Source organism: Vipera ursinii, assembly GCF_947247035.1.
Source record: "Vipera ursinii genome assembly, chromosome: Z".
Classification (NCBI taxonomy): domain Eukaryota; kingdom Metazoa; phylum Chordata; class Lepidosauria; order Squamata; family Viperidae; genus Vipera; species Vipera ursinii.
Window position 1 is genome coordinate 16,593,792 of NC_139517.1, and position 70,999 is coordinate 16,664,790.

At 44.3% G+C, this 70,999-nt stretch overlaps 4 protein-coding genes across 4 annotated transcripts; 2 read left to right on the forward strand and 2 right to left on the reverse strand.

Moving 5' to 3' along the window:
* The first annotated feature begins 606 nt into the window (after positions 1-606).
* LOC310648622 (uncharacterized protein) lies at positions 607-8,038 on the forward strand. Its single transcript, XM_083376550.1, has 3 exons — positions 607-678; positions 3,457-6,235; positions 7,747-8,038. The coding sequence occupies exons 2-3, from the start codon at positions 3,462-3,464 to the stop codon at positions 7,904-7,906; spliced, it is 2,934 nt and encodes a 977-aa protein (XP_083232676.1). The 5' UTR covers positions 607-678; positions 3,457-3,461; the 3' UTR covers positions 7,907-8,038.
* Positions 8,039-10,015: 1,977 nt separating this feature from the next.
* Positions 10,016-16,942, forward strand: LOC310648633 (neuronal pentraxin-2-like). Its single transcript, XM_083376584.1, has 5 exons — positions 10,016-11,558; positions 13,049-13,229; positions 14,747-14,988; positions 15,127-15,306; positions 15,385-16,942. The coding sequence occupies exons 1-5, from the start codon at positions 10,848-10,850 to the stop codon at positions 15,592-15,594; spliced, it is 1,524 nt and encodes a 507-aa protein (XP_083232710.1). The 5' UTR covers positions 10,016-10,847; the 3' UTR covers positions 15,595-16,942.
* Positions 16,943-18,251: 1,309 nt separating this feature from the next.
* On the reverse strand, positions 18,252-49,064 carry CYTH2 (cytohesin 2). The gene is made up of 12 exons (XM_083376600.1): positions 48,932-49,064; positions 44,700-44,847; positions 37,144-37,210; positions 36,499-36,617; positions 36,083-36,163; positions 33,501-33,613; positions 32,671-32,819; positions 31,575-31,686; positions 26,920-26,996; positions 25,347-25,418; positions 24,588-24,742; positions 18,252-22,897 (listed from the first exon to the last, which is right to left on the reverse strand). Exons 1-12 carry the CDS (start codon positions 48,948-48,950, stop codon positions 22,810-22,812), a joined length of 1,200 nt encoding a protein of 399 aa, XP_083232726.1. The 5' UTR covers positions 48,951-49,064; the 3' UTR covers positions 18,252-22,809.
* An 11,440-nt stretch (positions 49,065-60,504) lies between these two features.
* On the reverse strand, positions 60,505-62,513 carry KCNJ14 (potassium inwardly rectifying channel subfamily J member 14; the record flags this gene model as incomplete). The annotated part of the gene is made up of 2 exons (XM_083378825.1): positions 60,505-61,059; positions 61,815-62,513. 2 exons carry the CDS (start codon positions 62,511-62,513, stop codon positions 60,505-60,507), a joined length of 1,254 nt encoding a protein of 417 aa, XP_083234951.1.
* Between the last annotated feature and the right edge of the window lie 8,486 nt (positions 62,514-70,999).

Genomic DNA, 70,999 nt, shown 5'->3' on the forward strand with positions numbered 1-70,999 from the left:
AGAGAAGGAGAAAAAAGAAAGAAAAGAAAGCAACTCAGGGAGTATTCCCGACAATAAGAAAAAATGTATGTGTCATTTCCTTCTACCCCGGTCAACAACAGAACGGTACTTTTTTGTGCGTGATTGTGCTTTCACTTTCCAAGGGCACTCAACCGAAACTATTTCTGAGGCTGAAAGACCTTCACCCTGAATGACAGGAGACATACAGAAGAGGAGAGGAGAAAATGTTTTACTACCACTGCAAAAAAAGATCAAAGAAGATCTGGGTCTAAGGATCGACAGATCCGGTTTGCCAATCATTCTGCAGAGCCTGACTAACACCCAAGGTTTGGTGTTACACAGGCTCAGTTGGCTAGGAGGAAGTGGGGAGACAAAATCAAATATTTTTTTGGGGTTGCTTTTTGTTTTCACCCTGCCTGCAAGTTTGTACAGCCACTACTGGAAAAGCCCAACAAAGACAGGGCTGCTATCAGAGAATCCTTACCAGGCTGTTATTTCGGGAATCTATGGGATAAATCAACAATCTGCAGACCGTTCGTTCTGAGTTGGCTGAAGGCACCAACTGCAGGCCTTATGTCGGTCGCTGGTGTGTGCCTCTTCTGAATTCACCCAACCACAGTGCCTGGAAGTCCTCTTCTAGTCCTGCTTATCAATCAATGGGGCGATTGCCCTGCTAAGGTGAGGTTCTACAGTTCTCCAAAGCAATGCCTTGTAGAGCAGAGAAGCGAATGCCCTTAAAAGGGATGGTTATTTAGTTATGCATTGCTTCTACCTTTCTTTTAAGTTGAAAGAAAGGGGAGGGGAGGGACTGTACCAGGGCTGCTGTCTCCAGAGAGACTTACATGCCATCTACATTACTCTATAGTGAGTCCTTTCAGCACAAGCAGTAACCCTGATTATGCATCCAGCTGTTTTGAAAACAATTTTAGTGTTTTTAGAACTTCACTTTTATTCTGGGTTTTTTAAATCGAACGGAATTTTTCTGATTCTGGTTTTTGCTTTTGGCTGATGTTGTGGGGTCTTTCCCCCCTCCCCCAACCTTGGTTTCTATTATTAAGGTTGGTTGCTTAGTCGCTTAGAGATTTAGACTGGATTTGGCATTTTTATCCACCTAGTAGTGAGTCTTTCCCAAGGACCTGGGATAAGCAGATGTTGTTTGATGGGGTTAAAGGTCACAGGATGTAAGCTGTTCCAAGGAAAGCTGCCTTTTTGCAATTGACTGTTAATGATTTTGTCAATGCCAGTGATGTTCAAGTGATGTTTCAGATGTTTTGGGATTGCACCCAAGGTGCCTATTATTATTGATGGTACCTTTGCTTTCTTTTGCCACAGTCATTCTAACCTCCAATTGTAGGTATTATTATTTTAAATTTAAAACATAAATTTTCAGTGATTTGTATACAGGTAATCCTTGACTAACCATTCGTTTAGTGAGTGTTCGAAGTGACAACTTATGACCATTTTTTACCCTTATGACCATTACATCTCCATGGCCCTATGGTCAAAATTCAGACACTTGGCAAACTGGTGTGTATTTACGACACTTGCAGTGTCGCGGGGATCATATGATCACCATTTGTAACCTTTCCAGCCAGCTTCCGACAATTAAAATCAGTGGGGGGTGGGGGTGGATTTTCTTAACGACCACATGGTTCACTTAACAACTGCAGTAATCTGTTTAACAATTGTGGTGAAAAAGATCGTAAAATGAAACTAATTCACTTAACAACTGCCTTGTTTAGCAACAAACATTTGGGGCTCAATTGTGTTCGTAAGTCAAGGACTATCTGTACTGCCATAATAGCTGTGATGATCAGATGGCTGTACAATTAGACATACTAGAAAAATACATCACTTAAGCAGAGGCCAAGAATGAAACTGAAATTTAAGCTCATTTTAGTAAGGATTTCTTTACTTCCTTAAGTCTTTACTTCCATATTGGTCTCTTTCCAAACAGAGAAGAAATAAAGCCACAAAATTATTTTCTTTCAAATTAAGCAACTTACATCAATCTGTCTGCCCCAGAAACAATACTGCCTGGGAGAAGCATTCTACATAGTCCCCACTCCTTCCTAAACTATATATATATATTTGTGGGTGCAATTATTATTACTGATTAATTCTAATCCTAAAATTGTGATTCCATTTAATTGTTAACAAAGTCAAAATCTGTTCTTCTGCAGGGAAGTTTCTGAAGAAGGCTAAACTTCTTGTGCCTAGCTGGTAAGAAGTATCTGGAGTGACATTTCCCAGGCTTAGCCCTTAATGTAAAAGATTATCAGATTATCATTTTTCCCCCCAATTTGAACGTCCTTTAGAAATGTACTACTACTGTCCTTGACTTACAGCCACAACTGAACCCCAAATTTCTGTTGCTAAGTGAGACTGTTAGGTGAGTTTGCCCCATTTTACGACTTACCTTGCCACAGTTGCTAAGCGAATTGACGCATTTGTTAAGTTAGTAAAATGGTGGTTAAGTGAATCTGGATTCCCCATTGACTTTGCTTATCAGAAAGTCGCAGAAGCTGATCAGTTGAACCCGGGACACTGCAACTGTCATAAATATGAGCCAGTTGCCAAGCGTCTGAATTCTGATCACGTGACCATGGAGATGCTGCAATGGATGTAAGTATGAAAAACAGTCATAGGTCAGCATTTTCAGTGCTGTTGTAACTTTGAATGGTCACTCAACGAACTGTTATTAAGTCAAGGGCAACTTAGAAAGAGCTAGGATTCTAAGAAGTTATCTGTTCTACAATCTCCTATCAGACACTTAGGCTAGAATGACTATAATATTTCCTGTCTATCTAACTCTTTTCCACTTCCAATATGCAATCGGGTATTTTCCACAATGCAAGTTTCCATCAGGTCACCTTCTTTAGTTGGTTAAGTCTCTAATCCCTGCAGTCCCTAATCACAAGACATCAATCAGCCAAACATCAGGAACTATTAACTTAAGCAAATAATATTTGGCCAGAAAGTGACTTATTTTGGAAATGCAGCAAAAAAAAAAGATTTCCCAGTGACTGCGACGTCGGTATGAATGGCACATGACTTTTTATGACACTGTTGCACTCAGATTCAGTCATACTTAGGCAGCCATTGAAATCAATGAGAGTTAAATCAACCTTGACTTAGTTTTAAGTCCCATTGACTTCAGTGGGGCAATAGGGATCTAGCTGGTTTTAAAGAAGAGATTAGACAGCCATTGGTCTCAAATGGCGTAGGATTCCCTGCTTGAGCAGGGGGCTGGACTAGAAGGCCTCCAAGGTCCCTTCCAACTCTGTTATTCTGTTACTCTGCTGGAACAATCATCTGGAAGAAAGTGGGAGTTAAACTGTATCTAATAAAAGTTATACCTAAAGTGGTTGAATTCGGATCACCCATTAAGCACCAGCATGTCCATGCTCCACTTTCTTTTTAGCTAACCAGAAGTATTTTATGTTCTAATTTTAGGACCTATGAAGTTGTTTTGTGATCAAGAGATGAAGCCCACAGTAAACCTAGAGGCACCACATAAGCCAAATGCTTTTACCATTATGCCTGCTTTGAACCAGATTCCCTTGAAACTTTGCACGCTGCTATTCCTCTTCCCATGGACACACTGGGGCGCGGATTGCTTTGGTTTCAGGAGTTGTGTCCTTTCCCCTAACAGACCTGGCCTCGCTGTTTGTACGGGCCATGCCATCGTTAATCTGAACTCTGCCATAGCTCCTCTGCCAAATGTGACGTACTGGCTCAATGCCTCCCACAACTTAGTGGAAATGCTGAATTCTAACACCTTTTCCCACCTCCCTGGTTTATTGGGACTTTACCTGGACCATAACAACATATCACACGTTGAACCCAACACCTTTCAAAGTCTGGAAGACCTTGAAGTTCTAGATTTGAGTTGGAACCAACTGACTGCTCTAGGTCCCGCTTGGCTAGCCAACTTGACACGTCTCCGTGTGTTGCACTTGGAGAATAACAAAATTGCCACCGTGCACCCGAGTTCCTTCATGTTCCAGTTGGCTCTTCAGGAACTTATTCTTTCCTCGAATAAACTCTCTAGTTTTCAAGAGATGGCTATAGCTGTAAAACACTTGTCCCAACTTACCATTCTGGATCTGAGCAACAACAGCATCTCTGCCCCATGCGTTTGTCCTTCCTTGCACAGTTTCCCTTCCCTGAGGAATCTCAGTTTGAATAGAAATGTCATTCACAGACTGGACCTGTCCAATTGTTCCTTCCCTAACTTGCGACAACTGGACTTAAGTATTAACAACATGTCAGAACTGGAAGCTGGAGTCTTTCAAGCCACTCCTGCTTTGATGGAGCTCTCGTTAGACTCAAATCTTCTAAAGGTCTCTGAGCTTATCAACATATCCCTTCCGAACCTGACTATGTTGCATTTATCCAGTATGCATCCATCATTAAGCACAAATTTATCAGTAGCTTGCTCTGTCTTCCAAAATCTGCCATCCTTAATTTCTTTGGACGTCAAACGTTCCAAGTTTACTAATGCTCAGTTGAGACAGTTGGGTTCTTGCACTAACCTCACCTGGTTGACTCTGGATACCTCACGGTTTAGGTATCTGGAAAATAAGACATTCGAAACATTTCAGAACTTGAAGTATCTCTCTATGGATAAATGCAAGATATTGAAACTCCGTTCTAATATTTGGGGGAAAGGGTTACCATTGCAAACCCTGATCCTGAGTAGAAATGACATCGATGTATTATATGATGCTGTTTTCTCTGCTTTGAAGAATCTAAGCTATTTGGACTTATCAAGGAACCGCCTGACCAATCTACAAAAAAAATCTTTTTTTGGCATGGCAGCGTTAAAGACACTTATTCTTCAGAACTGCCAGATCACAGCTGTCACCCGTGACACTTTCACCTTTGCTCGTAAAATGGACTTTTTGGATTTGAGTTTTAACAGCATTACACGAATCAAGGATTATGCCTTTACACGCCTGCGTCTGAAGACTCTCCTGCTTTCAGGAAACAGAATTTTGACGGTTCAGAGATCTGCTTTTCGGAACCTCAATTCTTTAAAATACCTTGCCTTGGATCAAAATTTCATATATAAGTTTACTGAGTCAGTCTTTAAACCCCTGAAGCAGCTGCAAACATTAGATCTCAGTTACAACCGTCTCTTTACTTACAACAAATATGATACTCCAAGCCCTTTTCAGGGTCTCCACTCCCTTGTGAAACTGGATATTAGCTTTCAGACACCTAAATTACCAATCCAACCTCCAGACAAGCTTTTCCAAGGGCTGGAGAATCTAAAGTTCCTGTCTTTGAAAGGAAACCCAAGCAGTCTGTTTTCCCGCCTTTCCTTTATCAATCTCACCGCTCTTGAATCCTTAGACCTCTCTGAAATTGAGCCAGGGAAACGTGGCTCTTGGGAACTCCATCCGGGTTTTTTTCAAGGACTAAGTAACCTACATAATCTCTCTTTAGAAGGTAGTGCCATTCCAGATCTACCCAAAGAAATCTTTTCTGGTTTCACCTCTTTGGAACAGCTGGACCTAAGCAACAATGATTTGAAGAACATCAGTAAAGAACTGCTTAGTGGACTTTCCTCCTTGAACTATTTGGATGTCTCTGAAAATCCACTGATATGCTCTTGTGAGAATGCATGGTTCCAAAACTGGTCCATATCTGTGCCAAACGTTCAAGTGGCCTTGCTGAATAGCTATTATTGCTTTAGTCCTGGATTGGCGAATCGTCTTTTTGCTGACGAAGACTTATCCTTCTGCTTTGAGAACTGGGAGATGTATTTATTTATTGCCACCACAGTTACCACCCTCTTGATCCTGCTTCCATCTTTGGTTTATGCCAAGTTAGGCTGGACTTTCCAATATGCTTTTTATCTCCTCAGAGGTTGGGGCTACAACCAGCTGCGCCCCAAAGGACGGGACTACCAATATGATGCTTACATCTCCTGCTGTAGTCATGACTACAAATGGGTGATTGATAATATTCTGGAAAAGCTGGAAAAACAACATGAACCGTGCTTCCGGTTTTGTTTTGGGCCTAGAGATTTTGCCCCTGGACAATACTATATAGATAACGTGCAGAATGGAATAAGCCAAAGCCGTAAGACCTTGTGTGTGGTGAGCAGAAATTACTTGGAGAGTGAATGGTGTGCTTTAGAAATTCAACTTGCCTGTTCCAATATCTACTATCATGGACGTGACCCTTTGGTGGTGGTCTTTAAGGAAGAAATCCCGAACTACAGGTGAGTAGGGACAGTTGATCCACATGAAGGCAGTCTTAAAAAGATTGTCATATAAAGCATGAGTTTCATTTGCTTATATTTTAGTGGGAAGAAAAGATTTGTGATAGGAGGAGTGCAGTTAGGATGCAGAAGGTTGGAATAAGGAAGAATGAACAGGAAATATCTTAACTCTTTCCATAATGATAAAAAAGAGAGCCACATGGCTCCTGCCTCGGGCAGGAAGTTGGACTAGAAAACCTCCACCGTTCTAGCCTTATGCCTCTATGATAAAGCTTTCCCCAACCACCTGTCCTGCTGGGCCATCTGGAGGGCATCTGGTGTAGCCCTCATTGTTTTGCCTAAAGATGGAAAGAGGATATAGCAGAGAAACTAGATAGAGATTTCCTCTTACCCCATGCTAGGTCAGATTTTTCACCTGGTACTCTCCAGGTACATAGTGTCTAAGGAGTTTGTCAGTCGTCCAGGTTATGGCTGTCCCAAAGGTCTTTTTTCAAAAGGTAACTAGACTTCGTTTTTCCTTGAAGATGTTTCACTTCTCATCCAAGAAGCTTCTTCAGTTCTGACTGAATGGTGGAGGATGAAAGGATTTATATTCCTTGCAGTCATCTGGTCATTAGCACTCTTTCTCTCTGAGGCTACTTGGAGGTTTACCTGTGCCCTCAGGGTCCCCTGAATAGTACAAAGGGGTGTGGAGCTTTCTTGCAAGCACTGAAAGGACAATCCATTCAGTGCTAACGATCAGATGAAACGTCTTCAAGGAAAAATAAAGTCAGTTGCTTTTTGAAAAAGCATCTTTGGGACAAGAATTCTGGGAATTACAGCCCAAGTTCCTCGGGAAAGTGTTTACTTGAGAGACTAGGCTACAACTTGAGGTCACCCAGTGACTGGACATGAATGATGACAACAATAAAAATCTTTACCCAAGTGATCATTAATTTATGGAATTTTTTCCCCTGCCACCTGATGTGGGGATTATAATAACCAGCTTAGATATGGTTTTAGAAGAGAGAGAAATGTGCCTATTTGTGGTGGAGGAAAAATCTATGTGATGTTTTTCAAACTCTACAACTTTAAGAAAAGTGGACTTCAATTCCCAGAATACTCTAGCCTAGGGGTAGGCAACCTCGGCTCTTTTATGACTCGTGGACTTCAACTGCCATGGCTGGCTCTGGAATTCTGGGAGTTGAAGTCCATGAGTCACAAAAGAGCCAAGGTTGCCTACTCCTGCCCTAGCCAGCATGCTGGCTGGGGTATTCTGGGAGTTGAAGTCCACATTTCTTAAAGTTGCAGTTTGAGAAATACTGGTTTACAATATCTATTCAAGATGGCATCCCACTCATTACCAGAACAGCAGAAGAGAGCAGTTGCTTTCCTGTTAAGTTTAGAAGTCTCCCCCACAGTTGGCTTGGGTGTGGACCAGGATGTCTTTTCCTTACACACTTCTTTGTGTCTGTTCTTGTGACTGAGATGGGGAAAATAAAAGAAATCCCAATCCTTTGGTTATTTTCTAGGTTGTCTCCATATCATCGCCTAAGGAAACTAATTAAACAAGAGAGCTACCTTACTTGGCCCGAAGATCCTGAGGCTGAAGATATGTTTTGGACCAAACTATGTGGAGCCTTAGGATCTGAGAGACAAGAAAATGTCAAACCATTCGCTGTAATTGAGTAGGCAAAACCAAGAAGAACATGACTATAATTATTTTTAGCATTATTTTTTTTACCTAGAATAATTTGAAGACAATAAGTTGATAGGTAACTGCTGAGGTTGGATGCTGTATTTTCCAAGCCTGGATGTCTAGATTAAATATATATATATCACCATATACATATATGGTGATTTGTGAGATGCATATTAATTGTCTCAACTGGAGGCAAAAATACATTGAGGGAACAAAATATAAAAGATTACACCAGGGGTGTCAAACTCAATTTCATTGAGGGCCGCATCAGCATTGTGGTTGCCCTCAGGGGGCCAGGTGGGTATGGCCTACTGGGTGGCCGTGGCTAGAGTGCGTATGGCCTACTAGGTGGGCATGGCCAACTCTACATCGTTCGCACCAAGGGTGCCTGGGCAGGAGTGGGAGAGATCTGAGGGTCTCTGGCAGAAGGAGGGTCTCTGGGCCAGGGCCAAGGTAGTGGGGGCCGTTCCCTCACTGTTTCCAGGATGGCTTCGCGGGCCACATGAAACCACTTTGCTGGCCGGATCTGGCCCCCGGGCCTTGTGTTTCACATGTCTGGATTACACTTTTCATGAAAAAGCATTAGGTTTCTTTTTAAAAGTTCCTCAAAAGTAAATTTGTATTCATAGTAATACAATAAGGTGATGGCTTGTCACAAGTTCAAAATTCTGAATAGTTGTTGGATTTCACTAAAAGATTCCACTTTAAATGGCCTGGTAGCATGCATTTTAAAAGAGAAATATCTCTGCACTTCATGATTCCTGTTTCTGGACTATATTTAATCTTAGATGTTAAATTGATCCTAAGAGGGTACTTGTATGTTAAAAGTGGATTATGATTAAACCCGGATTAAGTTAGTGACAATTGAATCACATTACATTCAATGAAAACAAATTACTATGATTTAATTTACGCTGCTCTGCTGGGCGCAGGTCCCAGAAAGAGACAATTAAGATTCCTAGATATTCCTTCATACCATTATACTCTTCAGTCATGCAGTCAAAACAAAGATTAAACTAAAGAAACACACATTAAGTGTTCTCCCATTCCAATCTGTATTTTTCATTTTCTTTATTATAAATTCCCAATGGCCTAATCTAGATTGGGAGTCTTTTCATTTTAAATTGGGAGGCTGGTTGAAGGACTATATTTTCCCCATTGCTCATGGATGGGGATTCCACATTGGATTACTTTGCTCTACAATCAGATAAGTAACATTGCAAACAAGCCAGCATATGGCCTAGCTTACATCTAGATTTAGAATGGATGAAACTCGGGGTTTAATAGTCTTTCAACCTTAAATTAATTCTAGCGTTCAATGGTTTAATCTACCAGTTAGGAAATGTAGAGGGGAAAATGCAGTGCTTTTTTTGTAAAAGAAAAAGGTGCCAGAACTCACACATGTCATACAACCCGCCTTGCCTACACTACAAGGTTCCATCCAAAAAAGGTGCCGGAACTCCGTTCTGAGCGTTCTATGAGAAAAAAAGCCATGGGAAAATGCAAACTATCAATATGGGTGAATAAATTGTCTCTTATAGGAGAAATCAAAACTTGGTAGAAGAGCTTCTAAGACATGGGGGTCAATACGTGTTGTGACATAGTGTGACTTTTTTTGCATTGTCGTAACTGGGGCAGGTGCAGTCTGTGTATGATGCAACCGGCCCACGGGCCGGCACTTTGACACCCCTGTTCTAAGACCTACAGTTTCTAAGCCTACATTGAAATGGTCATCAGGACTATTGTCAAGCACAGACTCACCTGTGGGCCAGGTTCCCTATTCTCAGACTGCTGAAATATAGATTTCCCCCCCCTCCTTTTTAACAAAAACACTATAAAAACTCTTGCTTTCAAAGGAAATACCATGTTGGAGGTGTCCTGAACTTCCCAAGGCTTGGGACACTGGAATACATTGTGATAAATGTACCACTAATTTAATATTGGGAATGTAATGTTTATATTTTGGCTCAGATTGCTTTGCGTTTTTCATATAGTTAAAATTATCTGATGGAAAGGCATGGTCTATCTGTAGATCATCTAGCTATGCATTACAAGTGTGTGTGTGTGTGTGTGTGTGTGTTTTACCTACTTGGCACAATTGTCCTTCCTATTATTGTTGAAGTTCCACGTACTCTAAATCCAGCTGGAAATGATACCCTCTGGATAAATAATTGCCATAAGAAGAGAAAAATAGGAATAACTTCATAGCTTGGATTTAGCTTATTTCTTCTTGGCTGATACCTTAATTCTTTTGAGTGAAGCTTTAGCTTCTCAGGAGGGGTTATATATAGGCTGCCAGGCTAGAAGCCTTAGCAACAGAGAGGAGACGGAGGCAGTGGTGAAGGCAAAAGCTTTGCTGTAACACTTTAAGCCCATTAATTTCTCAGTCGCCAAGGGAAACGACGCTTTGCTCCTCATCACCAGTGGATTTGGCATATTAGACAGGAAGGAAAGGCAGGAAAAGTACAAAACCCACCTGATCATAGTGCCTGGATGTCTGCTGGCAGTTTGGCTCTACTGAGAAGGAAGAAATTGATATTTGGGAAGGAGGAAAAGCTTCAGTTTCTGAGACAATGGAACCAGCCATTCTGGGGTATTGAAGGCTTGGTGACCTGGTGAACCAAACATGACTTGAAGAGCGTCATCTAGAGTATCATCTCTCCTGTCAAAGACCTTTGTATCTCCTTTGTGATAGAGGGTTGGATTTCTTCTGGTGGAATTTTATTGGCTAACTAAGAGAAGATCTGGATGATGGATGCAGGATTGAAATCTGTTGTACAATAGGATTCTTCAAGCTCTCAAGACTTTGCCTTTCTGGAAGTTATCATCTGCTTCTGTGGCTATCTAATCGATCCTGAATTGCCCAGCCCATTTCCATCTCCACTCCTACCCTTTTCCCATCCACTAAACATCCCACCTTTGGTGATCGCAATGCACTGGACCTGGCTGTGTCTCGTCTTTCCCCCACTACTGATAGCCTCTGAACATGGCTTACCTAAATTTATCTGCAGTCCTATGCCATTGGATATGGATAGTGGTTGCCAGTCAAATGGCCATCAACGACATGGAGGCGCAGCTAATGGTGCAGGCAACGGCCATTGGGTGGGGACTCTAGAAGAAGCTAAGGAAACCATCCTGCATCTGAGGGAGACAGTGGTGCATCAAAAGGAAATGATCCTTGACCAGAGAGAGACCATGAGAGAACTGACAGCCAAGCTGAGCCGCTGTGAAACTCATTCCCGGAGGCATAGTGAACATCATGGAAATCATCAGGAAGAGAATCATAACCATAAGCACAGCCATCATGAAGGTGGACATCGGGGCCATCATGATAATGGCCAAAGGGGACATCATGAGGATGCCCACCAGTCTCACCATGAAGATGGCCATAGGGGACACCGTGACGCTGGCCATCGAGCTCTCCATGAAGGCCACCATGCCCAAGAGAATGAGCATCATCAGACTGCAGAACCAGGGAACCATGAGCCACAGATCGAGCACAACACTCATGATTCTTCTCACAAGGGATCTACATCTATTCAGGTTAATGCTATGGAAGATCCACCCAATGAGGCATCTGCTGCCATACATCAGATGGAGAGAATGTTGAAATCCCTGAGGGAGAGACTGGAGCACTTACAGGTATTAGCTTTTAACTTATCCTTCTCAATGCGTCTATCTTCTCAAATCTATCTATTCTTTAATTACTTGTTCATTATCCGTCAATCCTAATACTCATCTTCATGTTTACAACCCTTATCCCCTCTTTATTTCAAAATTTGTCCAAAGTGCTGATCAGCCAGCAATTATTGTAAGCATTTTTATTCTTGCTCCATCAATTTTCATCTATGATCCTTCATTTCATTGTCTCTTCTCCCTTGTTCTGCTTTATATGATCAAAGCAAATAACTCTTAAGGAATGCTGTTACCTTCCCTTTAAAAGCTAAATACCTCCCCCCACACTCAGATTTCTACCATAGTTAACTCCTCACAACCAATCATCCTGCTTCTTCTAATCTTTTCAATGTGTCTACCTACCACAGTGTTAGTCTGGAAAATGTATGGGGTGAAGGGGATATTTTAAACATAATTACTTAAGCTCTCTTGCACAACTGATAGCAACATTTGGACAAGAAAATCACCATCCAAAGAATGAAAGGCAGCGACGAAGAAAAGCGGGAGTTGCTTTGCAGAGGGAGATGGGCAGCAGAGGAATAAAATGAAATAAAATTAAAATTAATTAAACAAAAATAAAATACAGATGTGGGGTGGGGTGGAAGGAGGGATAGCTTTCAAGAAGAAAAGGTACCGAGAAGTATAGTGAATGGTGTTTGTATAAACTAGGCTTTACTATATTTCCTTTCTTTTCCTTAAGTCATCTAGTTTTTTTTAATTATTATTATTTTAATTCTTTGCTTTGCAATTGGCATAACTTTGCTTAGCCAAAAATGAAGGAACATGATTGATGGACACACACACACACACACAAGGACACACATGTTCTTTCTCTCTCACACATACCTACTGTATGCACACACACAGAGAAAGTATAAGGAGCCCGGGTTCAATTCTGATTCCGTTGAAGCTTCAGATGGAGCAAAGTTATTCAAGGCGATCTTTTTGCGCGTGGAGTGGTTATTGCAAAACTAGCAAAAGCCCTTCCTTTTAGCAGAGCTTGTTTCTGGAGCTCCAGGAGTTTCTTTGCTGTGTGACAGGGTTAGTGCAGGCAGGCGGCTCAATTTAGCATCCTCTGTATACATGCAATGGAAGGAAGACCCATTGGGCTGAAGAAGACTAAACAGACCCGCATAGGGTTGCATTGCAAGTGGATTAAATGGGGGGTAATAGCGAGGCACAGAACAGGAAGAGATGATGTATATGGTACCATTAGTGGGAATCTCATTTCAGGCAAGAAGAAAACATGCCATTATTTGCAAATGCAATCTAAAATTCGGCTTGGCCAACATATAGGCAGGAACTCGGGAATTGGACCAAATGCTTAATACCGATAATGGCTTTCAGGTGGACTTTTAAGGAAGGGAGAGAGGCAGCACAATAGAGGTGGTCTAGGAGAAAGGTCCAGAGAAATGGCAGAATATTGTTAACATGAGCACTTGCCCTGACTTCTCCAGCACAATTGGAATAGCTCAACCTTCCCCACCTCCATGTGGGATACTCTTCAGGAAAAGATCAGCATGTTGGAGCATCAGATCCATGAGAAATCCAACACTTCAGAACATCAGACGCACAGTGTACCAAAAGCAACGGGGATGAGACAAAGGCATGCTCCACATGGACGCACGGTGGAGAAAGGTGAGTGACTAAACGTGAGTTTTCAGGTGGGTAGTGTTGCAACTCTCTTGTGAGTCAAAACAGTCTTGGGTTAATTTCCAAAGCTCTGTAGCAATAAAATTAATTTTTAAGATATCAAAAAAAAAGAAATTGTGGTGTTGCCAAAAGGAGAAAGGAGAGTTTGGTCCACATTCATGGGGTAAAAATGGATGGATAAGCTGCTACGTAAAAAGAATTAATAATAAAAGGTGGGTTTAATGACAAGTAAATGGACAATTAAGAAGCCAAATGTTTAGGTGGCTGTTGCCACGTTTGTAGAGAAATGGAGAAATGAGAAATATTTTTTTTCCTAGTGATGCCCTCCTGATATCAGAGACTATAATTCCCAAATTCCCAAACATTAGATTTTGGATCACACTGCCTGATTAGTAGGATAGAGTGCTGGGTTGGAGAAGGCTGACAGGAGGGTATAATTAGATCTGAGACAAATGGAGAAGTTCAGTGATTTAACATTTGCATACTGCTTTTTCTATCTCATTTTCTCTCAAAAAGCTCTCCTTGTCTTCACAACTGGTTTTATGAGATAGCTAAAGCTGAGAGATAGTGACTGGCTCAAAGCATTTTCCTAGTCATGCTGAAATTTGAATATGAATAGTCCCACTCTAACCCATTTTAGATTTTAATTCTCCTCAGACCCAATTATCATTAACCAGTGACAAAGGATTACGATAAATGTTAAGCCCAGAACTTCAAGAGGTATGATGGTTATATTCATTTAACCCTGATTATTTTTTTTTTAAAAGCCCTATTAAATAAGAAGTTTAGGTAACTATGTTAATGAACATTTCAGGGGATGAGAAACATGGGTTTAAATACTTGGTGGATTATTTTATTTATTTTATTTACTTCTGCATCTCTGGAGAATCTGACTAGCATACATTCATATAATCAGCAGGAATAGAGATGGACCCCAAGATGTATAAAAGAGAATTGTAGTTTGAGAAATATTTCAAATATCTCATTATTCTACAGGAGAGAAAGAGACGAATAGACAGAATGAAAAAAAAGGGGGGGAATGAACATTGTCTGAAAATATAGCTCATAAAACCAGCTATGTGTGATTGATGTGGAGCAGAGATGATCTTGAATAGTGATAGAAATTGTATGACAGTGTTTTGTCAGCTCAAAATGAGATGAGTGAATGTTACCATTTTTTATGTAGTGTCAATAGTGTTTTATAGAGAATAAGAGAGGAGACCGCTCCTTTAAGTTCCTTACACCACCAAATCTAAGTCAAGAAAGGTGTCAGAGAAAATGAAAAGGAGGCAAGGTAACCAAAGTAAGAAAATTTGGTAAAGTTCATGAACTTTGGCCTGGTTGGCAGTGGTCACAGGATTCCATTAATGGAAAGAGCGTGGCAATCCTGGAGAATCAATTGTTAATAGGTCAGCAGTTGGCAGTATATGGCTAATCCTCTTCCCCTCCATTTCCCTGTGTTGCAGCACACTGCCATGTTTCTGCTTTCTTCTGTCCTCCAGGGAACGATAAGCATTCCGAACATTTTCATGTGGATTTCCCCCTTCGCACCAATTACATGTATATCAAGATCAAGCGCACTCTGCAACGTGAAATCTTTGCCTTTTCCATCTGTCTCTGGCTCAAGTCAACGTCATCGCCAGGGATAGGCACACCTTTCTCCTACTCAGTGCCCAACCAAGCCAATGAAGTGGTGCTTATTCAATGGGGAAATAACCCCATGGAGTTGCTCATCAATGATAAGGTAGGAGAAATATCTCTAGTTGTTCATTTATGCAGCGTATTTGAAGAAGGTGTTAGGTTTGGTACCTTGCCATGTTCATAACTCCCAGGTTTGCTCATTCCCATTTTTAATTGAATTTTTCTGTCCTTTGCTTTGCAGGTGGCCGCTTTGCCATTGGCCGTTAATGATGCCAAATGGCACCATATCTGTGTGACGTGGTCAACTCGGCATGGCATCTGGAAAACTTACCAGGATGGTGTCCAAAGAGGGAGCGGGGAGAACCTGGCTCCTTGGCATCCTGTGAAACCTGGAGGTGTTTTCATACTAGGCCAGGAGCAGGTAAATAGCCTTCGCACGTTCCGTCACTATCGTGGGTGGTTCTTCTGAACACATATTTATTGCACTCTTCTTCCACAGGACACTCTTGGTGGGCGCTTTGATGCCACTCAAGCTTTCATTGGGGAAATGTCAGATTTCAACATGTGGAGCTATGTTGTGACACCTGCTGAAATTTACAAGATGGCAACTTGCAGTAGCTCCATTGGTGGTGATCTTATCAACTGGACTGAAAACTCTATAGAACTTCATAGAGGAGTGATCAAACTACCGTATAATGCCTGCCACTAAAAATCAACCAAAGAAACACGGACATAATATTCTCTGGAAGAGAAAGATACCAAATGGTTAAAGGCAAAGCATGGGAGGACCTCAAGATTTATTCCATACAGTGGTGGAAAGGGTTGGGAAGTCAAAATTTCCGGGTTCCTCGACAAAAGAATGGGGGCCTTTATGTTCGGGATGCATGCAACAAAAAGAAAACGGATATGTATGCAGCATCTTACGGCAGGAAAACCTTAAGATCCAGAAATACAGTAAAGTATAATTTGGAATGTGTTTTATGAACTTGAGCAATTTTCAAAATAAGAAACGTTCCCACCCATGATAAACCTATACTGCGTATTGGGATCTTCTTAATGTAGGAGCAGGAACAAAACGACAATATGGCTAATAGGACACTTCATTCTCAAGGCCTTGATGTGTAACATTGGTCCATTAGGAAGATATTTATGATAGGTCAAAATCCTATTTTTGACTAGTAGTTTTCTACAGTAACATTTGAAAATATGCAAGGGAGGAATGGGAAGAAGAATTTGCTGGGGGTTTTTTTTCAGAATCTTTAGAGAAGCAGATGAACATCTTACCAGGTAAACTGGTTGGATGATGCCCGACTGTTATGTTTTATTTTTTATATTGTGCATTTTATTTCTTGTAGGCTAGAGTGATGTAGATGAGATGAGCGCTATTATCAATCAATCCATCAAATTCTCAAAGACTCATTCATTAATTAGAATTAAGGTCTACACACCAAAATGGCTCACGAAGACAATAAAAATGTCAAAGGATGTCGTATGGCTTTCTTACAGATTAGACATATGACTAAACACATCTCAACATTTCTGTTCAGACATTTTCTACCAGCTTAGTGGAGCTTTACCTTCTCAGGAAATCATTGCCAAAACCCGTCAGGTCTAGAGGAAGAGTTGTATAGTGTATGAAAGACATATTTCTATATTAATCTTAGTATTTAACTTTTTCTGAATTCACCATTTTTCTGCCTCTCTTTCCATTCCCCTCATCCTCCATTAATTTAAATAGTATTTATGTACTGTACATATCTCTTCTAAACTTGAATAAAGCTATGCTTGAAAAAAAAATGTTCCAACTGTGAATGAACTAATATAACCTGGATGTAGATCTGGACATGGACTGAACCAAAATTAGAGGCCGTGTTAACCAGCTCTAGAAGGCCTATGTCAGACTTTGCAAATATCATAAAGTGCTGTTATGCTTCACTGCAAAAACCATGACCGGCATTCTGCTATATCACAGCAAAAACAGTTGTATACCATTGTTAGATGTTTAACCCAATTTATCTTAAAGGTGACTGGAGGTCTATGAAAATGGAAAGGTTGGGTTGGGGTCAATATAGCATAATTCATATTGCATGAATGAATGTAACATCATTCGTGCAAACTGATGGCAAGGCTCAAGATTTTTGGAAAAGTCATCACCCAGTAGAAATCTGTCCTAAATACATAGAGCATGCTTGATATGCAAGGAGAAATTTCTGTGGTGTTCTGTTTTCAGCATTACAGAGAGGGGACAAAGACAAAGGTTCATTGAGGACTATCTAAACCCTCAAAAAGAAAAACAAATATTCCAGTGTTCAGTGTGGATAGTCATAAGTGATGTCTGAGTTCTCCTTGTATTGCAATTTTGATCAGTACTGCTATGCCTGAACCTGCTTAGAAAAATGCTCTAAAATTTTACTGTTATACGATTATCTGTTAGTTTTACAGCAGCAACAGTAAACATGCCGGAGCACAATTTTAGTTTAAAAAAAAAAGGAATAAAGCATCCAAATGTTACAGAACTAGCTTCTCTTGAGGCAGGTTATTTTAATAAAGATGACCATTTAAGGTAGGGGAAATGAAGAATGTAAACCATTAAATCCAAAGTCTAAATTAATTGCACTGCTGAGCAACTGATCATAGCAATCCTCCATATTACATCTGTTTTGGCTCAAAAGGGAGGAGACCTAAAAAAGCTTGGTTTTAGGGAGGAGCAGACAAAAACTAGACACTGCTTTCTGAATACAACACTAATTTTCTTCTATTGCGTATGCATACAGATGTGCAGAAGCAAACAATCTTTTTAAGTCTAGAACTCCATAGTGTAGATTTTGCTTACAAATAACAGGTGCCCTGCCTCACTTTGAGAGACTGTAGTTATTTTATTCAAGGACAGGGATGCATAATTTTAATTGTCTTGAATTTTCTTATAGCAACCAGATGCAATAAACTTGCCAAACAAACTACAATACTCCTCCATGTGTCTTTGTTCTATTTATAACTACCCTAGTATTCCTTCAAAAGCACATTCCACATGCCCGCAAAACAGAGCCTATTTTTAGGAGAATAAGCTCATGGTCTAGTTAAAGATGATGTGGATTTAGGATTGTGATCCTCAGAGCATTGCCTACTTGGAATTCTGGGAGTTGTAGTTCCATTCCCAGGTTTTCTGGAGGGCACCAAATTGGAGATTGGATAGTGAGAAACCTAAGACGCCACCTTTCCTTAATGATCGTGAATTTAGAACAAAAGCAGTAATAAAAAAATTAACCATTTTACCATACACATTTTTAATCTTGATCTGGAGACCATTCTTTTAGATTTCAGAAATGAAGTCTGATTTAATCAATGGCTGGATTGTGTAAACTTTTATATGTAACTTCATGCTATTGACTGCTAACAAATAAATCAATTAAATATGTTTAATTTACATTCAACTAAGTAGGAGATAGGTTTAAGTTTTTAAATCCTTTTAAAAAAAACCCTCCAAGTATCATTTTAAAAGGAACTTGTTCCAACATGCTTTGTCTCAGCTACGCAGATGTCTCTTACAGCACATGGGTGTCTCATCTAGAAATAGTTTTTACTTAAGAAAGTCTGTTTCTTCCCTATGCAAGATCAATAAAACCACAGCCGTAATCTCATCAGAGCTACTGATATTAAATAACATGCTTTATCTCCCATCAGGTGAGACCACTGAACGAAGGTGAATATACCCAATGAAATACTTGCTGACACAACGCATAAAACTTCAGATTTCCTGTAATCAAGTCTCCCGGGCATAGAGCAGAGTAAGATATAGGCTATTAATAGTATTAACTGCTATTAATAGGAAAATTGGAGGAGGGAAGAGTATATTCGCCACCTGGAGTTATTTATAAAAATAATAAAGGTGGGGTATAAATAAAAGTAAAATAAATTAGCAGCCCTCATAGCCGCATTTGCCGAATGCCAGGAAATGTTCAATGTCAGAAGAAGAAAAGTCAGCATTTATTTAGGGAGGAAAAGGGGGTTTGTTCCTCAGGTAGGTCACTCGCCTGTTTAAATCTTATTAGCAATGGTATTTACTGTATTACATCTGGTCCCTTGGCAGTGAGACGGATGTGCAAGATCAGCACTGCATTAATAGCCTCGAGAAGGATTCCTTGGTGACCCCGAATCCAATGCTGAGATCTAACCTGGCTTCTGGGAAGCCTCTGGTAGACGAAACACCTCACCCACACCCCCCTGCTTGCCTGAAAGTTTGTATTTTATCCATTCCTATCCATCTCTGGCATTTTTCAGATGCTGGGTCTTAAGCGGAGTTGCTCTTTCCCCTTTCCTAAGTAAAAAAGGATGTCTAAGAGAAGGCAAACGTTCGTGAGTTCTCAAAACTCCAGTTTCTCCACTTTGGCCATCTTAGGTCATCAATAAAATATAACAACAGAACAACAAATCAGCCGAGACATAGGTAAGTTTGTGGTGTTTACATATCATCCAGAGATGTATACATTAATTTTTTAAATAACAGCTAACATTTCCTTTAAAAACAAATAAGTCAAAAACATCACCATCAAAGGAAATATCATAATAGTTTCTTGAAACGAAAAATGCCCGTCTTTCTCTTTTTGTCTTCGGGAGCAAGGAGGGAGGGGGGATTGTTATATCTCCTTCCTACAAGACATTTAAATCCGCGGTGAAGAGTAATGGAGAAGAGGACTATTTGTATTGCTGAAGAACAAGTAATAATCAGTCCCAATGTACAAAGATGCTTTTCCAGAGATATAAAATCAGAAGGCAGGTCAAAAAACCAAGGGCAATATTGAGGGTGGAAAGTGTGTCCAGGAAGGGGGGTAGGGGGGAATTGATCATTATTAAGTAAGTAAACAGTGTCTTGGTAAAAACTGATCCTTCAAACAAATAAAGGGAGATTTCCCCTGCCTCCCATTTCTACACAAATCATAGCTCAGGAGAAATAGTTTTGGTCATGACACACAGCTGGAAAAAAGGCAATCTCTTCCCTCCTTGCCAGCTACAAGATTAACAATTTTAACCTTCCTCTTCTGAAACTCTCGCATGTATAAAAATATGTATGTTACACATTTGGATCTGAAATAGAATTTAACCTTAGTTAAAAAGGGGAAAGGATAGCCACTTTGGGAAGGCAAATTAAATTTAAGATTGAAAAGGAGGCAAGGGTTAGGGCTGGGCTGTCCAACCTTGGCAACTTTATAACATCTGTGGACTTCCAACTCCCAGAATCCCCAGCCAGCCTTTAGGATTAGGGATTTAAGGGGTTTCCCAGGATAGGTTTTAGCAGGCATAAAGCAGATGGGTCAGCTTTGAGAGAACTGCTTAAAGGGTTGTGATGGAAAATGCTGCGTTAGGAGTATCCTGGATTTTCTGGTATTTATTTTCACCTGTCCATATAGAGATTGAAAAATAATATCAATCCCTTACTTTTCACTGGCTGCCTTTAACTTTTTTTCCCCCTCATGCTTTTCTTCTAAACGGAATAAAGCACAACGCCTTATTCTGATCACAGTCTTTCTAACTTGAGGGAAGATGCTTTGTGTTTAAATCCAAGAGGATTTGAACCGGCTGCAGTTGGTCTGGCTCTTTTGAGAGGCAGGGGATGCCGATCAGGCTGAAATGCACGAGGACGAAGGTATTACAATATTGAGCCAGAGACTTTTGTGGCTCCTGAGGACTTTGCTCTACTCCTTCGCAAAGGCCTGAGAGGTGCCACAAAGTGCTTTGGCGACTTAGAAAGCTCAACTCGGGGTTTGAAAAAGCCTTCAGACCCCGAGGGGTGATACACTCAAGGGACGACCTGAGGAAAAGCAGTGGTGGAAGACTAGATTTGTAGCTCTGAGCTGCAAGGTGAGGAGGTACAATATCCCACTGCCTGGAGTAGGAGACGGCCTCGGGAGGCTTGGCCAGTGAGGTGAGGCCATCACTGGGAAGATCAAACTTCTTAAAAACTTAAAAGAGGGTGGGAAAAGGGAAAGGTGTTAACACAAGAACTACAGGTAGCCTTGACCATAACTGAGCCTGGAATTAAGGTCATACATTTTGCCACCTGAATTCATGACATTTTTGGTGGCCTCTGCAACGGGCATTTTTTTCTTTTGCCAGAAATCAGAAATGCCAGTTTCTTGGGGGGGGGGAGGGAGGGGAGAAACCACCTTGATAAATTTCAGTCACGTAACCACGAGAAGCTGAAAATGGCCATAAATGCAAGATGGCTGCCAAACACCCAAAATGTAATCACATGACTGCAGGGTGAGGTGGGGTTCCCCAGTTGTTGGAACTTCGAATCTGGGGGAGGGATCTGTCAGAATTTTGGTTGCTAAGACTGGTCATAAATTGAGGACTACCTTTTCTTTGCGCTTCTTAACACCCAACCCAAAAAGGGAGTTACAGAGGCTAATTCTTCTTCCAATTCATAAGGTCATTTTCTCTTCCTTCTTTACTGTTCTCTGATCTTATAACCTGAATGTGCAAGTATCAATGAGTTCTGGAAAAGAGAGAGTCTTTTAACCATCCTGATAGCATAATGACTTATTGGCATCTGAAGAAAACGGTTTCCAGAATTGTTTTTTTAAAAAAAAACTGATTCTGGACAAGACAATGCAGAAAGGAGAGGCAATTCTTGTTGCAGTTCTACTGGAAACAGAACTGTCATCGCCCAGTTAGGGAGTGTCCTAATGATCACGTTATAACATGACAGTGGCAGTGTTCTCATTTGAATTCCTTTGTAAGCCACTAAAAAATGTATTGAATTAACTACAGAAGGAAGCCTCACATATGTTGCTGCTACACTTGAGGCAGGAAAGGGCAGGGAGAATTAGTGGTACAGGCAATGATCTAATGACTTCATAAGTAGCTGAGGGGAAAGAATCAGTTGTTGCTTGGCAGTCAAGGAAGTTTGTAAACCACGATTTCTGGGCCTAACAATGAAGAATTATGAGCTGTCAGTTACAAACGTGTGTCAGTTATTCCTGCTGGAGGCAACAATTAGTGTTCAAAATTATGTCAGTGTGTATACTTTAGTTGTCTGGCTCTCGGGGCCCCAGCTGGCTGTTGGTGTGTTTACTTCGATTCGTGAAGCCCAGATAATGGAGAGTACATAATAAACATTTAAGTGTGCCAGACCCAGGATAATGCTTTCAGCGGCTGGTTTGGCAACAAACTCGAAGGGACATCCTATAGAGAAAAGCATGTCAGAAATGCTCCTGTGATTTATCGGCATCAGGAAGCAGTTTGGGGAGATTAAATGACTTGAGTGATCCTGAAACACAGAAAACTAGCAGTTCAAAAGACATGCTAGCTTATTCCCTGACGTGCTTGGCCTAGGTGCGGTTTTTCTGTAGCCGATGAGGGAAAACAAGGGCTTCCCCATGTTCTAAATTGCCAATAGTCTGAAGGGTTTTTTTCCCCCATTTCTTCTTCTTCTTCTCAGACATGCAGACCAGCTGTTATGTTGGGAAGCAGAACGAAGAAGTCCAGTCAAAGTAGGAAATGCTCCTTTATACCATGACCAAAGTTGGTTGCCCCCTAGTCAAGGTGGGGTGGGGTTAACCGAGAGGCTTCGAAGCCATCTGATTCTGTCTGACGAAGGCTGGAGGTTAATTCAGTCTGGAGGAGAAGCTGCCTCAAAACACAAAAGGATGCATCCATTCCCTGAAGTTGTCGCACCTTGGCAGTTCCCAAGCTCAAGTCCCACTGGCAAACCCCCACAGGGCTAGAGGAAGCTCTGGGGAGATGAGTGAGTGGAGGCAGTGGGATGCTGGCATGCCATTAAGAGTGGCCAAGTAGCGTGGTGGACCCACGATAGGAATGGTTGGTTTCATGGAGTTCAACCCAGGTGGGCTTGTCAGAAGATCCGAGAGATGATACAGGAGGACATACAGAGAGGGGAAAGGATGGGAACTAGTTAATCCCCACCTCATGCCTGCTCCTGTTTCTGCTTCACTGAGATCCGTTTCTTGCGGGCAGCCAACATCTCGTAAAAAGGATCCACGCTTACAGCAGCCCTGCGGGGAAAAAAAGTGTGATATGGAGCATTAAGGAGCCAGGTACAAAAGAGAGAAAGGGGCTGTGTTCCCCTCCATCCCCACTTAAACCTCGAGCAGCGTAGCTGGTGGGTAGATCTGGAAGTACAAACTCCAAATCCTGCTTAGCCATTAATATAATGGTCGCTTTTATATAACACACCACATTCCAAGATTAGTTTGATGTCAAGAGAACTTCTGTGTTCACAGGGCAAGCTATGATCTGAAATTATGCCATATTATGCCTTTGCTTTGCAGAACAGGTTAAGATAGTGGTTGGGCTCCCATAGCATTTTTTTTAGCTCAATTTAACTCTATGAGCTCCACCCATTGTGTTATACACCTACGCCGACTAACCCTTCAACTAAACTGGACCAAATAAGTGGCCTAAACATGCTCTTAACAAGGAAATGAAGAAGGGAGAGGAAGGAAAGGAAGTAAAGTATATATTTATACATATTTGTTGACATGTTAAGTCACAACAAACAGTGTGCTCTTTAGGGAAGCTTGCTATATGCACTGCAATGAGGAAATGCAGCCTCAGATCAACAGATTAAGGTGAGAGAGTTTTGACTAAGGATTACAATAGGTAACTTACTAAGTTATTTTTAAAGGAAGCAAACCGGACATATCTAAGCTTCATGGGCTATAATATTTTGATTGCAGATGTTGCATTACCCACCTATCCACCTCTCTATGCTACAGCAGAGAAGCCGTACTTCTACGACATTAAATTTTTGCCTTATTAGCTCTAGTTTTTCCAAGAATTCTACTATGAATTTATGTGCTATTCAGAATGTTGAATGAAACATTTTGCCTTTATTAAAATGCATAAAAGCCTCTTTGGACTGTTCCTATTCTTAATGCCTGTGGAAAGATTAGAACTTCCCCCACAATACTTTACATAATTGAACCACTTCTAGCATTACCAAATCAGGTTTTTCTTCCTCTTTTTCTAGCTCCAAAATCTCTAAGGACTATATTAAGAATATTCTATTAGTTTCTTCATTTCTGAATTATGTAACCAAAGGTTTCCCGGAAAGAAGAAATCTTGCTAATTTAATAGTATCTTTGCATGACGCAGTGGCTCAGTGGGTTAGGACGCTGAGCTTGTCAATCAGAAGGTCAACAGTTTGGTGGGTCGAATCCCGAGTGCCGTGTAACAGAGTGAGCACCTGTTACTCGTCCCAGCTTCTGCCAACCTAGCAGTTCGAAAGCACATAAAAAATGCAAGTAGAAAAATAGGGACCACTACGGTGGGAAGGTAAGAGCGTTCCGTGTGCCTTTGGCGTCTAGTCATGCCGGCCACATGACCACGAAGACGTCCTCGGACAAGCGCTGGCTCTTCGGCTTTGAAACGGAGATGAGCACCGGCCCCTAGAGTCGGAAACAATTAGCACGCATGTGCGGGGGAACCTTTACCTTTTTACCTGCATGACAGATATTAACTGAAGGGTAAAAAAAAAAACAGGAAAAAAGAGATCCCTAATTTAAGATTTATGGGGAGGTCATATCATCTTGTGAAGTTTCTGTGCTAAAGTTTGGGTTAAACTCCACAGAAATTCCATCAGTTCCTTTCTGCTCAATAAAGTCTTGAAATTCAAAGTGGAATATCAGGAGCTAGAGCTGGGAATCAAGAATCCTGAAAAAGAAATAATGTCTTAATTCTCACTTGATGGATTTAATCCACTCGTCTTTTTCTTCCTGTGTAGGCGCCGAGATGCGGTAGACCATATGATTCCCCTCAACCACACGTCCATCTGCCTCAGTCTTACAGGCTTTGATGAGCTGGCCCTTGTTATTGGGAATGTAGAGTTCAAAACAATTCTACAAAAATGGAACAAAAGAGTGATGAAAGGAAGAGAAGAAAGCCTTTAAAAGGCCAGTCATTTGCAAACGGTTTGTGAAAATGCCTTCTAGCTGATTTGGGGGTACAGAGAAAAGAAACAAAAGAGAATGCCTTGAGCAGGAAAACAAGTATTTCAGGGCTGAACTGCGGAGACCTCGATGCTCTCTGAGCTTGGTTGTGAACCCTCTGAACCACATGGAACAGAGGTAAATGAAGAAATCTCTCCTAGAACTTTTTTAAAAAGGTTTTGCTAACTCTCTGCCCATCCAGTGTCTTCAAGGTTTGCTTTATTTGCCTGCCTGCCCAAGCTTTACTTGTGGAGTGTTGGTCCAAGGCCGGCAAACAGCAGAAAAGTGAAATATACAAATTTTTCTGTAAAGTCTAGCCAGCCAAGAATCTCATTCAGCAAGCTGCCACTTTAGCAATGCTGTAAGCCAGAGGTCCTCAACCTTGACAACTTTTAAGGCTTGTGAACTTCAACTCCCAGAATTCCTCAGCCAGCCGGAGTTGAAGTCCACAAGTCTTAAAGTTGCCAAGGTTGGGGACCCCTGCTGTAAGCAATCATAACGCAGCACCACTTACTGGTTTCCGTGGGTCTTCAACTTCCCGAATGCTTAGGTTTTCCAATGGGATGATGCCTCTTGGCTCTTTATCCTAAAAATGGATTTTAAAAATATGAATGAAACAGAATAGGCCCAATAATCTGGGTAGGTAAGACTTAGGACTCTCAAAAGCACCTGTTCCAAGAAAATCTTTTCGAGGGCAAAGCTTAATTAGCCTCCCCAATTTGGGATTACAGCTCCAAGAATTTTTAACCATCAGCTAATATCTAACTGGAGATTCTCAGAGCTGTATTCCCAGTGTGTCTGGAACACACACATTTGAGGAAGGCCGTGCTCCCCCATGAAACTCACTAGATGATTCATTATTTCTCAGCTGGAACTCCCTCACAAGGCAGTTGCGAAAGTAAAAAACCAGGGGGGAAATAATCATTATCTCACAAATGAAGGCAAATATACGTGTCCCAAGATAAGGTTGCAAGATCGAATCCGAGTTGATCACCGGAGCCAGAGATTTACTTTTCTGAGCTTTCAGATTCACGCTGGAGCCCATCCTCTGGGAACTCCTGTCTACTGGAATATGTCTTTTGGCCTATTTTGCAAATCATATTTATGTGATGTGTTCCTATGACTGGCAGGTTAGCCAGGGAAGTGACTGAAGCCTGGGAAACGGGCCCCTTGTTAGTTAACAGGAGTGCTGATTTACCACCAGCTTATCAAGTACTTAGGAGCCGAGGGTTTTGCAGCACAAGGAAACGACAGCCAATTGCCAGCCATCAACACACCAATCAGCCAGTAGGAAGGCACCACATAAATACGACTCACAAAACTGCCCAAAGCACATATTTCAGAAGAGAGAAGCTTCCAGAAGATGGGCTCCAGTGCGAGTCCAAAAGCTCGGAAGAATAAATCGCTGGTCCTGGTGACCGACCCAGATTTGATCTCGCCAGAATTATCTAATGACTTCAGATGATACAGATTTCATAAAGCAGATTAGACCAGTGATGGCGAATCTTTCAGAGACTAAGTGCCCAAACTGCAATCCAAAACCCATTTATGTATTGTCGGGTGTCGGGTGGGCGTGACCCATTGGGTGGGCGTGGCTGTGGTGGTAACGGTAGACTGGGTGGGACTAAAAAGTTCAATCAATCAATTCCTCGGAAGGAGGCAGAGAGAAGCCACGCCTTGAACTGTTTAAAAGGGGAATGTGTGGGAGGGCTGGTTTGCTGAAGGCAACCGTTTGAATAGCTCCTGTTTTAGTGGTTCGTATTTTGTTTTGCTCAGTTTGCTCTGTTTTGGATCTGTTTTGTGTAAATAAATTTGGCGGGCTTACTTCCAGCATTTTGCCTTTTGTAAAGGGGTTGTCCCTGCCTTTTCTGCAGGGCCGGTAGTAGGCTGGAACAGAACACACTTCTTGAGCAGCTTCTCTGCTCCGAGTGGGACACTGTTTCTGGACTACCATCCTGTGGTCACAATCCTTCCTGCCCAACTGGGCCATTTGATTCCCTGAATTGCAAACCCTAGGACTCTTTTTAAGATTCCCACTTGCTAATAGGGGGAGTGCAGGATGGGTGGGAGAGGGAAACTGTACTAACTGTGGTGTATTCAAAGTAATAGAGGCAGTTGTCAGTCAAGATGAACCAGCGTCGCTTCCAGGTCTTCACCCGTCCTCCTGGAAAAAAAAAGAAGGGGAATCCGTTCACATTTTACATCTATGTTTGTTTCACTCGCAAAACTTTCTCTACCTTCATATTTTGGGGCAGGAAGCCATGCTTATGAACAAAGCCAATGCAACAAAGATTTCATAAAACAACATAAGACACATGAGGGGAAAATAAAAGGAGGAAGAACAAGACAAAAAGAACATAAAACTGAGTCAAAGTAATGAAACACAGCTGGATAGGATTCTGGGAGTTCTCAAAATAGTAGGTACCTTTTCCAACAATGGATTTATTATATGAGCATTGAGGGCTTCCAATTTAATGTCTCCTTTTTTGTTTTTAAATGTAAACGTGAGAATGGATAAAATTCAAGATCCTTCTTATGCCGAGATTTGTAAGGCTGTCCTGAAGCTTATAATAGTGGGAGTAGATTTAATTTATTGTCAGTTTTGACAAGTGTTTTAGCAACTAAATATCAGGGTTATAACAGAGCATAAATTGACACTTTAAAAAGCAAATATACTGCTGCTGACTTTGAGACAAGCTGGTCCAGCAAAGCGTAGCTGTGTCTTGCAAGCAAATCTGCTTTAAACGAAGCCCCTGTGGAGGAGTCTGGGAGAAACGTCTAGCCTCTCTGAACAAAGTTCTCAACTTCAGAGAGAAAACAGCTTTTGCATAAGCACTTGATTCTTCTGAACTCAACCTACATTTTCAGAAAAAGCAGGGTTTTGAGCATGCAAAGCAAGCAATTGCTCTAGGCTTGAAGCAAGATATAATAAGTTCAGATTGGTTGCAAAGCCAACAGCCATTCCCAGCTTGAGGCAAAGCTAATCTGTCCATATGCATGGGTGCAAATCTGGCTTATCACTGGATAAGGATTTTAACTTTTTTTCTTTTTTTTTTTTGCATTCCCCAATTAAGTTCAATTCAAAGAGCATATGGTTTCTTGTGCGGAAATGGACAAAGCTGAGATGTCAAAATGCTCTTTTGAGGAACTTCAGAACACCCCAAAAATCCATGTAACTGCTGCTTCCGACAATTGCCAGGCAGATACTTCTGGGAAAATAAGGACAACTTGAAGGCTGACATTCATAACGTGTTGCCTCTCAACAGAAGTTGCATCCTCGACGTCTGCACGAATATTATAAAATACAAGAATCTGTGCTTGGTGGCAGCCACCTTCTCTCTCTCTCTCTCCCCATCACATTAAGACAGATGGGACTATTTATGACATGTAGATTGTGGACAATTCACAGCCTACCTGCATGCCTCACGAAAACACCTACATCGCCTTGGGGAGATGACATTTTCTCACCCGCCCCACAAAACTTGCTCAGCCTCTCGATCCATTAATGTTATTTTTTTTTGTCCTTCCCTTCCAGTGGCACCACAGCCTCATTGTATGCAGCCCTGTCCTAAAGCTGTAAGCATCATCAATTCAGACCTGTGTCAACAGCTGTGTCTATTACCTGGTAGCTTGCTGCAATGGGGGTGGGGGGGTGGGATGGAGGGACAGAACAGATTGAGAGAGAAGGGAAAGTGTCAGAAAGGGAAGGGTGACGGGTATGTCAAAAGAGAGAGAACGGGTGCCCCCACCCACTGCTTTTCGGCTACAGTCCCACCCTCCAGTTAGCAAAGGGTCCCAAACAGATGAATGATCACTGAGGGGAATGATAGAACTCTCAACACAAAATGGATGCTTGCCCCTGCGTCAAGACATGTCCCATTCCAGGGGTGAAGAGAACGCCAGTTCCTTGCATCTCCTCCACGTTCATGTCACAACTGATATCACAACATGTCCCACCCCCTCCGTGCCCCAGAGCCCAACCGCAGACCTGCTTCCAGTCCAAAATGCATCAGGCAAAACAGCTCTCAAGGCCCCCTCCTCTCACCTACCTCCTGGTTTGGGGGCAGTATTCAGACAGTAGAACAAATGTAGTCCGCGCCGTGGGATGGTGGAGGAGAGTGGGGGGCAGGGTAGCAGTGGTGGGGAAAGAAGGGAGCAAAAGAGAGAGAAGGCAGGGACCAGGGGAGTCAGGATAGAGAGAATGGGGGTGAGAAAGAGAGAGAGAGAGAGGAAGAGAAAAAGAGAGGAAGAGAGAGAGAGAAAGGAGAACAAGTTACATCAACATAAGGTAGAAGTACATGGTCAAATCAAAAATCCTCCAACACAGACATAGGCATTTGGGAGCAATGGGATGGGGAAATGGGACAGGCACGAGGGAGGGAGGTTTTAAACTTTATGGGGATGGGTATAAATGGGACAGGCACAACTTTGCTAAATGACAAGGCCTCTCCAACAGGAAACCCTCTCTCTAGAACAGGAGAGTCCAATCTTGGCAACTTTTTAAGACTTGTGGACTTTCAGCTCCCCCTTCAGCTCTGGCCGGCGAATTCTGGGAGCTGAAGTGCACACAGGTCTTAAGATTGCTAAGGATGGACACCCCTCTTCTAGAAGTTTAGGCAACATTTGCAAACCACAATGCAATCAGCTTTGCCACATTAACGGCCTCCACAGGGAGGCAAAAAATGATTGCAACCATAGTTTGCTAATCGCTCATTTGTATAGACAGATGTACTAAGTCACCCAGGGCTGTCTAGCAAGTTGCGTCTTGGTCAAGCCAGGAATTTGGATTCCAAGCACAGCTCTTCAAAATTAATTCGCTTTGTCCATTTAACTCCTCTGAGGAAAGTGACTAGGCTAGCTTCTATTCCCGCACCCCCCCCCCGTTGCCTAAATATTGCTTCTTTTCTCGTTTCCTCCACCTTGAACATACAATGTTTGGGCCGCACAATCCTTCCTCTCCTCTCTACTGTCCATCTGTCCTGCTATGTCAGTTTGACAGCAGAAGGCCTGCAATAATACTTTACCTACAGCAAACACTACATTCTACTGATGCTCTATCAAACACCAAAGCACAGGAAAAGGTGATGCGATAGGAAACAGCCACATCCTTGGTGGTAGAACTTAAAAGTGGTTTCTCTCGACCAGCAATTGTGAAAGAGCCTCCGGTTGTTATGCTTTTAATCCCTTAACTTGTTCTCTGCTCCGAGCAAAATAAAACACTGCTACAGATAAGTCCTCGACTTACAACCACAATTGGATCTGGAACTTCTGTCGTTAAGTGATACAGTCATTAAGTCAGTTGTGACTAGGTTGATGACCATTTTGTTGTTAAGTGAATCATGAAGTGAATCTGGCTTCCCCCTTGACTTTGCTTGTCAGAAGCTGGCTGGGAAGGTCAGAAATGGCGATCACATGAACTTGGGATGCTGCAACCGTCATAAATGCATGTGGGTTGCCAAGCACCCAAAATTGGATCACATGATCTTGGGCACACATGAGCATGGGGACACCACAATAGTCATAAATGCAAGAACTCTCTGTAAGTCACTTTTAATAGTGCCGTTGTAACGTCAAATGATTGTTAAAACAAACAAGTTGTAAGTCGAGGACTACCTGTACTATTCTATCTCAATCTCCTGGTAGGGAATCAGGACTCAAGTGTCCAGAGTCCCATCTTGTCATCATGTGTTTCCAAGGAAGACTGAAAGCTGAGTTTCCCAAGGACCTCTTAGACCACATTACCAGCTTAGCCAATCGCTTAAAATAGCTGATCCCAAGGATTATAACATTTTTGACTCTATGATGCTGCTTTGGATTTCTTCTGGCTGGATCTGAGTTTACATTTGTGGCCTTGTCTGCTTTGGACCTTATACTGCACCTGGCCTACTTTGGATGGATAGGAAGCTTCCCTCAGGGTCCCAAAGCTTACCTATTTTGTGCCCCACTCTGGTCAAGAGTACTATTCCATTTTGCTTCAAGCTAGCAATGACATCATAAAGCTCCTTATCCAAGGAGGAATTCTTTGTCTACAAAGTAGTCCGAGAGTAGAGAATTATTCTACAATGTGGGTTTTTATCTACACTAATGAAATTGTTTTACGACAGAAGTTAAACTGATAGTAAGTAGTTTTGCTAATTGCCCTAAATAATGTGGAGAAGTAAAGACTGCATGATCTGACTATGAATCCCGATTTAAGCCTGGAATATTCCATTGTTTTAACTTCCTTCTCTCTCTCTCTCTCTCTCTCCCCCCCCCCCAACTTATAGATGCATCCAATAGGTTTGAAAAGGTACCAGCAATAACGGCGAAACATCAGACGCCAGAGATACGGCTTTCGGTGGCCTGACGCTGTGTTTTCAATTAACTTGCCTGCTTTTAAAAGGCAATTCACAAAAAAATCCCAGCAGACCCCTCTCATCATCTGTCAGAGAAGATCCACCTCAAGTGGGAGGTGGGGAGAAAAAGGGAGATCTCTGCAATTGAATGGATCCCCGTGGGTTTTATCTCTGGTTTATGGGAAAGGGAGGGACATCAGGGTGGATTTCAGGAGGATCCCTTTGATCTGATGAAGAGAGAGGTCATGCTTTAAATGACACAACAGGTGGGGGGGGGGAAGAGAGGAGAGTGCAGAGACGTGCAAAGATCATGGGGTGGGGTGGTGGGGGAGGGCAGGGGGAAGGGTAGCGGGGAAGGGGAGAAAAGGCCATAGTGTTTAAGGGGAAACAGGGGGCGCGCCTCTCACCCAGCTTGAGGAGCCAGCCCTCGCGATCGGGGTTAAAAAATGTGTGGGTCAAGTCGTTCCCATCATCCTCTGGGATCTTGAAAGGCTCATTACGGATGCTGTCGTACAGATTCTAGCGGGAGGGGAGGAAGGGGAGGAATTATCGGCAGGAATTATATTCCTTTCCAACTTGGCAAGAAAAAAAAAGGTACGCCTGTTTGAATTTCCAGGGCACAGTGACCATGCTCGGTGGACTATGCAATGGAGTGGATTAAAAAAAAAAATATACAGGTAGTCCTCGACACTGACAAACACTCGCAGATTGAGCCCAACATTTACGTTGCTAACGAAAACGTTTGTTAAGCGAAGTTTGCCCCATTTTATGTCCTTTCTTGCCGCTGTTGTTTGAAGTGAATTATTGCAGACGGTAAGTTAGTAATGTTAAGTGCATCTGGCTTCCCCATTGCCTTTGCTTGTCAGGAGGTCGCAAAAGCGGATCACATGGCCCCGAGACACTGCAACCGTCATAAATATGAACCGGCTGCCCCAGGATCTGAATTTTGATCATGTGACCAAGGGGATGCTTCAATGGTCGTGTGAAAAACAGTCATTTCCCCCCCCCCCACACTCCAATGCTGTTGTAACTTTGAACGGTCACTAAATGAACGTTTGTAAGTTGAGGACTACCTGTAATACAGAGAACGCACTTACAAACAGGAGCAAAACATTTAAAATGAACACAGGAGTATCTGCAGTTGCAGTAACAGCATTACGTTAAAACAAAGTATGAGAAAAGGGGAGCCCCAACCTTGGCAACTTTTAAGATGTGTGGACTTCAACCCCCACAATTCCCCAGCCAGTATGGCTAGCTGGGGAATTCTGGGAATTGAAGTCCATGGGGTCTTAAGAAGTTGTGAAGCCTGGGAAACCCTACCTAAAAGGATCTCAGAACTGCGCAAAGAACGTTTACAATGGTAAAAAAAACACAAACCACAACGGAAAAAGGTGGTTTTTTTCCTCCCTCCCACTAGCCTTCAAACGAAAATCACGTAGGCAAAAAAAAAACAAACAAAAAAAAAAACCCGGGCCTTGAATTCACTTTGCTAGAACTCCTCACCCGCAGCAACTCCTCGGGCAAGTCGCCCCCGTCATTGATGCCGCGGTTCATGGTGATGAACCTCTCGACGGTGGGCTTGTCTCGGACGTTGGGGTTGTGAAGGCTGGTGTTTAGCATGATGACCGCGAAGGAGAGGACGTAACACGTATCTGGGGAAGGAAGGGGAAGCCAAACGGAAGAACTCAAATCAGCGTTTCAGAGCTTGCTTCTGCGCACCGGAGTAGATGTAACGCACAGGATTTTCTGCTTGTTCAGTTCTCGTTAGAGAATTAAATCACTGCTACAGGAAAAAATGATGGGAGGGAACGTTAAGCTACAGAAGCGCAGCTCGTCATTTTGCGACTCTTTGGGGCGGCTCTGAATGTCGTGGGTACCTTATTACAGAAGAGGTCAGAGTCTTTAGACGGGACCATTTCAGGCTACTCTAGATCAGCGTTTCCCAACCTTAGGAACTTGAAGATGCGTGGACTTCAACTCCCAGAATTCCCCAGCCAGCTGGCTGGGGAATTCTGGGAGTTGAAGTCCACGCATCTTCAAGTTCCTAAGGTTGGGAAACGCTGCTCTAGATTACAATGCGGCAATGGGGAGACAGAAAGAAGAGCCGCAGCCTAGACAACCGCCTTGTAAAAGTCGTCTCAGCCCATCGGAGGAAGAATACGCTCCGCACGCAAATACCAGTGAACTCACAGGGAAATAAAATGGCAGGAACGTCCTGCTACTCGGTATTCAGAGTCTGATTCAAATACTGCCCACGTTCTTCGTTAACCGAGAGAACGTGGTTCACAGCTTAAAGAGCCCCCCCCCTTTCTCTTTCTCAAGAAATGCTGTACCTGTAGACTGAAAGACCCCTGGGTTGCAAAGACAGTACCGCTGAGCAAAGGCTTCCATCATACGATCAATTTTCTGGGCTTCTCCTGGTAACCGAAAACTCCACAGGAACTGCCTGCAGAGGAACGGGAGGCCATGAATGCAGATACAGGGGAAGTTTTCATTTGCCTACTCTGAAATACAGGTAGTCCTCAATTTACAGCCATTCATTTAGTGAGCACTGAAAGTTACAACAGCTCTGGGGAAAAAAAATGACTTATGACCATTCCTGACAACTGCGATCTTTGTAGCATCCCCCTGGTCACACGATTGAAATTTGGAGGCTTGGCAACTGGCATGTATTTATGACGGTTGTAGCGTCCCGGGGTCGTGCGAATCACCTTTTGCAAAGTCAATGGGAAAATTAGATTCACTTAATGACCGCGTTACTAATTTAACAGCTGCAGTGATTCACTTCACCAAGTGTGGCAAGAAAGGTCATAAAATGGGGCAAACTCACTTAACAACTGTCTTACACAAGAGGTTTTGGGCTTAACTGTGGTTGTAAGTCGAGGACTACCTGTATTAGATGTATTCTTTATTTTGAAAAACTAGGGATCCTACAGATCTCGTTATACAAATTGATTCCGTACCTGGGATATTTTGCATCCTGTGTCTTTCTATCCTCTTTCATTACTTTGCATTTGATTTCCAGCACTCCCTATATCTAGCAAAGACTGACGTGCTCCTCAATGTGAGAGACCACTCTAATTTTCCCCCCATATCTCTAAATCCATCTAGAAGTACAAATATTGCATGTTTAAAAAACAAATTCAAATTTAGGCAATGCATTCTTCATTCAGAGAGGTTGACTCCTTCCTGCCTTCGCTGTTTTTGTATGTTTGGTTTTCTATTGTCCTTCGTTTTTATATATTTTAACAACCGTAAGCTTTTTATATGTTGGGTGACGTATGCATTTAATAAATTGTTAAGATTCGTTGCAGTTAGCCAGATGTTCAGACTGGATTTGACATTTTTATCCACCTATCGAATCCTTCCCAAGGATCTGGGAGAGGCAGATGCTATTGTCTGATGATATCAAAGCTACTGTTCAGATGTTTTCGGATTGCACCCAATCACTATGGGTGCTAGCTTTATTTTCTTTTGTCACAGTTGCTCTAATTCTATTTGCAAGTCTTAGAATTTTAAGATTTTCTCCAGTTCTTTCTCTTCTGTTGTTTTCAAATGTCCATTACCTAGACTTCTTTGTTTTCTCAACAATTGTTAAGATTGGGGGATTACAATTGTTAAGTTTGTGGCAGATGGTTGTTTGTTTGAACTCCAAAGTAGTAGTAGTAGTAGTAGTAGTAGTAGTAATAATAATAATAATAATAATAATAATAATAATAATAATAATAATAATAATAATAATAATAATAATAATAAAGGTGGAAGGGACCTTGGAGGTCATCTAGCCCAACCCCCTGCTCGGGCAGGAGCAGAGCACTTTAGCTTCTTCATTTTCTATTACTTTGTATGTTTTGTGGTCCCATCAATTCTTGCTTATAGGCAAGTGGTATTTCTTGCAGAAATTCCCATGCATCACCGTTGCTACGCTGTCGTGCTGCTGTCTGTAGTTAGTCTGTGTGATGCTCTTGCTGCAGCTAATTAGATGTTCCACTATTTCTTCAGCTTCTTTGCAGAGACAGCATGTTGCTGTCTTCTCAGTTCTAGCTTTCTATGCATTTATAGGGCTTGGCCTTATGCATTATCATCATCATCCTTTTTACCTAGGACATATAACCTACAACTGGTCCACGTATAGCAAACACAGCACTATGCAGCTGACAAGTTTAAGAAAATATGGAAGGCCAAAGATCCCCACCCATCTATACAGGAAAACATCATGAGATAGTTAAGAAATGGGGTATAGTGATGTAGAGAAACCAAGAACAAATCTTGATTCAGTAGAATAAATGAGACAAATGGCAAAGGATGGCATTTTTCCTCTTACAAAATTAAAGGAAGGACTGTGGGAATTGATGCTCTTTCGTCTAGATCAGGGGTGTGTCCAACTGCTGGCCCGCAGGCCGGTTTCATCATACCGAAGCCGGGCCCACCCCATTGCCGGCAATGTAAAAAGAGTCGTGATACATCGCAACACGTCATGTGATGTGGCACGTTTTGACACCCGTGATCTAGAACAGGGATCCCCCAACTCCAAGTCTATGGACCGGTACTGATCTGCGGCCCATTGGGAACTGGGCCGCTCAAGTGGCAGGTGAGCGTGTGAAGCTCCATTTGCACAAGCAACGGGCGTACGCACAGAACCATCTCCTGCCCCTGCTGCCGCTGGCGTCAGTCCACGGAGCCAGAAAGGTTGGGGACCGCTGATCCAGAGGGCTCCGAGTTGGGTAAGGCAACAACAGAAGAGGTGGCTTCAGGCAAGCTCTGCTTTCTCTTTAGCAGGAAAAACGGTAAATTCTTGCTCTTAAATTTCACCCCTCAGCACAGGAACGAGAAGTACTGCAGCCAATTGGTTGGAAAACTACTGGAGCTAATGAGGACTCTAATATAGTAGATGGCTGAAGATTTCCAGACTCACCTGAGCGCTTGCACTAGGTTGAGGTCAGTAAATTCATGCAAATCAACAAAGGCATGGAGGACACCAATATTAAACTCCTCCCTGAATAAAAAGATTAAGAGAGCTTGGGTTAATCCTGCCCCTTTGAAGGCAGTTACTCTTACCATCCCAATCACTGAAATGTTTACCCTCTTTTCTTCCCTCATGACCTCTTCAATCTGCTTAGAATTCACTCTAAAACACTCAAGATTTGGTCTTTCCTCACTGGCAAGACCCCTCCTTTCTGAATAAATTTAATCTATCGCACTTCAGTATCTGTGCTCTTTCCCAGTGTCCCAGGAAGCTCTCTACTGTAGTTTAATCTGCACTGTGTTATCAACGGCGGCATCTTTCTCACGCTCTCATTTGCTCCTTGCATCTTTCCCATTCTTGCTCACCTCTCGCCAAGGTAGTCCCCAATGGCTGTCTTGTTGAGGCCTTCCCCTTTGTAGAGGAAGCGAGCAATATCCTCGGGTGTGGAGCGCAGAAGTTCATTTTCCACCAGGAATTGTATTCCCTGGAAAAGGCAATTAAGTCAACAACTGTACAGCAGACACACGTACGTTCCCACCCTCAAAATATTTTTAATTCAGAAATCTCAACTAGGTTAGTCAGTCAGTTTATTTATCTATTCATCCATCCATCCATCCCACCTTCATGATTTGTACAAAAATAACTCAAGGTGGCAAACGCATCCAACAGACCTTCATTCTCCTATTTTCACCACAACAACCCTGTGGGGTGGTTCGTCTGAGAGAGAATGACTGGCCCAAAGTCATTTAGCTAGCTTTCATGGCTAAGGCAGGACTTGAACTCAGTCTCCTGCTTTCTAGCCTGATGCCTAAGCATTAGACCAAACTAGCTCTCTAGGTACTTCAAATGGGTTTCCCGCCCTTCAATCATGTAATTCTGTCCCAAGGAGGCCTGGAAAAAAACAACTAATCATGATTTCTCATTCCAAGCAATTGTGTCATCAGGAAACATTTGTTTTCCCTTGGACAAATCTTTAGATATCATAACATGCAAACCGTTCACTCACTCACTTTTTTGGGATCCATGTTGAATTTCTTACGGCCCATCCCCATCTTCCGATTTCTCTGCAGAGTTTTACTGTCCAAGACAAAGAATCACATCTTTGACTCTTAACAGAAAGGGACTGCAACATTTAAAGCTCATTTAGGCTTTTGAATACACACACAGTCCTCGGTTAATGATAGTAATTGGGAACAGAATTTCCATCACTAAGTGATGCTGTCATAAAGCATGACATCATATGACCGGCAGGCTCTGTTGTCACCTTTAACCAAATCCGGCTGGTTGTTAAGACGAGGACCCGTTTGATTCAAACCATTCCCAGATCAGTCGCCACCCCCCACCCAGCCCCAAGTCTTGGAAGGTATGGGGCCACCTCCTCTACAAGTCTCCCCACCTGCCTATCTTCTATTGGCCACCCTGCACAATGACACCCCTCAAGAGGTGGTGGAAGTGGTGGTGCCAGGGCTAAAGCAGCAGCCTCAGCCAGCCACTGCTGGGCCTCTATTTCAGCCCCCCAACTCCGGCCTTCTGAAGAAACTGCAAGACGGACACACAAAATTTAGAGAAAGGTGTGCTTGGCCTTGGAAAGAAGGCCTGGCATAGCCAGAAGCTGCCTCGCATAAATCAAGGCTGGGCACAACTCGTCAGCAGCGGAAGGAAGAAGATAATGTAGGTCACGACAGGGCTGATGGGAGGGCTTTGCGCTGTAGTGCCTGGCCGTAGCGTGGAGCTTAAGGTAGCATTCCTTGGCGGTGGTGGTGGTGGCGATGGCGGCAGCAGTGCTGGAACTGACCTAGAGGTGGCTGCTGGGTGAGACTGCCGAAGGCCGAGGAACGCTACTGTGCAGGGCATCCAAAAGGGCAGAAATGAGGAGGAGGTAGGCAGGTAGAAAGTTAAGGTACCCCTGTGGTCATAAGTATGCTAAGCTGCCAAATGCCCAAATTTTGATGTGTGACCACAGGGGGCGCTTCAACAGCCATAATTTCAGGAACCGTACACACATTGCCACCACCGTAACTTCAAACACTGAATGAGTGGTGGTAAAAACCCAGGACTACCTGTGAACGCTACCGGCTTCAGTGGATGCTAAGCATGCTCTCGCTATCTTTCTTTATATAGCATTTTGTCTTTTGTTCATTTAAAATATACACTTTACCGTGCGTAGCAGCTGGAAAGATAATATAAATGGGAAGGACATACTTAAAAGGTAGATTTTAAATGGTAATGAGCATAGGCAACCAAATCCTAACTTGTTCAGATGCAAATAAAAACACATTATTTGAAAGGAAAAGGCTGGATCTGCACGATACAAGGATATACCCTCTCCATATGATATAGATTCTGGGGTCCTGCTGTTTGAAAGAAATAGATCCTTTCTGGCAACCGTTTATTTATTTTTTTCCTCTTTCTCAAGAATGATGCTACCTCACAATACCCCCTTGTTCTCATAATATCCTATAAGTAGCTACGAAGAATACCGTATATACTTGAGTATAAGCCGAATTTTTCAGCCCACTTTTTGGGCTGAAAAATTCCACTTCGGCTTATACTCCAGTCAACAAAAAAAACTTACCGAGGACTTGTGCGCGGCCGAGGCTTTGGTGCTTCCGGGATCGCCCGCACCTCTCCCAAGCCACCGCCGTCCGAGACCTGCCGAAGTTTGGGGAGGTGCGCGCGCACCTCCCCAAACTCCGCGCCTTGCCTGCCTGCTTCTTTCCGCAGCGGAAAGAAGCAGGCAGGCAGGGCGCGGAGGAACGGAGACTTGCCGACGTTTGGGGAGGTTTGGGCGCCTCCCCAAACCTCGGCAGGTCTCCGTTCCTCCGCGCAGAAATGCCGACGTTTGGGGAGGTTTGGGCGCCTCCCCAAACCTCCCCAAACCTCGGCAGGTCTCCGTTCCTCCTGCCGACCTTTGGGGAGGTTTGGGCGCCTCCCCAAACCTCCCCAAACCTCGGCAGGTCTCCGTTCCTCCTGCCGACCTTTGGGGAGGTTTGGGCGCCTCCCCAAACCTCGGCAGGTCTCCGTTCCTCCGCGCAGACCTGCCGACGTTTGGGAAGGTTTGGGCGCCTCCCCAAACCTCCCCAGGTCTCCGTTCCTGTTTGGGGAGGTTTGGGCGCCTCCCCAAACCTCCCCAAACCTCGGCAGGTGTCCGTTCCTGTTTGGGGAGGTTTGGGCGCCTCCCCAAACGTCCCCAAACCTCGGCAGGTCTCCGTTCCTGTTTGGGGAGGTTTGGGCGCCTCCCCAAACCTCCCCAAACCTCGGCAGGTCTCCGTTCCTCCGCGCAGACCTGCCGACCTTTGGGGAGGTTTGGGCGCCTCCCCAAACGTCCCCAAACCTCGGCAGGTCTCCGTTCCTGTTTGGGGAGGTTTGGGCGCCTCCCCAAACCTCGGCAGGTCTCCGTTCCTCCGCGCAGACCTGCCGACCTTTGGGGAGGTTTGGGCGCCTCCCCAAACGTCCCCAAACCTCGGCAGGTCTCCGTTCCTCCGCGCAGACCTGCCGACCTTTGGGGAGGTTTGGGCGCCTCCCCAAACGTCCCCAAACCTCGGCAGGTCTCCGTTCCTGTTTGGGGAGGTTTGGGCGCCTCCCCAAACGTCCCCAAACCTCGGCAGGTCTCCGTTCCTCCGCGCAGACCTGCCGACCTTTGGGCGCCTCCCCAAACGTCCCCAAACCTCGGCAGGTCTCCGTTCCTGTTTGGGGAGGTTTGGGCGCCTCCCCAAACGTCCCCAAACCTCGGCAGGTCTCCGTTCCTCCGCGCAGACCTGCCGACCTTTGGGGAGGTTTGGGCGCCTCCCCAAACGTCCCCAAACCTCGGCAGGTCTCCGTTCCTGTTTGGGGAGGTTTGGGCGCCTCCCCAAACGTCCCCAAACCTCGGCAGGTCTCCGTTCCTGTTTGGGGAGGTTTGGGCGCCTCCCCAAACGTCCCCAAACCTCGGCAGGTCTCCGTTCCTCCGCGCAGACCTGCCGACCTTTGGGGAGGTTTGGGCGCCTCCCCAAACGTCCCCAAACCTCGGCAGGTCTCCGTTCCTGTTTGGGGAGGTTTGGGCGCCTCCCCAAACCTCGGCAGGTCTCCGTTCCTCCGCGCAGACCTGCCGACCTTTGGGGAGGTTTGGGCGCCTCCCCAAACGTCCCCAAACCTCGGCAGGTCTCCGTTCCTGTTTGGGGAGGTTTGGGCGCCTCCCCAAACGTCCCCAAACCTCGGCAGGTCTCCGTTCCTCCGCGCAGACCTGCCGACCTTTGGGGAGGTTTGGGCGCCTCCCCAAACGTCCCCAAACCTCGGCAGGTCTCCGTTCCTGTTTGGGGAGGTTTGGGCTCCTCCCCAAACCTCCCCAAACCTCGGCAGGTCTCCGTTCCTCCGCGCAGACCTGCCGACCTTTGGGGAGGTTTGGGCGCCTCCCCAAACGTCCCCAAACCTCGGCAGGTCTCCGTTCCTGTTTGGGGAGGTTTGGGCGCCTCCCCAAACCTCCCCAAACCTCGGCAGGTCTCCGTTCCTCCGCGCAGACCTGCCGACCTTTGGGGAGGTTTGGGCGCCTCCCCAAACGTCCCCAAACCTCGGCAGGTCTCCGTTCCTGTTTGGGGAGGTTTGGGCGCCTCCCCAAACCTCGGCAGGTCTCCGTTCCTCCGCGCAGACCTGCCGACATTTGGGGAGGTTTGGGCGCATCCCCAAACGTCCCCAAACCTCGGCAGGTCTCCGTTCCTGTTTGGGGAGGTTTGGGCGCCTCCCCAAACGTCCCCAAACCTCGGCAGGTCTCCGTTCCTCCGCGCAGACCTGCCGACCTTTGGGGAGGTTTGGGCGCCTCCCCAAACCTCCCCAAACCTCGGCAGGTCTGCGCGGAGGAACGGAGACCTGCCGAGGTTTGGGGAGGTTTGGGGAGGTTTGGGGAGGCGCCCAAACCTCCCCAAACAGGAACGGAGACCTGCCGAGGTTTGGGGAGGTTTGGGGAGGCGCCCAAACCTCCCCAAACAGGAACGGAGACCTGCCGAGGTTTGGGGACGTTTGGGGAGGCGCCCAAACCTCCCCAAAGGTCGGCAGGTCTGCGCGGAGGAACGGAGACCTGCCGAGGTTTGGGGACGTTTGGGGAGGCGCCCAAACCTCCCCAAACAGGAACGGAGACCTGCCGAGGTTTGGGGACGTTTGGGGAGGCGCCCAAACCTCCCCAAAGGTCGGCAGGTCTGCGCGGAGGAACGGAGACCTGCCGAGGTTTGGGGAGGTTTGGGGAGGCGCCCAAACCTCCCCAAACAGGAACGGAGACCTGCCCAGGTTTGGGGAGGTTTGGGGAGGCGCCCAAACCTCCCCAAACAGGAACGGAGACCTGCCGAGGTTTGGGGACATTTGGGGAGGCGCCCAAACCTCCCCAAAGGTCGGCAGGTCTGCGCGGAGGAACGGAGACCTGCCGAGGTTTGGGGACGTTTGGGGAGGCGCCCAAACCTCCCCAAAGGTCGGCAGGTCTGCGCGGAGGAACGGAGACCTGCCGAGGTTTGGGGACGTTTGGGGAGGCGCCCAAACCTCCCCAAACAGGAACGGAGACCTGCCGAGGTTTGGGGACGTTTGGGGAGGCGCCCAAACCTCCCCAAAGGTCGGCAGGTCTGCGCGGAGGAACGGAGACCTGCCGAGGTTTGTGGACGTTTTGGGAGGCGCCCAAACCTCCCCAAACAGGAACGGAGACCTGCCGAGGTTTGGGGACGTTTGGGGAGGCGCCCAAACCTCCCCAAAGGTCGGCAGGTCTGCGCGGAGGAACGGAGACCTGCCGAGGTTTGGGGACGTTTGGGGAGGCGCCCAAACCTCCCCAAACAGGAACGGAGACCTGCCGAGGTTTGGGGACGTTTGGGGAGGCGCCCAAACCTCCCCAAAGGTCGGCAGGTCTGCGCGGAGGAACGGAGACCTGCCGAGGTTTGGGGAGGTTTGGGGAGGCGCCCAAACCTCCCCAAACAGGAACGGAGACCTGCCCAGGTTTGGGGAGGTTTGGGGAGGCGCCCAAACCTCCCCAAACAGGAACGGAGACCTGCCGAGGTTTGGGGACGTTTGGGGAGGCGCCCAAACCTCCCCAAAGGTCGGCAGGTCTGCGCGGAGGAACGGAGACCTGCCGAGGTTTGGGGACGTTTGGGGAGGCGCCCAAACCTCCCCAAACAGGAACGGAGACCTGCCGAGGTTTGGGGACGTTTGGGGAGGCGCCCAAACCTCCCCAAAGGTCGGCAGGTCTGCGCGGAGGAACGGAGACCTGCCGAGGTTTGGGGACGTTTGGGGAGGCGCCCAAACCTCCCCAAACAGGAACGGAGACCTGCCGAGGTTTGGGGACGTTTGGGGAGGCGCCCAAACCTCCCCAAAGGTCGGCAGGTCTGCGCGGAGGAACGGAGACCTGCCGAGGTTTGGGGACGTTTGGGGAGGCGCCCAAACCTCCCCAAAGGTCGGCAGGTCTGCGCGGAGGAACGGAGACCTGCCGAGGTTTGGGGAGGCGCCCAAACCTCCCCAAACAGGAACGGAGACCTGCCGAGGTTTGGGGAGGTTTGGGGAGGCGCCCAAACCTCCCCAAACAGGAACGGAGACCTGGGGAGGTTTGGGGAGGCGCCCAAACCTTCCCAAACGTCGGCAGGTCTGCGCGGAGGAACGGAGACCTGCCGAGGTTTGGGGAGGCGCCCAAACCTCCCCAAAGGTCGGCAGGAGGAACGGAGACCTGCCGAGGTTTGGGGAGGCGCCCAAACCTCCCCAAAGGTCGGCAGGAGGAACGGAGACCTGCCGAGGTTTGGGGAGGTTTGGGGAGGCGCCCAAACCTCCCCAAAGGTCGGCAGGTCTGCGCGGAGGAACGGAGACCTGCAGAGGTTTGGGGAGGTTTGGGGAGGCGCCCAAACCTCCCCAAAGGTCGGCAGGAGGAACGGAGACCTGCCGAGGTTTGGGGAGGTTTGGGGAGGCGCCCAAACCTCCCCAAATGTCGGCAGGAGGAACGGAGACCTGCCGAGGTTTGGGGAGGCGCCCAAACCTCCCCAAAGGTCGGCAGGAGGAACGGAGACCTGCCGACGAGCCGACGAGCCGCGGCCACACAGGGTATTCCTGTGTATTCAGGCTTGCAAAATGGCGGATCGAGCCTCTGCTGGCGGCAGAGGCTTGCAGAACGGCGGATCGGCTTATACTCGAGTCAATAACTTTTTCCAGTTTTTGGGGGTGAAATTGGGGGTCTCGGCTTATACTCGAGTCGGCTTATACTCAAGTATATACGGTATACTTAATTCAGCTCCCCAATCCACAACAGAGGAAAAATATGGTTTCCCCAAAGGCAAGGGAAGAGGTTCAGCCTAGTATTTCCTTCAATTAAGGCCGCAACCCAATAAAATAACGTTTTTGCCATTGACTTATGTGGATTTTGATAAGACTGACCAACTTTCATCAGTTAAAACCGTGCATGAGTACACACTATATAGCTGAAGCAAGCAGTATTTTCACTGAGTTTCAACTGTGCTCGCACAAATACTAACAGGCACCCTCTTTACAGAGGCATTCCTTCTATCTCCAAAATAAGAGCAGAACACTTCTTCAGATACAGATAGTCCTCATTTAGCAACAGCCTCATACAGTGACTATTCCCAGTTACAAAAGTGATTAAAAAGTAAGTTTTATGACCAATCCTCATATTTGCGACCTTTGCAGGTCTGTAAAGGAAAGGCAAGTTGAAGTAAGATTGCAAGCACAGTTGTGTTTCATTCTGCAACCACTTCACTTAACAAGTGAGTTGCTGGTCCCAGTTGTGGTTGCTAAGAAAGAAATACCTGTAGTGATAAGTTATAGAAAACTGTTGCTCAATAATGAGGGGTATCTTTAAAAAAAAATTAAAGGCACCCAAATTTTAGAGATTTCAAAAACACTTTTAGCGCCAATGGAAGCCGCATTGTTTGTATCACACATTGAATGAAAATCTCAAGAAGTCAAGGAAACAGCGGATAATTAGAACTGGCATATCCTGAGATGACTAAGTGACTGATATGTTCAGAGAAGACTGGAACAGTCTCGGAAAAACCTCTCTTGAAATCATGGTGTCTTGCTAGGAAAGCAGTCCTTAGACCAAGGAATCCCAATCTTGGCAATGGGTGGACTTTAACTTTCAGAATTCTAGTATGGATGGCTGGGGAATTCTGGGAGTTGAGGTCCATGTGCCTTAAAGTTCCCAAGGCCGAGAACCTGTGCCTTAGACCAGACATGTTAAACAAAAGGCCCGGGGGCTGGATCCGGCCCGCGAAGTGGTTTCATGCGGCCTGTGAAGCCATCCTGGAAACAGTGAGGGAACGGCCCCCCACTGCCTTGGCCCTGGCCCAGAGACCCCCCTTCTGTTAGAGACCCTCAGATCTGTCCCCCTCCTGCCCAGGCCCCCATAGGCACCCTTGATGCCAACGATGTAGAGCTGGCCATGCCTACCCAGTAGGCCATATGCACTCTAGCCACGCCCACCCAGTAGGCCACGCCCACCCTGGCCATACCCACCCGGCCCCCTGAGGGCAACCGCAATGCTGATGCGGCCCTCAATGAAATTGAGTTTCACACCCCTGCCTTAGACAATCTTCTCTAGAGAGAAGGAATCCCTCACCTTCCCTCATTGGCCTCCAGCCCCTCCACCTCATTCATGGCTTCGCTGAGTTCATCTCTCAAGCGTTGGATTTCCACCAGGAGCTCCTGCTTCCGTCGCCGGATGTTCTCCAACTCTAGCCTCTCCTCTGGTGTCAGATCTGGAGGCACTGCAATGGAAGGAAGGAAGGAAGCAGACTTGAAGAAAACATACTCCTCTTTGTCACTTTGAACCATCAGAGAAAGCCAGAGGTGTCTTTTCCAATCATGCCTCCATTTCAGGAACTTGTGACAGTGTCACATAATCAGGAGGAGACATAGACAAACAGCAGCTGCTTAGCAATTGCTCAGAGTTCCAACAGACCTCCCCAGAAAAGGTACTTATGATTCCGTTCCAATGGCTGGTTCTCTCCCACCCCCAGTCACATGATTCCGATTTATGATGTTTTGCTGAAAATCGGCATTTACTTCTCATTTTCACACACACACACACACACACACACACACACACACCAGTTGTAAAATTGGGCCGGTCGCATGATGACTGGTTTATGACTGTCGTCACAACTTGAGACCACAATGGGCAGGATCCATTATGGTTGTATATCTAGGACTACCAATATGTGTATTAAGTCCAACTTCCTACTCAGATAGTATCAGCTCTTCAAGGTAGACCAGATCTGTTTCAGATTCCACAGGGCTTCTTCAGTCATGGTTGACTGTGAAGAGGGGGTGTAGATTGGTTCTTCGAATGTCACTGAAGGAGAGCTTCAGAGTTTGGCCACAACAGCTCTTTATGAGAAGACCATAACATAGGGGTCTCTCGTGGGTTTGAGCACCAGGAGCCGAAAGAGATGACATCTTTGCTCTCAGTAGCAGCAGAATTTTTCCTAAAGACATTAAGCCAATCAAACTCACTTTAGAATCACATTCAGAAACTTTCATTTCACCATTTCATGGATATTGGAGACCTTCAAAATGGCAGCCTTAATTTGACCACCTGGTGAGTTTCACTTTCGTCTTTGGATTTAAGAAATTTTAAGCACAGAATTTAAAATAATATACAATTGGCAAAAAAACAAAAAAAAAAGAAAAGTTTTAAATGGATTGGGAGACCAGAGTGTTTATTTTTGCTATAAGAAATGAAAAACTCTATAAATATACTCATAGGAAATGACTTAAACAAAACTAATGAACACTACAGGGAGTTTGTTGTAAGCTGGCCAGAGTCACTTTTGTGAGATGAGAGGCCATATAAATGTTAATAAATAAAAGTCCAGGCAGAAAAGGCTTTAAATGGGTAAGCCGGGTATAACCTTATCTTAAAAGAGCTTTTTGAAGCATGAACTGAAATATTAATAACTAATACCTCAGAAAAGATAGGTTTCAATGGAGAAACCTTTAGAAGATGAGAAACTTTTTTTAAAAAAACCCTTTACTTGACATACACATTATAGAGTTTGAAGGCATGGAAAATAAAAAAACTGATATTAACAAAGTGGGAATATGTAAGACAAATTTTTTTGGATCTGAAACAGCTGTGGCAAAAAAACCTGGACAATGCCTCTTTATGGTATTTCCAGAGTAGGCTAATGGAAGATTTGAAAACTCCATTTACATATCAAAAAGTGATGATCAAATCCAATATGCCACAGGAATGATTTAAAGGTCAAGACTTCACAGAGCAAAGAAGGAATATAAAGTTGGACTATTTGACCAGGGATAAGCTGCTTGTTTGATATTTCTATTAAGTCCTAATGGACTTTTTTGTTGAACTTGGATTGAAAAGATGATTTCTTGATTACATATTAATAAAAGTTAGGCTATGAGTTTTTGTTTTTATCTGTAAGTTTAAAAGAGGATGAATTGTTGTTGTTGTTGTTAGTTGCGAAGTCGTGTCCGACCCATCGCGACCCTATGGACAATGTTCCTCCAGGCTTTCCTGTCCTCTACCAAGGGGATGAATAGCCAGTATATTAGCATATGCCTGATGTGACGGCTGGAAGCTACTTTTTAATTATTGTCGTTGTTGCCTTCTTTTTTTTCTTTTTCCTGCATCTTCTGAACTTTTATTTTCCCTTTTCTTCTAGCTTGGTTTGTATTGATTTTTACTATGCTTATTAAAACCCTCAATTAAATTATTAACAAAAAAAAGACACAGATTTCACAGGAAGTCTAAAACTACATTTTATTGGGATAGGCTGTAAACAACAGAATCTTGCAAGTTTTGCTGTGTTTTACTTCTCCTCCCTCTTATATTCCAGTGAAATTTTTGTTTATTTATTTTTATTATTAGACTTATATACCGCCCTTCTCCCGTAGGACTCAGGGCGGTTCACAAGGTTTTTAAAAAACAATACAACAAATTACAAAAATTAAAAACAATTAAAATGATTACACTAACCTTGAACTAAAAACCCAATTACAATTAAAATACAGTGAAATCAGTGAAGAACTTGCCTGAGTCTCTTGCCAATACCATCTTGCTTCCCAGAGCTTAAGGAATGTTTCAACCTTATTAGCTTATATAATAAGCTTGCCTGTATCCTTAAAGTTATCTCTTCAGCTTTCTATGTTAGTGTTTCTCAATCTCAGCAACTTTAAGATATGAGGAGTTTATCTCCCAGAATGGGGAGGTGAAGTCCACACATCTTATATGGTAGCTGCTGAGGTTGACAAATACTGGTCTATAACCTGATCCAAATGAAAGCATCCCTAACAGGTGGTGGTTAAGCCATTGTATGAACTCATGCACCAATGGGAAGCTCCTTGCACTGGTTTCACTGTCCAATCACTCTTGCTATGAGGAATTTTTCCTAGCATCCACTTGTATCTCTCTGCTTTGGGCTAGACAAGTCCATGCAATGCCACTCTTCAATGTTGTATACTTTATTCATCATCCATGTTGTTTACATCAAAGTCCTCCTTCCAGCTAGGACTTATGACCAATTTAAAACAATTCCAATCTTGTTTAGCAGATGCAAGCTTTAAAGTGGTTATTCAAGATTCATTTACAACGTGTGCGTAAGAGGAACCAAGCTGTCAAGAAACTGAAGTTCACAGGTCCAAATGTTGATCTCTGGACATTGCCTTTGAGTCATTAACACTCACATACTCTACTTCACAGGGTTGTTAAAAGCAGGAAATGAGATGAGAAGAGAATCAGGTATGCCCTTCAAGAGATATAAAATAATAAAAAAAACTATGCAAAAGCCACTTCTAGTCTAGCATGTCCAGCTGTCAGCTCAGAGGCGCACCCTGAAAAAGAACTTATAATGAAGACAGCCTTGCATATGCACATACAGTCCTCTGAGTAATTCTTATTTTATTGAAAATGTAAGGAACCCAGAGGCAATGAAAATCTGAAATATTCCAACACATAAATCATATAAAAATTTTTTAATTAAATTTATATGCCACTCATCCCACAGTTCAAGGCAATTCTGGACAGCCAATTCACCTTAATAAAAATAATTATTATAACGAGTTATGCCCAAGAGCGGTTTTAACCAAGACTTTTTAAAGCAACCCTTGGCAGCTGACACACATTTGAATTAAATAATATTAATAAATAACTTGTAATACTGTTAGCAGGGGTAACGTTAAAAATAAACAGAACGAGTGTCTATGATGTACAGTATTAAGAGACAATTCTCTACCCCTTCCCCTCGCAGCATGGTTGGATCCAATCAAAAATTGCCCCTTCCCTCCGAAGAATGGTACAGCTTCCCATTTAAATTATAACGGTGCTTTTTAGAGCAGTCTCATCAATTTCCTCAATAGGTTGCCAATTCTCACCCTTCTCCATCTCTTTCGGTAGCCGCTTAAACAGACCCATCCCATTTTATCTAATTGGAAGTCGCAAACAATGGTACATTCCACCCTCCCTCCTGTCATGGTATAGCCTAAAAATCCCACCACCACCCCTTGCCCGATTCACGTAATGGTACATCTTAGTGGATGGAATGCGTCGGATACCTATCGTTAAATTAATAAAATGCCGATTTCCCCCTTTTTTTTTTACTATGGAATGGCCTAACCCGGCATTCCCCTTCTATTTTCCCATGGTTTACTCCAGCCTCACCCCTCTTTGTAAGGATCAGCCCCGCCCCCTACGCAACTGGTACTGAATGGCTCAGTCCACCCACTCTGTTTTTCCTATTGTAGTTATTGGGCGGGTCTCGTAATGGCACTATCTGCCCATTTATCTCCCCTCTTTAAGCTTCCCAATGGAAGAGTCTTAGGGAGCCTTACCATAGATACCGTCCTCCATGACGACCAGAGTGCCCCCAAACAGGGCCAAGGGGAACCCCAGTTTCTTCTTGTCTCCTTTCTTCGGGGCTTCAACAAGCAATGCCCTCCTTCAGCAGCCGGGTTCTAAACTGAAAGGAACGCCTCTAACGAAAAGCGTAGCCAATAGGAAAGAAAAAGCTCGAGAACTGCCACCTAACAGCCAGGAGAAGGAACCAATAGAAAGGAAGTTCTCGTAAATTACATGTACACTCGTAGCAACCAATAGGCATCCTCGGCATGATATTGACAGGAGAGTTGTTCAATGAAATCTTACACTAGCCCACCTGATCCTTTTTTTGTGGCCTTGTACTCGACGTACTTTGAGCCGGTCTATCCTGGGCACGTTTCAACGAAGATATAGGAATTATATAGAGTCATTAGAGCAGGGGTCTTCAAACTTGGCCCTTTTATGATTTGTGGACTTCAACTCCCAGAATTCCTCAGCCAGGCATGCTGGCTGAGGAATTCTGGGAGTTGAAGTCCACAAGTCATAAAAGGGCCAAGTTTGAAGGCCCCTGCATTAGAGCCTTTATTCAATTGATTGTGAAAGGATATTTCTTTTCTCTGATGCCCAAACGAGGACTCCGTGATTTCGATCCAAACAGCAGCAACTCCTACTTTTTGCTCCTGAATTTCATTTCCAGTTATTCTAACTTGCAGTTTTCATAAATGGGCAGCTTTTGTCTCTGTCCAAGTAAAAACAGATGATATTCATCTAGAGGTCGGCCTCTTTTGTACGTTTATGCACACCGAACGACTTAACACGAGTCCTGTCCTCATTGCATAACTGTCAATCAAGATGAGTGAAGCGTAAGCAACCCAATCGAGACTGGCTACTGTATATGGGCTGCAAAAATAAAAATAAAAATAAATAAATAAATCCTGCTCTTCAGGAGATGCGGCACAGGACAGGGATTTTCAGCCTGAGCAACTGAGACGGGTGCGCTTCAGCTCCCAGAATATGCTGGCTAGGGAATTCTGGGACTTGAAGTCCACAAGTCTTCAAGTGGCTCGGGTTGAAAAAACATTTTGAGTTTGGTGCTGTCACTTTGCTGCCATCCTGTGGTCAGCTGGAATTTAGCAGCCCAAATTCCATAGGCCTGCCAGAATCATAGGGCTCATATCTCACCAGGTAACTTACTTTTAGATGCCACATCGATTGAGACTTTTCCCTTTATCTCATCCCCATCCTGCAACTGAGATGCCTTAAATCATCTTTAGCTATTCTGGTGTTAAAATCACGCTTTTCCTTTTCTCTTGACGCAAGGTTTGCTGTGGACACTTATCAAGCACAGGTCACCACTTGGAAACCCAGGTTGAGTGCTAACACTAGACCTGCGTTTACCAAACTGAACCCAAAGCACAAAGATGAGTTTCAACTGGGAGAGAGAGACAGGCACCTCCAGCTAAGGCTGATTTTATCCCCAAGGAGTGCACTACAGCTACTGTAACTTTTCAACCTTTTCACAGATTGTACCACTTTTAGGACATGATAATATTCGAGTACCACCAGTGCTTAGCAAGGTCTCCAAAACCTGATGACTTTCCTCTCTCCCTTTCCTCTCTCTTTCACAGCCTCTACGCCAGGGGTCTTCAAACTCGGCCCTTTTATGACTCATGGACTTCAACTCCCAGCATTCCTCAGCCAGGTATGCTGGCTGAGGAATTCTGGGAGTTGAAGTCCATGAGTCATAAAAGGGCCGAGTTTGAAGACCCCTGCTCTACGCCTTCGTTGATCCCTCTGCTTCTCTCACAGAAGCCTCTCCTCCCTCTCTCTTTCTCCGTCCCCTTCTCTTTCCCTGTTTTCTTTTTTCTCTCTCCCTCTCCTGCCAAAATCTCCTCCTTTTATATCCTCTCCTCTCCTCTCTCTCCCCTCCTCCTCCTCTTTTCCTCTCCCGGATGCGCCACACTCTGGGGCTCAGGGAGAGCTCCAGTGTCGGTCGCTACCCTGGTCTCACTCCCCAATGCAGTCACCAACACCTCGACTGGCCATTGCACACAATGCTAATCAGCTGGAGCTGTGTGCACTGATCCTGGGGCCTCAGCCGAGCCCCGGCAGCCCTGCAGCTCCAGATGACTCTCTCACCCCGAGGCCTGTCTGCTGCTCCCAATGATAGCAGAGGCTGCCAGAAGTGAAGATCAGCTGGAGCTGCAGGTGCCAATCCTGGGCCCTCAGCAGAGCCCCAGTAACACTGCAACTCCAGTTGATTCTCCCCCAGGCCTGTGCAGTGCTGGCGCCACTTCAGCACATCAGCACTGCCACCATTTCAGCTCATCCCCCCCGCTACACTTGTCTAGGTCGCGTACCACCTCCCAGGTGCCGAAGTACCACCAGTGGTACGCGTACTGCTGGTTGAAAAGCCCTGCTGTAGTCCTCCTTCAGTGACCATTTGTTCAGCGATCGTTTGAAATTATGATAATGTGGAGATTTGAAACTGTTCCTTGAAAATGTGGCCTTCGCAGCATCCCGGCAGTTATGTAAGAACGATTCAGGCACTTGGCAACAAGCTTGCAATTAGGACATTGTAGTGTGCCATGTTCATGTGATCACTATTTGCGACCTTCACGGCTAGTTTCTGACAAGTCAAGTTAATGGTGAAACCAGCAGGAAGTTGCAAATGGGTATCACATGACCACGGGACAATGCAATTGCATGGGATTTGGCTAACAACGATAGTTACAACTGCCATCATAAGTCAGTGTGGTCATATGACATTGTGCTTTACGACTGTCATGCAGTGACAGAATTGGTGGCCCTAATTACCATAGTTTATATTATTTATTTATTTTATTAAATTTATATACCGCCCTATTCCCATAGGACTCAGGGCGGTTTACAGGGAAAATTAAAAGCATAACATACAAAAATTAAAATCAGTTAAAACAATTAATTAATTCAAGTCCCCGAAATTTAAAACTAAAACTCAATTAAAAATTAAAACCCCTCAGTCTGGGCCAGACAGCTCGAAGAGCCAGGTTTTCAGGTCCCGGCGAAATGAACGAAGGTCGGGGGCAGTCCTAAGTTCCGTGGGAAGTTGGTTCCATAGGGCCGGCGTGCCCACAGAGAACGCTCTTCCCCTGGGAATAACCCGCTGGCATTCCTTAACTGGCGGTACCCTGAGAAGGCCCTCCCTGTGGGAGCACACAGGACGATGGGAAGTTGATGCCGGCAGCAGGTGTTCCCTTAGATAATCCGGACCCAAGCCATTTAGAGCTTTATAGGTCATTACCAGCACCTTGAATCTCACCCGGAGGGCAACTGGAAGCTAATGCAGCTCGCGGAGAAGAGGTGTTACACGGGAGTATCGGGAAAATCCCATCACAACTCGCGCAGCTGCATTCTGCACCAGTTGAAGCCTCCGAGTGGTCCTCAAGGGCAGCCCCATGTAGAGAGCGTTGCAGTAGTCTAGCCGGGAGGTCACGAGCGCATGGGTGACTGTGCGTAGGGCATCTTGGTCCAGATAGGGCCGCAGCTGGCGCACCAGGCGAACCTGGGCAAAAGCCCCCCTGGTCACAGCTCCTATATGGTCTTCAAAGCTGAGCTGTGAATCCAAGAGGACGCCCAAGTTGCGAGCCCTATCGACGGGGGGGTAACACCTCACCCCCCATCATTAATGATGGAACAGCCTGGCTAACCCGAGATGCCGGTATGCACAGCCACTCAGTCTTGGCAGGATTGAGACGAAGCCTGTTTCTCCCCATCCAAACCCGGACCGCCTCCAGGCAACGGGACATCACGTCGAGTGCATCACTGGGTTGGTTCGGGGTGGAAAGAAAAAGTTGGGTATCATCAGTGTACTGATGATACCCCACCCCGAAACCATGAATGAGCTCACCCAGTGGTTTCATGTAGATGTTGAACAGGAGGGGAGAGAGGACCGACCCCTGAGGGACTCCACAAACGAGAGACCTCGGGGTGGGCCTCTGCCCTCCCATCAACACTGACTGCGAGCGGCCCAGGAGATAGGAGGAGAACCACTGTAAAACAGTGCCTCCCACTCCCAACCCCCTGAGACGCCGCAGTAGGATACCATGGTCGATGGTATCGAAAGCCGCTGAGAGGTCTAATAGGACTAGGACAGAGGAACATCCCCTGTCCCGAGCCCACCAGAGATCATTCACCAGCGCGACCAATGCTGTCTCCGTGCTGTACCCGGGCCTGAAACCCGGGTACAGCCTGAAAGTTAAGCCAGGATTACCTATATAAGGTCGCTGTTGTTTCTGCGAAACAGGGCTATTGCTGTTGGGAAAAGAATGCCAGATTTTGTCTACTCCACAGGTTCTTTCTGGACGCTGCTGCTGGTTGTGGCTGTGCAGTTAGAGCTGCTATTCTCTTGCAGAATTAGTCAAGGACAGAGACTGCTCATTATCGGATGCTCCCTCCCTTGTGTTACCTTGCACTGCTCAGCAGGCTTTTTATTTGTGCCATGGGCTCTTGTGTGACATGGGTTTACCTCTACTTAAGAAGAGTGCTAGACCCGTGTTCCGAAATAGCTCATTTGACAGGTCAGAGTCACAGATGCCGCCCCACATGCACATATAAGGGAGAACAATGGGAGAAGCAAAGCCAGATATTTCTTTGTCTTGTCCCTTGTTAAAAATAAGGATGGCCTCATTTGCTGTAAGTAAAGTAGAGCAGGGTTTTCAGGGCAGAGCCTTTGCAGCTGGTCTTTTCTGTTGCTGGAAGGCCTGCCCTTCAAATACAACCATCTGGCTGTGTTCGTAGAAAGTTATTTTTCTGGCCTCAGAAGCAGAGAAGAAAGGGAGGGGCAGTCTGTTGCTAAGAGAGATCTAGACCATTGCTTGTCTTTCTTGTATCCTTACCTGGTAATTCACTTAAGGACCCTTTACTAATTAGTAGGTGCAGTGATTTTTGTAAAGCTTTACTTACGTACTTAATTGCCACTTAGAAGAAGAAGAATGTCAGATAGGGAGCATTGTTTATTGGTTTTCAATCTCTCCCAAATAAGGGATTTCTATACAATCCTTCTGAGCAGCCCTGTTTAGGATTACATGGCAAACAATTTGCCAGCTAAGGCTTTAGCAGTCACTCTTAATCTTACCTGTTGTGTTAGAACAGCCTTTCCCTAATTTGATGCTTCCCCCCCCCCCCAAAAAAATTTTTTTTAAATCCCTGGGAGCTGCTGTCTAATGCACCTAGAATAGAGAACTCTACAGGACATCATATATTTCTAAGCATCCTTATATCTGTCTGCACAAATCCAGACAATCATTAGAAGGCAGCAAAATATAGAATTTTGCAATACTTTGCTATCTGATGGTGCTTTGAATGAATGTAGCACAGAAATTGGCTGTGAAAGTTGGACCATGAGAAAGGCTGAGCGCCAAAGAATTGAGGCCTTTGAACTATGGTGCTGGAGAAGACTCCTGCGAGTCCCTTGGACTGCAAGGCAATCAAACCGGTCAGTCCTAGAGGAGATCAACCCTGACTGCTCTTTAGAAGGCCAGATCCTGAAGCTAAAACTCAAATACTTTGGCCACCTAATGAGAAGGAAGGACTCACTGGAGAAGAGCCTCATGCTGGGAAAGGTTGAGGGCAAGAGAAGAAAGGGACGACAGAGAATGAGGTGACTGGATGGAGTCACTGAAGCAGTAGGCGTGAGCTTAAAGGGACTCCAGAAGATGGTAGAGGACAGGAAGGCCTGGAGGAACATTGTCCATGGGGTCGTGATGGGTCGGACACGACTTTGCAACTAACAACAAAAACAAGGAGCAGAGAAATGCATATAAAGTTCCTCATGAATTGTAAAACTTGGATGCATGAACTATAGGGGTATATGCAGCTGTAACTCAGAATAACAATTCATACATTTCTTTATTGCCTAGATTAGAATGATAAATGTAAAGAACTCAAGAGATGCAGTCGCTGACTTACAGTCTGATGAAATATCTGTTGGATCACAAATGTTGGAAATAACTGAACAACTCTACCAAAAAATTTCTCGGATGTGTAGTGCACAATGTTTCTTACTTGTTAAAAGTGACACAGGACTGAGTTAGCTTGACTCCTATATCTAAAAAAGAAACTCGAGTGCAGTGCTGTTGCAGGCTTGCAATTCCAGTGATGGCCAGTAGAGAGTGGGATTGGATCATCTCTCTGGAAGTCTCCATTTCTTCTGCCAGAATTCTCTCAAAGGAATGGATGAGGTGACAATAGACTGCAGCGGGCTGTTGTCATGGGGGCAGTGACAGCACTGAGAAAGAAAAGGCTCTCTCAGATAGCAAGGTGTATGAGTGTTGACCTTTGCGCCTGAGGCAGGGCAGGGGCCACTTCTGAATCACTTATGTCAAATAAATTACTCTGTGGATGCTGATCAGTTGGCCATTGGCCAAGCAAGTTGGCCAGTGATAGATTTAGCGCTAATGCAGAACAGAGATGGAGCATGTTTCTGTAGCCCAGTGAATCTTAAACTGTTTTCGTATGTTTATGAAGCTTGTTAAAATAATTTCTTTGGAGCCGTGATACCCTTTGCCGTATCTTAAGCATCTGTATTTTTGCTCAGTTCTTTCCGCAGGCCATCCTCAAGTTCTGTTTGTATGAAAGGATGAAAAGAGGAGAAGAATAGCTCCTTTCAAAACTTTACCTTCGGGTTCCCAAGAGTATGCCCGTCATTTGAGCAAGACGAGGGCCTGATTTTGCCAGCCCACCCTTTGGTTCATTTTTGCTGGCAACAAATGTAGTTGATTGGAAGTGTTAATATTTTTACTTTTTTCTCTGGGTCCCCAAAATAAGTAAAGGGCTGGGAATCCATGGAATTAACTGGCTGCTTTCTGACTGGCTTTAGTGGTTGCCATGTTCTCTTCTACTTCTTCCCATTTAGCCCCTAGGGCTAAATGGGCACCTTTCTTCCTCAAATGAGCTTCATTTCTTAGTTGGCACCTTTTTTCTATCCTGTTGTTGTTGTTAGCTGCGAAGTCGTGTCCGACCCATCGCGACCCTATGGACAACATTCCTCCAGGCCTTCCTGTCCTCTACCATCTTCTGGAGTCCATTTAAGCTCACGCCTACTGCTTCAGTGACTCCATCCAGCCACCTCATTCTCTGTCGTCCCCTTCTTCTATTGCCCTCGATCTTCCCCAGCATTAGGCTCTTCTCCAGGGAGTCCTTCCTTCTCATTAGGTGGCCAAAGTACTTGAGTTTTAGCTTCAGGATCTGGCCTTCTAAAGAGCAGTCAGGATTGATCTCCTCTAGGACTGACCGGTTTGATCGCCTTGCAGTCCAAGGGACTCGCAGGAGTCTTCTCCAGCACCACAGTTCAAAGGCCTCAATTCTTTGGCGCTCAGCCTTTCTTATGGTCCAACTTTCACTACCATACATTGCAACTGGAAAGACCATAGCCTTGACTATACGCACTTTTGTTGACAGGGTGATGTCTCTGCTTTTTAGTGTGCTGTCTAGATTTGCCATGGCTTTCCTCCCCAGGAGCAAGCGTCTTTTAATTTCTTGGCTACAGTCCCCATCTGCAGTGATCTTGGAGCCCAGGAAAATAAAATCTGTCACTACCTCCATTTCTTCCCTCCATTTCTATCCTGACTCCATCCTTTTTTCATCCATCCATCCATCCATTCACCCACCCACCCACCCATTCATCACATTTCTATACTACCTACCTTACCTAAGTGATTCTGGATAGCTTAACAATAAAAAACATGTTGCAAAATGTAAAAGCATAAATAAGAACAAAGTTTAAAAGCAAATTAGAAGGTTACAGAATTAAAAGTTAAAAAGGGGGAGAGCGCACACTCATAACACCAACCGTCCCCAGGCTTCTCTTAACACTCTTCAACCCCTGCGTGTAGATGACCAGGCTGAGCCAAGGACGGGGTCAAAAGCATCATGAATTTGGAGTCCCCATGTCCCCATACGAGACCTAAGTCCAGCCCCCTTGAAGTCTGTTGACTCTTATCTGCTGCCAATTTGTCTTGACCATTAGTAGATCTGATTCTTGTGCACAGGTGGCATGAAATAAACTCATAGTGCTTTTGAACTCTATCCCGGCTGCTTATTTCTTGTGCATAACATTATGCCAATTGGCAGAACCAGGTCTTAGCACTCTTTCTGAAGTCAAGAAGAATGGGGGCCCACCTCACTTCTGGAAGTAAGGTGTTCCAAAGAGTGGGGCCACAGTAGGGAAGGCTCCCATCCTGGATCCTACCATTAAAAAGACTTTAACCAAAGGGATCTACAACAGATTCCCTCTGCCTGACGGGGTGGAATGGGATGATATAATTGGGATGAGACCGTTTCTGAGGTAACCTCCTACATGTGAACCTCAAGAAGAGGGCTCTCAGTTGTCCAATAGAAATGTCATTTTATTCAAAGGTTAACCTAGCCTTGTGCATTTTCATTTGTGACATTTAAGTAGTTTTTATACTGCACACTGGTTTCAGAGTTGTCAGAAATTAGAGGGGGACATGGCTTTTGTTAGGCATATGGTTATAGCCTACCTGGTTGGGTTGGAAATATATAAACCACGATGTTATAACCTTAAGGTGCTAATTGGCCAATGGGTGTGTAAGTTTTTCCAATGGCCATAAGAGGGAGCTAGAAACGTGGCTTCTCTCTCTCTCTTTGCTTTCATTGTTTTTGCTTTTTGGCTTACTACCGTGTTAAACCTTAGGAACTGTGTACTTGACCTTCAGACCGGTAAGAAGACATTGTATTTTGGATACTCCCTGGACTGTTGCTGTTGCTTATCTGTTGTTATTCGTGTATGACCTGGACTGTTTATTCGGATTGTGTTTTTGTTTTTACACCTAATAGTAAAGTATTTTTCTGTTTATCACAGCTCAGTGTATCTGTGTGGTTACTGTGTGACTCTTACCATTCTCAGTACGCTTTTGCCTGTGAAGGTTCCTGATAACTCAAGAAGCACTTTGCTAACAGCTTCAATCAAAAAATAAACCAAGACCCTTCTTGTATCATGAAGGACAAAGATCTGGGACCAAATTTTCCCGAAGAAACTATATGGATCAAATCACAATAGGTTTAAGAAGACCTTTGTTCAAATCTCTATTTTTTTTAAAGTTTCCTTACAGAGCCACTTGCTTTCTTTCAGCCAATCTTCAGCCAAGGTTGATGCGATAATAAAATGTGTGGTGGAAGGAGGGAAGATATTCGTATATCTATGAGCCTTGAACTTCTTAAAGAAAAGACAATAATAATTCATAGCCAGTTATTGGTTTAAGAGGTAGCCCAAATCTGAATCATCAGAAAACAAATACAGGTAGGATTCTTCCTCACATATAGAAAAATGTGATATGATGATGATGATGATGACTGAAAACTTATATTTGTATAATTGTATCTCAAAAATTTGCCTGTCAAGGTATACCAAATATTCCTACCCAGTGCTTTTTTTGTAAAAGAAAAAGGTGCCGGAACTCACACATGTCATACAACCCGCCTTGCCTACCCTACAAGGTTCCATCCAAAAAAGGTGCCGGAACTCCGTTCTGAACGTTCTATGAGGAAAAAAGCCCTGTTCCTACCCATGGAAGAAGAAAGGAAATAAGCTGTGATGTTAAAGGTGAATGAAGTGCAGATAGTTATTATTTTCTTTCTAGACACACCAGAAGCAACATTGGGATGAGATCTTAGACCAAGGTTGGCTGGTCAAGGTAGAGAACATCAACAATATGGAAGTAGCCGTAGGCAGACACAGGTCACTCAGTAAAGAAGCATGACAAAACAGTGGGTATTTGACCTCTGCCCCAATCTGGAGGTAACCTTCACATGTCAATCTAAAATATGCCCTTGGCCTAGAGATTAGAGGCCCACGAGAGGATATTTTAAGTTTAAGGACAATGCTTTATCACTTGAATTTGTCATCTGCTTATGTTGGTGGCGAGGAGTTCTTGACATTCTGTCACATTATTGGCACCCAAATGAACACCGGGTGCCAGTGCTTTGGGGTCCAGGGTGATAGGAATGAAAACTGTGAAGAGGGTACAGCCCAATGCGTTTGCCTCTACCCGCCCGTGTCGCTGGCATAAAACAAGATTAATGACGGAACTGTGTCATATTAATCTGAGCTCCCAGCGGCAAATCCAATCTCAGCTATCACCTCTTTGACCTTCAGCCTATGTTGCTACCATCCACCAGCTTGGGTAGCAGCTGTTTGGGTCAGGATTTTTCATAGCTCTGATATGCATCAAGCTTTGGGGAGCAGATGATTGGACTGAGATTTTTAATGTGATGCTAGGATAATCTTTCTTTCCTTCCTCCCCAATCCATCCTTCTTTTCCAGCCATTCCTCAGTTAGCCATAGAGCAAGTGGGCGGAGGAGAGGCACTGAGCTCAGCAAAATACAAGTTTAAAAGTTCTGATCCAGGTGCCACAACTATTTAACAAGCTTCCATCTGTGTCACTGAAATCAATGGGAGCACATTAGCAGAAGACAAAATATTGACCGGGTTTGTTATCACTCATGGTATGACACGGGGAAAAGAGCAGAACAGAACAGATTTAACTCTAAATCTATAGTTCTCTTTGTTTGCCTTTCAAAAATTAATTTTAGAGTGGGCAGCCTTTCATATCCCTGTTAATGTGAAAGTTTATATGTATGTATTCCCAGAAGGATGAAAAAAAAAATGATATGGCTATCACGGGTTACGTTGCATTTTTAATGAAATCACTTGTTTTGTAGTTCCACGTGTATGTTATGCAGCACACTACATTATCCATTCTTATAAAGACTCCTTTATTCCAAGTATTATCAGACCACAATAATAAACTTCTCAGCATGTGTACTTGTTAAGAATTTCCAGTTACTTTTGCAGGACTAATTAGGAAAGGTTTCCTTATCTGGGCGTGAGAAAGGGGTATTCCTGGGGTGTACGATTAGGTTATTGCCCTGTGGATATATCATTTCTATCTCTGAAAAGAAATGCACATCTTTAAACTTGGCAGAACTGCTTCATTATAGACCAGACATATTCCAGTTCTGTAGAATTTCACCTAACCATCATTTCCACTGTTCACAGAATGCTTCTTCTCCATTTGCTTCCTGGAGCTTCATACACGAGACAGCTACGATGGGGCAGCCACTAGTAGAGCATCATCAAGCATCTTCTTACAGAGCTTTCAAGCTCCTTACCATAAACATATTGTTGATCCATCAGACTTCCACCTAACTAGTGTTATCTTAATTTGTATTACCACAAACATCAGGTTATACATGGGCTGTTTGGAAGTCCATGAAATGGGTATTCTTTCTCGCAGTTTTGTCTGGGGTAAAACTTCCCCTTTCCCCTCACATAGACGTAAGTGTGATATCTATAACCCCTTAACTCTCCTCAGAGACAAATGATCTAGAAAAGTCTTCCATTCATTCCGTGCTATTTCTTCTAGCAGCGACCAAGCTGAGGTGTTTGATTTGGGGGTACAGTCAGTCAAAGTATGAAAATGTGGTCCTTTGGCCAATTGTTTTAACAGCCCAACTATGTGAAGTCTGGTACGGGTGCTACCTCTTCTTTCCTCAGCTCTCCTCAGTTGAGGGACAAGGATCCCGTCACGTGGTGGTAGTAGTTGTTTCATTCTCCACACTCACCCGCTGTTTTCCCTGGCTTTCTTCCTCCTCCTCTTCCTCATGGCAGGTTGTAAGTGCCACTTCATTCTCATAGCAGAAGGAAGAACGAGCAGCAGTGGTTCCAATGGGGGAGACCCTGTATCTACGTTGGCTGAGTTCCTTGGCACTGCATGCTGGGGTTCCAGGCACCTCGTATGTACGATGGAAGTGCTGGTAATCAACCTCATAGTGCCCACGCCGTTCAAAGAGTACAGGTTCAAAGCGATGTCCCCAGCGCAGTTCACTTGGCAGATAGGAACTACGGCATTGAGTGGTCATGGCAGTAGCTTCTACCATACCTTCCAAAATGACCACCAGTTCAAAGTCAGCGTTGGCCAGCTCCATAGGACCGTACTCATAAAGAGGGCTTTCTGCATCAATCTCGTGCACAATGGTCACAGGAGAGACCAGAAAAATGCGGTCAGTGCCACTATCAAAGCCCACATTAACATCACTGTGATCCAGGGGAATGTACTCGCCTTCAGGGGTCACACGAGGCTGTGTGAAAAGGAGACAAAGGAAGGAGGAGAGATTATATATTAGGCTTTTTATTTAGGACAAGGTGTAAAATCCATTCTGTGGAGCCAATAGTCATTTCTGATGGTTGAAAAAAAATATGAGATTGAAGTTGTTGGCTCTCTCAGTGTAAAGCCTAGATCGGGGGTCCCCAACCCCTAGTCTGTGGATCAGTACCGGGCTGCAGCATGCCAGCAACTGGGCTGCACAAACGAGCAAAGCCCCATCCGCGAGATGCAAGCAGCACACAAAACCACATACACTCCAGTCCATGGAAAAACCTCTCTCCACAGAACCGGTCCCTGGTGCCCGAAAGGTTGAGGACCTCTGGCCTAGATCACACCAAGGTTTCATTGCATGATTGTCACATGGTATGAAGGGCTTAAACAGCCTATTTGTGTTTGTGAACATGCTCTATATGCTACTCAGAAACCAACCTTGTATTCATCATTCCTTCCAGATCCACGTAATTCAGCTTCTCTCTTCTTAAACCCATGTATCCATCCATTCATCCATCCATCCATCCTATATTAATATTCCTGTAGCTGCTGTTCTCAATGTTCCAGCCAGATTTGTCTCCTCCAAATTTTCTCTTGCTGTCTCACCCTCTTCCCAATCCAGATTTTTTTTTCATCCTTTCCTGTACCACTTCAGTAATTGTAGAATATATCTTAAAATTTCCCCAATTGTCTGACTGCTTTTCTGTCTGTTACTGTTCCTCACCATATCCTCCTTACCTGCAGCAGCTGGGCACGGACGTGGGCCTCTACCAGGTGGCTCTTCCGCAGGTTAGCCACACGCCACATAAGGCAGAGCTTTCCATCTCGCATGGCTACCACAGCAGTCTCGCTAAAAACAAGGGTCTCGTTGCGTTTCTTTGGCTTGGCTATCTTGGTCATAATGGCACCAATGACGAAGGCATCAATGATGCATCCCAGAATGCACTGCAAGACGACAGCCAGGACAGCCGAGGGGCATTCCTCTGTCACGCTACGGAAGCCATATCCAATGGACGTCTGGGTCTCCAAGGAGAAGAGGAAGGCAGCCATGAAACTGGTGACCTCGGAGAAGCAAGGCCTTGAGTTGGGAGGGTGCTCAGGTGCAAAATCTCCATGAAGTACAGCAATGAGCCAGAACGTGAAGCCAAAGAGAAGCCAGGAGAGCACAAAAGAAAGGCAGAAGATGAGGAACATCCAGCGCCAGCGGATATCCACACAGGTGGTGAAGATATCGGTAAGATACCGCTGACCCTTTTCACTCAAGTTGACAAACTGTACGTTGCAGTGGCCATCCTTCTTCACAAAACGGCTGCGTGGCTGGATGGTGACGAGTTTGCCATTGTGACAGTTTTGGGGGGATTCCACTGACTCATCTTCTTGGAGTTCTCCTGCCCCACCGGCCTCACTGAAGTGCTGGATGACTTTGGCCACCCCCATCTCTGAGGTATGGGGAGTTGTCCTGGCCAAGGTGAGGTCAACTAGAGGGAATTGATGGCCCAGCCTGGATGCTGTGCAAAACAAGCCAATCCTTGTTGGGGAGGTGTTAACAAGAGACACTCCGGTGCAGGAGCAACTTACAAGCTTTTGTCAACCTGGAATTGGAAAGAGGAGACAAAGCATATGGTCAGCTTAATATATGGCACTAATTGCAAAAAAAGTTCAATGGCTGATTTTTTTCCAAGGAATGGTGGGAAGCTGAACTAAACTGAAAGGTAGAAATTTGTTCAACATTTTAGAGTCACTGAACATGTTCTTTAGAAATATAGGGAACGGTTGCTGGAATTGGGTAGGTGTAGTTTAACGAAGGGACGCGGTGGCTCAGTAGGTTAGGATGCTGAGCTTGTCGATCAGAAGGTTGGCAGTTTGGCGGGTCGAATCCCCAGTACCGCGTAACAGAGTGAGCGCCTGTTACTCATCCCAGCTTCTGCCAACTTAGCAGTTTGAAAGCATGTAAAAATGCAAGTAGAAAAATAGGAACCACTACGGTGGGAAGGTAACAGCGTTCCGTGCGCCTTTGGCATCTAGTCATGCCAGCCACATGACCATGGAGACGTCCTCGGACAAGCGCTGGCTCTTCGGCTTTGAAACGGAGATGAGCACCGGCCCCTAGATTTGGAAACGACTAGCATGCATGTGCGGGGTAACCTTTACCTTTAGTTTAACAAAGAGAAGAGAGAGGGGTGACATGATAGCAGTGTTCCAATATCTCAGGGGCTGCCACAAAGAGGAGGGACTCAAGCTATTCTCCAAAGCACCTGAAAGCAGGACATGAAGCAACGGATGGAAACTAGTCAAGGAGAGAAGCAACCTAGAACTAAGGAGAAACTTCCTGACAGTTAGAACAATTAACCAGTGGAACAACCTGCCTCCAGAAGTGGTGAATGCTCCAACACTGGAAATATTTAAGAAGCAACTGGACAGCCATTTGTATGAAATGTATAGGGTTTCCTGCCTGAGCAGGGGGTTGGACTAGATGACCTCCAAGGTCCCTTCCAACTTCTTCTTCTTCTTCTTCTTCTTGTGTATTTTCTCAGCTTGCGAAATACTTCTAGTATTAGAAGATACTTTGCTTTCCTACAGGATCTCAAACTATAGACAGTTGTGGTTTTTTTTTTTTACAGAGTAAGAACCTGCTTTCTTTGAGCATCTCAAAATTTGCAGAATTCTTTTGGGGCTTATTGTGATTCCAAGCCTAAGTCAGAAGTCAAACCTAACTAGAAGCCTACATTACCGTGAGCCTCAGGGTAAGAATGGAACTATTAAGTGTAGAGGGCAGAATACAAAGTGCATTCAGCCGTGTGCTAGGCTGAAGCTATGGCACAAAATGAGACTGCAGTTCTGAACGGCCAAAGCTACTTTTTAACGGGCCCCAATACGATGAGCTCATATATAAATATATTTTAAACTGGCAAATGAGCCTCTGTGAAAAACCCTGATTGCTTTGTGACCTTTAAAATGCTTCGATGCAAATATTATACTGTTGTGATTTGAGGATTTCTGTCTCCATGCCCAGATATAGTACTTGCAATTTTAAATCTGTTTTAGAGAACGCTCAAATTAAGTTTAAGATGCCACAGATGTTCTGGACATCATTCACCTTGTTTTAGCAATCTTTTTGAACCTGTAGGAATGGAATGCTAGTAGTCAGAAAGATGGTTTTCCAGCACTTAATGGGAGTGACTGCCTATTGGACAATCAATATGCTCTCTGCCATTTCCCATCTGGTCTTCTATCGATTCTTCTGTCAGTGTATCACTTAAAATCAATCTCTAGCTTTGCTAATATAACAACAGTCTTGTTTTTATTAATTTTCACTCTTGTTAGTCCCAGTTAGCACTAAAGACAAAAAAAAAGTGTTTTTCCCCCCCCTCCCGTCTATGGCTGTCATGGGCTGACCTCATTAAGGCTGCAATTTTCTGCATGTTGGCCTGGGGATAAACCCCACATAAATCACCCAGAGTGAATGAGATAGGATCAAAGCAAAAGTCTTCCCAACATCGTTTTCATTTGGTTTTAGAACTGTCACAAATGAGGTATTGAGGATTCATTAGGTCCAAGAATAAAATATGTTTTCCTTTCCTTGATTCCCCACCCTGAGCCCTTAGAAACAGAAAACTGACAGCAAGGGGGGGGGGAACACCCAGTGGTCCATTGAGTCTTTTTTTTTTTAATCCCATTTATATCCCGCCCTTCTCTGAAGACTCAGGGCGGCTTACAATCTAAGAAGCACAAATCAATGTGCTTAGCAATAGCCTTCATTCTATGTATATGCCTGCTTATTAGGGCTTTTAGCCCCCCCCCCCAAGCGGCATTATTACAAAGTCAGCTTATTGCCCCCAACAATTGCCATTTGAATTTAATTTCTTTTGTTTTCTTTTTCTTTTTTTACATTTTAAATTTTTATTTTATTTTATTTTTATTTATTTATTTAGACGTTTTTATTGATCTTATTTTTAATTTTTGTTGGATGATAGACCCGTGTGTATCCCAAGCACATTTAAACTCAGTTACTGGTGATGACCTCAATTGAAAAGTTGCTTGCAGGCTTCCATTACCAGTTACCCCGTGGTAAGCTGGGCGGCCGACAAATTTAATAAATCATAATTGCTCTTTTTGTGAAGTAATACTCTCTAACGTTACTTTTGAATTTCCTTCCTATCAGCTCCTCGTCTTCTTTGCTTAACATCTATCCATGTTCTCGAATGATTTTGTGGAACTTGCAAGCTTGCTCTCCAGTTCTTCCAAATCTATTATCCTTCCATGCAGTTATGTTTTCCTCTAACCAAACAGCCTGACTATCTCTAATTTATACCTTCAATTGTTTTCTATTAAGTATTGGGGGGGGGGTAGAAATCAGAAAACAGTGCATTCTCAATATCTGAATGCTCCACATTTCTATAGCTGCTAAAGGCAAAGAAGGCCACCTCCCCATTCCTCCTGATGCTGACAACCTAACCCTAATAATATGATTTTCAACCTCTTTTCACTTTCCATTCTTATTCTTATTCAACTGAGTTACCTTCTAGTGGAAAAAAAACAGATTGCCATTTTTCTCTCTCTAATAAAACTTCTCTACCAGGCTAGAAACTTGTAGAGCATGAGTTCTAATCCTGCCTTACGTATAAAGCCAGTTGGGTGACCTTGGGCCAATCACTCTCTTTCAGCCCTAGGAAAGAGGAAAGATTCTGCAAAAATCAAGAAAACTGCAAGGACATCCCTAGGTAGCCACCAGAAATCAGCATTGATGTGAAGGCCCAATACTACACACACACACACACACACACACCTTCAAGAGCTACAGAATATAATCTGGGAAAGTTATTATTATTTTGGCGTGCTGTTGTATTGATGAAGTTTCCCCTATAGAAACCTGCCCCGATTAATTCTTGAGAGTGCAGGCACGGGGGAAAAAATTTAATAATATTTATTTATTTGCCTGTTAAATGTATTTGCTGCCTGTCTTACTGTGGGGCTATTCTACAATATATTAAAAGGAAGAAAAAGAAAGGGTTAGGGTAAACGGAAGAGAAGTAAAATAGTAGAACCATAAACTAAACAATGGAAAAGGAACACAGTCTGTGTAAAAAGAGCTGGTTCTCTTCTCACATTAAATATGCCAACTAAGAGACAACTTTCCTAACAATGAAAGCAGTTTGGCCGTGGAATTAACTCCTCAGAGAGATGGTGGGGAATTCCTTTCATCGGATAGGATCAAGCAAAAGCCAGAGAGCCATCATTCCAGGAGGCCTTAATTCAGATTCCTCTACTGACCCAGAGATTAGATTGGACCATCCCTCACAACTTTGCAATTTCTGATTCTTTATGCTACCTTCAGTGGGTTCTCCGCTATATCCAGGAAACCGATTTGCCCAGAAGTACCATCTCCCTAGAGCAGAAAGCGTACCTTTGGAGTGGAGTGTGTGCTTTATATTCGGTTATATTCCAGGTTCCAGTCCAGAGCATCTCTAGAAAGCATTGGGACAACCATCTGCCTGACTGTACCAGTTAGCAGAGAATTCAGTATTTCGTGGAGTTCAGAGGTCTAACTCTGAAAAAGGTAGCACCCCCCATTGCTCTCCTTTTTTCCCCCTCTGCTTTTTTTTTTACTATTATACCCAGATAATATCTTTTTTTTCCCACCTCCCTCCTCTACAAGACTCACCTGACGTACCTGGGATTTCTTGACTGCGCCTCCCAAGCTTCTCCCCCTTTCTTGGGAAGATGGCATCAGCAACAGAAAGCCTTCAAGCCCCCCAAGGAATGACTGTTGCAGGCACAAGGATAGGTGCCTAGAAAGTGTGGCCTGCGTTAAGTGAGGGCTATTGTGCTTATTTATCTGGAAGCCCAGGGTGTGGCTAGAGCCATCAATCGGCTTTGTCCTCAAGAAAGGCAAAGAATCCACATTCAGCAGCCCGAGGGAAGAAGAATGCAACAGGAAGGAGGGAAACCAAGCTGATTTCCTTCAGAAGATTGAGCATTATCAAAGGGAAGCAGAAATGCTACTGACTCCATTCAGGGGAACAACTTGCTCTGTCCTGCTCCATGTCTATGGGGAACTATAGGCAGAATCCCAATAAAAATCATGATGGTGGGGGAGCATTTTTAAAATAATTAATTGTGCCTTTAGTAATATTTTAATCTTCCACTTGAGAGAAATCTGTTACAATTAGAGCAGCGACGTTTTCTGCGGTACTGGAGTATGAACATTGTCAGGACAAATACCCTAGGTTTTGTCGGATTGCCTGCAGTGTAGAGCTATTAAAATGTGGCCTCTTGGCCAACGTGCACTCTGATCATTCATTTTCACTGCGACGTGACAATTCAGTGCTTCATGTGGAATCATGTAATTCTGTTACAGTGGGTGTGGCTGCTTGATTTGGTAATCGGTAAAACTTTGAATAAAACGTTTATGCAAGGGCGGGCAAGTGGTAGAAAATATATTCTCGTTTTGTTCATTCACAGAACAGTAAACCTCTCACTGGAGTACAGTGGCTGCTGTGATGTATGTGTCTCTCCTAAATAGAGTTATGTCATGGTTATTTTACCCACCGGAACTAAGGAGAAATCCTGAGTACAGGTAGCCTCAGTTGAGGCCAGAATTTCTGTTGTTAACCAAGATGGGAGTTAAGTGAACCACACAGTTCTTACTTTTCCCATTAACTTTGCTTGGCTGGAATGGTCACAAATGGTGATTGCATGAACTAGGGACAATTGTGTAAATACACGCTGATTTCCAAGTGCCTGAATTCTGATCATGACACCAGATGCTATGGCGGCCATAAGGGTGAGGACAAGTCATAAGTGACTTTTTTCAGCGCTGTTGTCATTTTGAAACAGTCATTGAATGAATGGTTGTAAGCTGAGAACTACCTTTGCACTTAGAAAAAAAAGGCCTATTATTTCATCTTCCTAAGAAGCTCTTTTCTCTTTTCCCAGAAAGGTACAGAGAGATTGTCCTGTTAAGGTAGGCTGGACCCAACTTTTTTAAAAAAAATCTAAAGTGTAGGCCTGTATTTCATTGATACCCACTTCTTATATGCCTCTATTGTTCTTATCCCAATAGTTCTTTGTGATTGCATGACCTCTGCTTCTCATATTCTGACTTGCCAGTCCAAATGTCATCAGTTCTATCTTGTTCCCTCACTGTCTCCCTTGCACGGATCTTCCTCCCTGACCTCTTAAAATCTGCCTTGCTATCTTTCCTTAACCCTCCCTTTTCTGTGAAGCATTTGAACAACTCCTTACAATTCTGCCTCTGCAATATCAGAGCCAACTTTTTACTTTACAGAGATGTTAATTTGTCCTTGGAAAGCTTTTGAGAACTACTATATAAGCTATGCATCACAGTGGCATAGCGTGGGTTGTCAGCACCAGGGGCAAGGCAAGTAATTTGCGCCCCCTAACCCGTGGATTAGTTAAAGAAACCCTTACCCCCTAAGCACATGTATTGTTTGTTATGAAAATACTGATGTAATTAAAGTAAAATGCATCTAATGCGCCCCCCCAGATGTTGCGCCTGGTGTGGCCGGCCCCCCCTGCACCCTCCATGCTACGCCACTGATGCATCACTTGGGGGGTACATTGGCACAGGGGACCCCTCTTAGGTGTTTCTGAGATTCCAGAAATAAGTCAATTTTGAATCTCTCAAAATGATTGAAATGTATGAGAAGATATAAGTCCTGGGAGATTTGATGATCTAAAGGAATTTGTATATCTGTGTATCTATGCACCTCTATTTTTGTTGCGTTAAAAAAACCCCTCTGTTCCGACCAAGGAAAGCCATTCCAATGTTCACTTTGTACGTTCTAATATTCATTTTGCCATTCCCAGTTCTGGAATATTTATTTCCTGAAAGTTACAAATCTCCCTCTAAAATAGTCAGACAGATCGAAATCTCCCCAGATCAGATTTTGGAAACAATGTCCTACTATGAAAACCAAATCAAAGTATGGATAACTCAGAAGAGGTTAGCATCACAGTTTTAAAGTGGCCCATTCTTACTATTTGAAGCTAGAATGTTCTTCTGTTGATTATATAATGAGTTGTGATTCTGAAGAAGAGCAGGGTAAAAATCTCATAGAGTTGAATGTGGATTTTCACTCTGTCCCAGATTTCATCGGCCTTAATTTCCTTGAAAACAGCTTGGGGGCCGCCTTATCAAGTGCCATGCACACTGATGGCATGAATGCACTATATGGAAATCCCAGGATTGCAGGCTAGTTGACAGCTAGAGTGAAAAGTAAAACAAATATTGAGACTAGACAGTGGCAAATCACTTCTGTATCATTGCCAAGAAGACGTGAATGTATCCACTGGGTAATCACCGCAAGGCTTTCTCTTTTTCCAATGAGTGATGCTTCCCTTTCTCCTTTATATCAAATCCATTTGCTATAGATCAATCAGAAGAGAATTGGAAGAGACTTTGGAGGTCTTATAGTAACACCCCCACCCACACCCACCCCCGCTCAAGCAGGAGATCCTATACCGGGGTAGGCAACCTTGGCTCTTTTATGACTCATGGACTTCAACTCCCAGAATTCCTGAGCCAGGTGAAAAGGTTGGAAAGCCCTGCTCTAGACTGGCCATACCCAATTCCTGCAACTGTGTGTTCATATGTTTTACTCCAGGCTAATTAATTAATTAATTAATCATCTTAATTGCGCTTGTACAACTCTTGTAGTAACCAATGTAACTACCTTTGTGTATGAGATGGGGTAAAAGGAGTATAAAGGTAAGATTAAAAAATGCATTGCCTCATCTTCAGGTAAAGGGTGTAGTTTTTTTCTCCACATTGATGGGAATTTTAAAAAAAACCAACCACAGTTTTTAATAGTCAGGAGACCATCATTTAATAACATTCACCTACTGATAAACTGCCCGGTATTCTTGTTGGATTACATATAGTCTTCGATGTATGGCTGCAAATGGGACTAGATTTATGGTTGTAAGTCATTACACTTGTATGTCGAGGCCCCTATGACTGGACCCAATTTTACAACATTTTTGTGGTGGTTGTTAAGCAAGTCATTGTGATTGTTTAGTGAACGCCGCAGTCATAAGTATGAACCCATTTTTCCAATTGGGCATTTTCTGCTGGAAACAGGCAAAAAAATGTCACCGATTATGGTCATTTGACCGATGGATGCTGCAACTGGTTGTAAAGGTGAGCCAGTTGCCAAGTGCCTGAAATGTTGCATGAGAGGGGGAGGTGCTATGACATTTTACAACAGCCAGAAATGTTTCAGGCTGTAAAGCACCCATCCAGGCCCATTGCATTTTCAAACGGTCGTTAAGCAACTGATCATAAGTCAAGGAGTCTCTGTAGTAACTAGCAACATCCATATCAATATGGATGTGTTCTGTCTGTTTTCAAAATGGTTGTGATCTATCTCTTTTCAGTCATAACTTTTGACTGATAGTTGGATGGATGGACAGATTTGCCTATTAATACTGTGACTAAGCATACTTCTGTGAAATGGCCCCTGAGAAAAAGACTTCCATTATAACTTTCGGCTTCTGCTCCCCCGAGCACCTTGCCTTGTTTTTCCTTGCAGACAACCACACACATATGGAAAGTTTATGTTCTAGATGTAGCCAATGCTGGGTTTAGTGCTTAAATAACTAGAACTTCACAACAAAGTCGATCTATAATCTTGGGCAAGATTTCTGTCCCACAACTCAATTTCTGTCTCTTTCACTCTTCTGCCCACCCTTCCCTCTTTTATTATTTGCTGGCTGGATATCTATCTATGGCAGGGTGAGGAGGAACTATGGCCCTTTTATGACTTGTGGACTTCAACTCCCAGGATTCCTGAGTTTCTGAGAGTTGAAGTCCACAAGTCATAAAAGAGCCATAGTTCCCCACCTCTGATCTATGGAGATTCTCAATCGTCCACGTCACAGGTGTCAAACTTGCCACGTCA

Excerpts from the sequence above, each read along its gene's own strand:
- LOC310648633 (XM_083376584.1), top strand. The coding sequence starts at position 10,848 with ATGCACTGGACCTGGCTGTGTCTCGTCTTTCCCCCACTACTGATAGCC. Across the intron at positions 13,230-14,746 it reads TGGACGCACGGTGGAGAAAG|GGAACGATAAGCATTCCGAA; the intron begins GTGAGTGACTAA and ends TCTGTCCTCCAG. Across the intron at positions 14,989-15,126 it reads AGTTGCTCATCAATGATAAG|GTGGCCGCTTTGCCATTGGC; the intron begins GTAGGAGAAATA and ends TTTGCTTTGCAG.
- CYTH2 (XM_083376600.1), bottom strand. Across the intron at positions 32,820-33,500 it reads AGGGGTCTTTCAGTCTACAG|ATACGTGTTACGTCCTCTCC; the intron begins GTACAGCATTTC and ends TTCCTTCCCCAG. Across the intron at positions 24,743-25,346 it reads TTGAAGACCCACGGAAACCA|AATTGTTTTGAACTCTACAT; the intron begins GTAAGTGGTGCT and ends CCATTTTTGTAG.
- LOC310648622 (XM_083376550.1), top strand. The coding sequence starts at position 3,462 with ATGAAGTTGTTTTGTGATCAAGAGATGAAGCCCACAGTAAACCTAGAG. Across the intron at positions 6,236-7,746 it reads GAAGAAATCCCGAACTACAG|GTTGTCTCCATATCATCGCC; the intron begins GTGAGTAGGGAC and ends GTTATTTTCTAG.